The sequence below is a fragment of the Mobula hypostoma genome, chromosome 6 (genome assembly GCF_963921235.1).
Source record: "Mobula hypostoma chromosome 6, sMobHyp1.1, whole genome shotgun sequence".
NCBI classification, from domain to species: domain Eukaryota; kingdom Metazoa; phylum Chordata; class Chondrichthyes; order Myliobatiformes; family Myliobatidae; genus Mobula; species Mobula hypostoma.
Genome location: NC_086102.1, coordinates 129071700 through 129125419, shown reverse-complemented (window position 1 = coordinate 129125419; position 53720 = coordinate 129071700). Strand labels below are relative to the sequence as shown.

The 53720-nt window shown below is 45.7% G+C and overlaps 1 protein-coding gene across 1 annotated transcript; it reads left to right on the top strand.

The window, feature by feature from the left end:
* Positions 1–21664: 21664 nt before the first annotated feature.
* Positions 21665–46522, top strand: LOC134348751 (cyclic nucleotide-binding domain-containing protein 2-like). The gene is made up of 10 exons (XM_063052553.1): positions 21665–21727; positions 23132–23188; positions 25845–26008; positions 29001–29157; positions 31335–31486; positions 32120–32249; positions 34701–34873; positions 40640–40787; positions 43304–43467; positions 44979–46522. The coding sequence occupies exons 1-10, from the start codon at positions 21665–21667 to the stop codon at positions 45319–45321; spliced, it is 1551 nt and encodes a 516-aa protein (XP_062908623.1). The 3' UTR covers positions 45322–46522.
* The last annotated feature ends 7198 nt before the right edge of the window (positions 46523–53720 follow it).

Below are 53720 nucleotides of genomic sequence, written 5' to 3'. Positions count from 1 at the left end.
TTGTAGAGGCCCGTTGTTAAGAGGTCAGACAAAGTCAGGATTCAAATGTTTGAGCATGGTGCAACTAATGTCCTGAGTTGCATATATTTCAGTGCAAGAAGCATTAGGAGAAAGGCAGGTGAGCTCAGGACATGGATCAGCATCTGGGATTATGATACTGTAGCCATTAGTGAGATTTGGTTTCAGGCGGGGCAGGACTGGCAACTCAATATTCCGGAGTTCCGTTGTTTTAGATGGGAGGAATTAAAGGAGGAGGGGTGGTGTTACCAGTCAAGAAAAATGCTCGGTCAGGACAGACTGGAGATCTTGTCTAGTGAGAAGTTATGGGTGGAACTGAATAATAAGAAAGGTATGATGACCATGTTAATGGGTCTATATTACAGACCACCCAACGGTCTGAGGAACTTAGAGGAATAAGTTTGTAGAGAGATAACAGAGTGTTTCAAGAAACATAAGGTTGTCATGGTAGGTGATTTTAACTTTCCATATATTGACTGGGAATCCTGCACTGTAAAAGGACTAGGGGGGATAGAGTTTGTCAAATGTGTTCTGGAAAGTTTTCTTAATCAGTACATAGAAGTCCTAATGAGAGAGTGCTATTAGGGAATGAGACAGGGCAGGTGACAGAAGTTTGTGTAGGTGAACACTTTGCATCTAGTGATCACAATGCATGAGAACACTCAAGAAAGAAATCAGGAAGGCTAAAAGAAGGTATGAGGTTGCCTTAGCAGATAAGGTGAAGGAGAATCCTTCAGATATGTTAAGAGCAAAAGGATTTCAATGGACAAAATTTGTCCTCTGTAAGATCGGAATGGTAATTCATGCCTGGAGCCAGAAGAGATGGGGAGATCTTAAATGCATTTTTTTGCATCTGTATTTACTAAGGAGGTAGACACAGAGTCTATAGAAGTGAGGCAAGACAACATCAACTTCATGGAGTCTATATAGATTACAGAGGAGGAAGTGTTTGCTGTCTTGAGGCAATTTAGCGTAAATAAATCCCCAGAGCCTGACAAGGTGTTCCCTCAGACCCCGTGGGAGATAAATGCAGAAATTGCCAAGGCCCTAGCAGAGATATTTAAATCTTCCTCAGCGATAGGTGAGGTGCTGGAGGATTGGAGGATAGCCAATTTTGTTCCACTGTTTAACAAAGGCTCCAAAAATAAACCGGGAAACATAGACGTGAGCATGTTATCAGTAGTAGGAAAGTTATTGGAAGATATTCTAATGGACCAGATATTAGAGTATTTGGGTAGACAGGGACTGATTACGGATTGTCAGCATAGTTTCGTGTGTGGTAGGTCGTGTCTGATCAATCTTATAGCTTTTTGAGGAAGTTACCAGGAAAGTTGATGAAGATAAGGCAGTGGATGTTCTCTACATAAGGCATTTGGCAAGGTCCCACATGGGGGGCTGGTCAAGAAGGCTCAGTTGCTTGGCATTCAAGATGAGGTAGTAAATTCGATTAGACGTTGGTCTTGTGGCAGAATCCAGTGACTGGTAATAGATGATTGCCTCTCTGACTAGAGGCCTGTGACTAGTGGGGTGCCACAGGGATTGATGCTGGGTCTGCTGTTGTTCATCGTCTATATCACTGATCTGGATGACAATGTGGTTAACTGGATCAGCAAACTGGTGGATGACACCAAGACTGGGGAGTAGTGAATAGTGAGCAAAGCTATCATGGCTTGCAGAGGGATCTGGATCAGCTGGAAAAATGGCTGAAAAATGACAGACGTAATTTAATGAAGACAAGTGTGAGGTGTTGCACTTTGGTAGGACCAGCCAGGGTAGGTCTTACACAGAAAGTGGTAGGGCAGTGAGGAGAGTGGCAGAACAAAGAGATTTGGGAATATAGGTTCATAATTCGATGAAAGTGGTGACATGGTAGATAAGGTTGTAAAGAAAACTTTTGGCATATTGACTTTCATAAATCGAAGTATTAAGTACAGGGGATGGGATGTTATGTTTAAGTTGTATAAGACATTGGTGAGGCCTAATTTGGATTATTGTGTGCAGTTTTGGTCATCTACCTACAGGAAAGATGTAAAGGAGTGCAGAGAAAATGGATGTTGCTGGATCTGGAGGACCTGAATTATATGGAAAGATTGAATAGGTTAGGATTTTATTCCCTAGAATGTAGAAGATTGAGAGGAGATTTGATAAAGGTATACAAAAGGAGGCATGAGATAGTTTTGACAGAGAAAATTAAGTAGAGTCCAAAGAGACATTATAACTATATTAAGGGGAAAAGAGTATTTAGAGACACCTGAGAGACTGAAGTGGACTTCTCTATGTGAAGCCACAGGAAATGGGTGAGGTCGTCAATAAATATTCCTTTTTACTTCCATGGACAAAGATGTAAGCAGCTTGAGGTATTCAATGGGGAAGTGCTGGTGGTAGTCTGCATTACAGCAAAGGAAGTATTGGAAGATTTAAGATACATGAGGGTAAATAAATCTTCTGGTATATCCACTGTTGGAGAGCCCAGGAAGAAGTTATGGGAGCCCTGGCTGAGAGATCAGCATAACCATTAGTGATGGATGAAGCGCTGGAAGATTGGAGAGTGGCTAATGTACCCTTATTTGAGAAGGGCCGCAATGAAAAAAACTGGGAACTATGGACCAGTGAATCTAAAATCTATGGCAGGTGAATTACTAGAGAGAATTCTGAGAGACAAGATGTACAAGGAATTGGAAAAATAGGGGTTGATTAGAGGTAATTAGCATGGCTTTATGAGTAGGAAGCAGGAGGTCATAGCTCATGAATTTGATCTTTTTAAAGACATAACCAGGAAAGTGGATGAAGGCAGGGCAGTAGATATGGTCTATATGGACTTTGTTAGTAGGTTGCTGTGTAAAACTAGATTGCATGAGATCCAGGGAGAGCTTGCTAACTGTTTATAGAACTGGTTTGGAGCAAGGTTGGTTTCTTTTGCACACTGGTTGAGCACCTAAGTTGATGCAGTCTTTCACTGATTGTATTATGGTTATTATTTTCTTATCTGAGTATGTCCACAAAAGAATTTCAGGATGTATGTTGTATACATTTCTCTGACATTAAATGTACCTTTGAAACCTTTGAAGGAAATGAATCTCAAGGTTGTATATGGTGACATATATGTTTTAATAATAAATTTACTTTGAACTTTTGAACCTTGACTAGTGATGTTTCCCAAGAGTTCCTACTAAGATTGTTGCTATTTTTGTTATCTATGTCAATAATCTGGATGAAAATGTACAAAGCATGGTTAGTGAGTTTGCAGATCACATTAAAATAGGCGGTGTCGTTGAGAGTGCAGATTGTCATCAAGATTTTCAGAAGGATCTTGATCAGCTGGTTAAGTGGGTTAAGGAATGGTAAGCAGAGTTTAATTCAGATAGGTGTGAGGCGTAAAGACAAATGGGTATAAGACTTCCACAGTGAACGGTAAGCCCCTGAGGAGTGTCGGGCAGAGAGACCAAGGAGTACAAAGGCATGATTCCCTGAAAGTGGTATCACAAGTAGACATGGTGATGAAGAAGTTTTTGGGCCATTGGCTTTCATTGGTCAGGACACTGAGTATAGAAGCTGGGATACAATATTGAGTTGTAAAGACATTGATGAGACTGCATTTGGAATATTGTGTTTAGTTTTGGTCACCCTGCTATAGGAAAGATGTCATTAAGCTGGAAAGAGTGCAAGGGGGAGTTTTTATAAAAGAGTTGCAAGGACTTGAGGGACTGTGAGTTATAAATGGAAGTTGAGTGGTTGGGACTTTTTTCAGTGGAGCATAGGAGACTGGGGGGTTATCTTATAGATATGTATATCATTATGTAGGGTGAAAGTGCACTGTCTTTTCCCCAGGACTAGGGAATCAAGAACTAGGTTCATATATGTTTACGGTAAGAGGAAGGAAATTTAATAGGAACTTCAAGGGCAACTCCTTCACCCGGAGAGTAGTCTGTATTTGAATGGGCTGCCAGTGGAAGTGCTTGAGGTACTTTTAAAAGTATCTGGATAGGAAAGATTTAGATGGATATGGACTAAATGGGAGCAAATGGGACAAGCTTAGATGGGAACCTTGGTCAGTATGGAGCAGTTGGGACAAAGGGCCTTTTTTCCATGCTGTGTTGCTCCTTTGGCCACTAGACTGCAACATGCTCTCCCCAAATCTTCAATCCAGAAATAACATTGAATTGCCTGATTGCCTTTTACTTGACTGCCATTTGACTCCTGCTAGTATCTCCTTTCCAGGTGTCAGATATAAAAAATATACACCCCCACCGCTGCTTCTGAAAGACTTGCTGGGCTGGGCGTGAGTCATCCGATGTGAAAGATTTTGTATCGTATCAGGGAGAGAGAGAGAGGTACAGTATGGTCAAGCCACCGACTGCTTGGTGCACTCCTTTGGAAATTAAACGTGGCAAATTACAGTAAAAATAAAACATTTAAAAGGTGCAAGGATTACAAAAAGTGAAAATTTAAAAAGCGAGGTTAGATTTGTTTTAATTATATTTTTGTTCAAATGCATTTAAATTTTATTATACTGTACAAAATATTTTACTTTATAACAATAATGCATAACTTATTAATGTTGCTCTGCTCGGGTTCCCCAGCCTATTGCAGCTGCATACGCCAACGAATTTTGGAATAGTTCCAGGAAGCGGAGTGTGAGGGGAGAGGATGGGCGGGGGTCCAACATTCCGAGCCAGACCCTCCGAGTGCCGGGGGCTCCTCTCTGACCGGCCTGGAGGCGCGTTGGGCGGCTGTTCCAATTCCGAACGGTGCACTGTTTCAAAAGTCGCCAGCGGCAGGTCGGGCCAGGGATGAGCGCCACGCCGAGTACAGACGGCTCTAGGAAAAGCAGCTATGGGCAGAGCCCGCAAGATGAGGCGGAGACGCTTACTCAAGTAACCCGGCGTTAACTCTGAATATACACGGCGCGAAATTCTCCTGGCGTTCATGTTGTAACTTTAATAATACTCCCGCTTCTTTTGGCTGGCTCACAGTGATGTGTGAGCTTATTAGGGAAACAAAAGACATACCCAAATGGTCAGGTTGGCTGAAAAAGCAAGCATGCCAATTGCCCTCACTAGGTTAGAGACATGACGGCACACTCGGAGCATCTGGTGGAGATGCTTGCGACTCAGTGGGCACAGTGTCGGGATCGCCAGTTCGGGGCTGTCTGTACGGAGTTTCCCGGTGACTGCCTGTGCTTCCTCTCTCAACCCGCTTCTCTTTGTAAGGGACACACATAAAAGTTGCTGGTGAACGCAGCAGGCCAGGCAGCATCTCTAGGAAGAGGTACAGTCGACGTTTCGGGCCGAGACCTCTTCCTAGAGATGCTGCCTGGCCTGCTGCGTTCACCAGCAACTTTTATGTGTGTTGCTTGAAATTCCAGCATCTGCAGATTTCCTCGTGTTTCTGTTTGTAAGGAGTTTGTACGTTCGCCCTCCTGTGGGTCTCCTCCGAGTGCTCCAGTTCCCTCCCACATTTCAAAGACGAATGGGCTAGGCTGTTAGTGGGCCACAAGGAGTGTACAGTAATTGGCTAGCGCTGGCTCATTGGGTCAGAATATCTGCTATATCTCTAAATGAATAAATAAACAATTCCAAAGACAAGCAGATTGATTGGCTACTGGTGTTTAGGTGGGTGGTAGTATTGTGGGGAGTGCAATGTGGGATTGGTATAAAGGAGTGCTTAATAAACAGTAGAAACTTAATGGGCTGAAGAGCCTGTTTGTGTGCTTTATGGCTCTATGAGAGCAGGGAATTAATGCTAGAACTGCATGAAACATTTTCTTTGGCTGCGCGGTACAGTTCTGGTTACCATTACAGTACTTATCAACACCGAGCTGTAAGGTCAGGGCTCAATTCCTGCCACTGTTGTAAGCAGTTGTACATTATCCCTGTGCGTGTGTGGGTTTTCTCAGGTTTATCTGATTTCCTCCCACATTCCAAAGAAGTACGGTTAGGGGTAGTGCTACGTTGGTGCCAAGGGACACTTGTGGGCTGCCCCCCGCCCCACCAGCACAATCCATGCTGATTTGATTTGAGGCAAACTACACATTTTGCTGTAAGTTTCGATGTATGCCTGACAAATAAAGCTAATCTTTAAAGTTGCAATAGCACGAGAGATGAGACGGTGTGGATTTATGGAGATTGGAGAACTTCACTATAAAACAATGTTGATGGGCTGGGGCTGTTTTCTTTCAAAGAGGGGAGGCTGAGAGAAGATTTATTATAACTTTTATTCACAATGCAGTTATATTTTAAGACCATAGACCATAAGACAAAGGAGCAGAAGTAGGCCATTCGGCCCATCGAGTCTGCTCCGCCATTTTATCATGAGCTGATCCATTCTCCTATTTAGTCCCACTCCCCTGCCTTCTCACCATAACCTTTGATGCCCTGGCTACTCAGATACCTATCAATCTCTGCCTTAAATACACCCAATGACTTGGCCTCCACTGCTGCGCGTGGCAACAAATTCCATAGATTCACCACCCTCTGACTAAAAAAATTTCTTTGCATTTCTATTCTGAATGGACGCCCTTCAATCCTTAAGTCATGCCCTCTCGTACTAGACTCCCCCATCATGGGAAACAACTTTGCCACATCCACTCTGTCCATGCCTTTCAACATTCGAAATGTTTCTATGAGGTCTCCCCTCATTCTTCTAAACTCCAAGGAATACAGTCCAAGAGCGGACAAACGTTCCTCATATGTTAACCCTCTCATTCCCAGAATCATTCTAGTGAATCTTCTCTGTACCCTCTCCAACGTCAGCACATCCTTTCTTAAATAAGGAGACCAAAACTGCCCACAGTACTCCAAGTGAGGTCTGACCAGTGCCTTATAGAGCCTCAACATCACATCCCTGCTCCTATACTCTATTCCTCTAGAAATGAATGACAACATTGCATTCGCCTTCTTCACCACTGACTCAACCTAGAGGTTAAATTTAAGGGTATCCTGTACGAGGACTCCCAAGTCCCATTGCATCTCAGAACTTTGAATTCTTTCCCCATTTAAATAATAGTCTACCTGTTTATTTTTTCTGCCAAAGTGCATAACCATACACTTTCCAACATTGTACTTCATTTGCCACTTCTCTGCCCGTTCTTCCAATCTATCCAAGTCTGTCTGCAGACTCTCCGTTTCCTCAGCACTACCAGCCCCTCCACCTATCTTCATATCATCAGCAAACTTAGCCACAAAGCCATCTATTCCATTATCCAAATCGTTGATGTACAATGTAAAAAGAAGCGGCCCCAACGCTGACCCCTGTGGAACACCACTGGTAACCGGCAGCCAATCAGAATAGGATCCCTTTATTCCCACTCTCTGTTTCCTGCCAATCAGCCAACGCTCTATCCACGTATGTAACTTTCCCGTAATTCCATGGGCTCTTATCTTGTTAAGCAGCCTCATGTGTGGCACCTTGTCAAAGGCCTTCTGAAAATCCAAATATACAACATCCACTGCATCTCCCTTGTCTAGCCTACTGGTAATTTCCTCAAAAAATTGTAATAGGTTTGTCAGGCAGGATTTTCCTTTAAGGAAACCATGCTGAGTTCTGCCTATTTTGTCATATGCCTCCAGGTACTCTGTAACCTCATCCTTGACAATCGACTCCAACAACTTTCCAATCACCGATGTCAGGCTAACAGGTCTATAATTTCCTTTTTGCTTCCTTGCCCCCTTCTTAAATAGCGGAGTTACATTTGCAATCTTCCAGTCTTCCGGAACCATGCCAGAATCTATCGACTTTTGAAAGATCATCGCTAATGCCTTCGCAATCTCCACAGCTACTTCCTTCAGAACACGAGGGTGCATTCCATCTGGTCCAGGAGACTTATCTACCTTTAGACTATTCAGCTTCCTGAGTACTTTCTCTGTCGTAATTGTGACTGCGCACGCTTCTCTTCCCTGCCACCCTTGAGTATCCGGTATATTGCTGATGTCTTCCTCAGTGAAGACTGATGTAAAATACTCATTCAGTTCCTCTGCCATCTTCTTATCTCCCATTACAATTTCTCCAGCATCATTTTCTATCGGTCCTATATCTACTCTCACCTGTCTTTTACTCTTTATATACTTGAAAAAGCTTTTAGTATCCTCTTTGATATTATTTGCTAGCTTCCTTTCATAGTTAATCTTTTCTCTCTTAATGACCTTCTTGGTTTTCCTTTTGTAAGGTTTTAAAAACTTCCCAATCCTCTGTCTTCCCACTAATTTTTGCTTCCTTGTATGCCCTCTCTTTTGCTTTAACTTTGGCTTTGACTTCTCTTGTCAACCACAGTTGCATCCTTTTTCCACTCGAAAATTTCTTCTTCTTTGGTATATACCTGTCTTGCACCTTCCTCATTTCTTGCATAAACTCCAGCCACTGCTGCTCTGCTGTCTTTCCCGCCAGTGTCCCTTTCCAGTCAACTTTGGCCAGTTCCTCTCATGCCACTGTAATTTCCTTTACTACACTGAAATACCGACACATCAGAATTCGGCTTCTCTTTTTCAAATTTCACAGTGAACTCAATCATGTTATGATCACTGGCTCCTAAGGGTTCCTTCACCTCAATCTCTCTAATCACCTCCGGTTCATTACGCAATACCCAATCCAGTACAGCCTAGTGGGCTCAACAACAAGCTGTTCTATAAAGCCATCTCGCAGACATTCTACAAATTCTCTCTCTTGAGATCCAGTGCTGACCTGATTTTCCCAATCTACTCGCATGTTAAAATCCCCCACAATTATCATAACACTGCCCTTCTGACAAGCCTTTTCTATTTCCAATTGTAATTTGTAGTCCTCATCCCTGCAGCTGTTTGGAGGCCTATAAATAACTGCCATCAGGGTCCTTTTACCCCTGCTATTTCCTAGCTCAACCCATAAAGATTCTGCACCTTCCGATCCTATATCACCTCTTTCTAATGATTTAATATCATTTTTTACCAATAAAGCCACTCCTCCCCCTCTGCCTACCTTCCTATCCTTCCGATACACCGTGTATCCTTGGACGTTCAGCTCCCAGAGACATGCATCCTTTAGCCAGGTCTCAGTGAAGGCCACAATATCATACCTGCCAATCTGTAGCTGTACAAGATCATCCACCTTATTCCTTATGCTGTGTGCATTTAAGTACAACACCTTGAGACCAGTATTTGATACTTTTCGCTTTGATTTCACTGCAACTTTATTGCACTGCAACTCATCCCAATGGCTACAAATTTGCCCCATCACCTGCCTGTCTTTTCTGACATCTTTACTGCTCACTATCTTAGATTTATTTCTGTTTTCCCCTTCCTCCGCTCTATCATTCCGGTTCCCATTCCCCTGCCAAATTAGTTTAAACCTTCCCTAACAGCTCTATTAAACTTTCCCGCCAGGATATTGGTCCCCTTCGGGTTCAGGTGTAACCTGTCCTTTTTGAACAGGTCATACTTCCCCCAGAAGAGATCCCAATTATCCAAGAATCTGAGGCCCTGCCCCCTACACCAGTCTCTCAGCCACGTATTCATCTGCCTGATCCGACTATTCTTGCCCTCGGTAGCACGTGGCACAGGCAGCAATCCCGAGATTACTACCCTGGAGGTCCTGCTTCTCAGCTTCCTTCCTAACTCCTGGAAATCTCTCTTCAGGACCTCCTCCTTTGTCCTATCTATGTCATTGGTACCAACATGTACCAAGACAACTGGCTGCTCACTCTCCCCCTGTAGAATATTCTGGACCCAATCGGAAACATCCCGTACCCTGGCACCTGGGAGGCAACACACCATGCGGGTATCTCTGTCAGGCTCACAGAATCTCCTGTCTGTTCCCCTGACTATGGAGTCCCCTACGACTACCGCATTTCTCTTCTCCCTCCTTCTCTCCTGCACAACAGCGCCAGGCTCAGTGCCAGAGACCCGGTCACTGTGGGCGTCCCCTGTCAGGTCATCCCTCTCAACAGCATCCAGAACAAGATATTTGTTGCTGAGGGGGGCAGCCACAGGTGTGCTCTCCACTATCCGGGCATTTCCCTTCCCTCTCTTGACAGTGACCCAGTTTTCTGACCCTTGTAGCCTAGGGATGACTACCTCCCTGTAGCTCCGGTCGATCACCTCTTCACTTTCCCTGATAAGCAGTAGGTCATCAAGCTGCAGCTCCAGATCCCTAACACGGCCTCTGAGGAGCTGCATCTCGGTGCACCTGGCGCAGATGTGGCCATCAGGGAGGCTGGAGGTCTCCCAGGATTCCCACATCTGACACCCTGAACAAAGCACTAACCCTGCAGGCATGCTATCTGATTGTACAGAAATGAAACAGGAAAAATAAGTCTACTCACCCACTTGCCTCGCCAAACAGATGAACTTTTTAAACCGTTAGCTTGTACCGTTAGCTGTGAGAGCCCTGCTGTTCCTGTCTGTCCGGGCCGATTCGCGAAGTGGGGGGGAGAAAAAAAAAGAGTTGGCGCTTCGCTCTCGCCTCTTCCTGTTTACCGCTGAAACCCGTTGAAGCCAAAGCCGTACACTCTGCTCCCACTCACTCCGCTGCCCACTGTATAGGGTGGTCTCCTTTTTAAACTCTCCGCGCGGTCCTGTTGACGTCACGCGCCTGCGCAGTCTTGCCTTCCTTGCACTTGAAGAAGTTTTTTTAAAAAACTGCCTTCCTTCAGAATTCAGCTCCCATGACGCTCTGTAGTCCCGATCCAAAAGAGATATAATTCCAAACTATAAATTTATAATTATGATTGATTATAATAAATAATTTATTATAAAGTAGTATTTTTATATTATAAGACAAACCTTCACAGGATGGATTGAAGGTGCACTGTAAAACATGACTAATCTAAGGAGCATAGTTTTAACTTAATGCTCACAAAGTCTAGAGAGAACACACTGAGAAATGTCAGCTGGAAGTTGGTGGACCTTTGAAATTACCAGAGGAATGATGGGGGTGGGGACAGAAATTCCTATAGTCTTCAAAATGTACCGGGGTGCTGCAGACCACAATGTAATAGTGGTCCCTGCAACTAGACTGGATGCTTCTTCTCCAGATGCTACGGACAATGCTAGGGAAGGACATCTTTCTGTGCCACAAACTTCAGTGCACCCTCTCCCCATCATTTTACAAAACTGGGTGGACCACCACATTGACATGGGTGTCATTTCTAGTTTTGCCAAAGCACACACAAACCAGCTGACCCTACAAGTTCCATCTAACTGGCTGTCAGTAAGGGGAACTGTTATACAGTGTAGTCAAGCAACATCTTGGCATTGCATGCACACAATCAGCCTATGTCCTAGATGTTCTCATCATCATTCATGCCGGTGTCCAGTTGCACTGGAAACACAAACCCAGCTGAGGTGGGAGAACCGAAGGGTGCTGTCAGGTGTGGTTGACCCTGGTTGACCATGGTACTGACTTCTAATCCCATGAAGTCATGGTGTCATGTTAAAGCAGGCAGGAAAATCACTTGGTGTATGTACGCTTGAATACTGCCTTGGAAAAAAACCACTTGTGGAAATCATTGGAGCACACATGCAAAATGCTGGAGGAACTCAGGAGGCCAGGCAGCATCTATGGAAATGAGTATAGTCAACATTTCGGGCCAGAACCCTTCAACAGGACCGATGAAGGGGCTTGGCCCAAAATGTCGTCTGTTCTCTTTTCCATAGACGCTGCCTGGCCTCCTGAGTTCCTCCAGCATTTTGTGTGTGTTTCTTGGACTTGCAGCACCTTTTGTTTGTGAGGAAATCGATGGCACAATATAGTGCAGGTGGGACTTCACTGTGAGTGACTTGTAGTACCATCATTGATCTGTGCTTGAGGGAGAGCAAACCTAGACTATGCACCCTATTCTAATATTTTAATTTATTTCCGTTTTAACTTTCCTTACTAAGGGTAAAATACCTTCCATGCCCAGCTCTGAATACATTACCTAGGGGAATGATGATTCATTTGTTAATATATATTTATGATCATTTATAGTATATTTTATGTATTGCACTGTACTGCTGCCACAAAACAACAAATTTCACGACATATGTCAGTGATGATAAACCTAATTCTGGCTCATTTTCTCATGATGCCTTTAAGACAACAGTTATAGGACCTGTACGGTGTTATTGCCCGGGGCTGGGAAATTATTGGCAGTCAAAACTGTGTGTGTTTAACTAACACAGTGCTCCATCGTAACCCAGTGCTTCAGCTCAGGAGCAGTGATATTGACTGACTTGTTTTCTGCTTTTTAGGTTTCCACACAGCATGCTACAAAGGAGGAAGCTGTGGTCAGCCATTCTGCTATATTTAATCAGGAATTATTGCCACATTCTGTGTATTTTGCCAGTGAGAGCTCAATTTGTCCATTGGAATGACGACTTCTTGGGGATGTCCTGAAGCTGGGGGAATAGGATTGTGGAATGAATGAGAATGTGATGTAGGAGGCCACTCGGCCTATCATTGCCTGTGCTGGATGAACTAATCAGCCCAGTCATACCTCTCAACACATGATTCACAAGCTCACATTCTATCACATGATGGTGTCTGATTTGACCACCATTTTACCCAGCATCCTCTGGGTAGGAAAACAAACTCTCATCTCCCCCTTGTGGCCACCACAACTCCCACAATCCTTCTCCAGTTATTCTGAACAACACACACAAAATGCTGGGACAACTCATCAGGCCAGGCAGCATCTATGGAAAAAAGTACAGTCAACGTTTCGGGCCGAGACTCTTCAGCAGGACTGGAGAAAAAAAAAGATGAGGAGCAGAGTTGAAAGGTAGGGGAAGGGGAAGGGGAGGGAGAAACACAAGGTGATGGGTGAAACTGGGAGGGGGAGGGGTGAAGTAAAGAGCTGGGATGTTGATTGGTGAAAGAGACACCACCCTACCAGGAATAGGGTTCCTCTTGTCCTCACCTACCACCCCATCAGCTTTGGCGTCCAGCACATAATTCTTCACATTTCCGCCATCTCCTTTGGGATGCCACCACCAAGTACATCTTTTTCTGCCTTACCCCCACTTTCTGCGTTCCACAGAGATTGATCCCTACGTGACTCCCTTGTCCATTTGTCCCTCCCCACTGATCTCCCTCCTGGCACTTATCCTAGCAAGCGGAACACGTGCTACACCTGCCCCTACACCTCCTCCCTCGCTACCATTCAGTCCTTCCAGGTAAGGCGATACCTCACCTGTGAGTCTGTTTGGGTCATATACTGTGTCCAGTGCCCCCAGTGTGGCCTCTTGTATATCGGTGAGTCCCGATATAGATTGGGAGACCGCTTCGCTGAGCACCTTCACTCTGTCTGCCAGAACAAGCGGGATCTCCCAGTGGCCAGCCATTTTAATTCCACTTCCCATTCCAATATGTCTATCCAGTGCCTCCTCTACTATCGTGGTGAGGCCATACTTAGGTTGGAGGAACAGCACCTTATGTCCCATCTGGATAGCTTCCAACCTGATGGCATGAACATTGATTTCTCAAACTTCTGGTAATGGCCCCGCCCCCTCTCACCCTATCTCCTTGCCTGCCCATCGTCTCCCTCTGGTGCTCCTCCCCTCATTTTCTTTCTCCCATGGCCTTCTGTCCTCTCTTATTAGATTCTCCCTCCTCCAGCCCTGTATCTCTTTCACCAATCAACTTCCCAGTTCTTTACTTTACCCCACCCCCTGGTTTCACCTATCACCTTGTGTTTCTCATCCCCCTCCCCCCCACCTTTTAACTCTACTCCTCATCATTTTTTCTCCAGTCTTGCTGAGGGGTCTCGGTCTGAAATATCGACTGTACTCTTTTCCATAGATGCTGCCTGGCCTGCTGAGTTCATCCAGCATTTTGTGTGTGTTGCTTGGATTTCCAACATCTGCACATTTTCTCTTGTCAGTTATTCTGAAGCTCTGTTCCCTGGATTTTGATTTAGGGATAGGCATTCTTCCCAAATACTCCGTTTTACATATTCAGCCTCTTCTATTCCAAGGAAACAATCTTTCCCTGTCACTGCAAATGTTGAAAGTAAATCTATTATCTGTATGGTGGCATTCTTTGATGATGGATGCTGCTTTCCTGCGACAACACTCCAGCCCCGGCTAATCCCCTGTGCACCCTCTCCAGTGCAATCACATCCCTCCTGCAATATAGTGACTAGAACCCTGCACTACACCCAAGCTGAGGACTAACAAGCATTCTACAGTACTGCATGCCCTCTTATATCCCCTGCCTTGGCAAATAAAGGAGACGATCCTGTAAGACTTTTTAAACATTGACCTTTGAGGATCCATGGGCATACACTTAAAGTTCCGCACCATAAAATCGATTTGTATTTGCTCTGAATTTCTCCATCATGCACTTCCTCTAATGCATTACCTCACACGTCCCAGGGTTAAATTCATTTGCCATTTTTCTGCCCTTCTACAGCACCCTGCAGTCTAGTTCTTTCCCACCACTGCAAAGCCAATTTAGGTGTCAAACTTCCTCGTCGTGACCCTGCAAAGTGAGATGGATCCTTTAGAAAGCAACAACGTGTGATGGTTAATTCCCGCCACTGTAGCCCATCATGTTGGATATAGTAGATGGTCCTACTGTTTGCTTGGCCGGCTGGTGGTGCAGTGAGATCAGCACCGGACTCCGGAGCGAAGGTTCCCGAGTTCGAATCCAGGTCGGGCCACCCCTGAGCACGCTTTCCAGCTAGCCGCTCGGCCTCGTAAAAAATATAAGGGTCGAGTCAGGAACGTTCATAACGTGACCCGGTTAATCCTGACACCACGTGCCAGACAAGAACGGCTGAATGTCTGGTACGACACGCTTAAAAAAAACTGTTTGCTTGTGGGTTCAAATGCCATTTTTCCCCTAGTTGCTTTGCAGGTTCCGAAGCATTGCCAGAAAGGTGGTCATCATGTGTCGAGTCTGCATGCATCTGCGCGTGGCATCAACCGCCTTCATGCATGTCTGGGCAACGCTGACTAAGTATGCCACCAAGACACAGACTGAAGAGGTGAGGGCATCCCACCGCTTCTGAAGTGTTACTTTTTCCCCCGGGGTGGACGTGGCTAATATGAGAGGGAACGATTTTAAGGTGATTGCTGGAAAGTATAGGAGGGATGTCAGAGGTAGGAATTTTACACAGGGAGTGACGGGTTTGTGGAATGGGCCACCAGGGGTGGTGGTAGAGACAGATTAGGGGCATTTGAGAAACACTTCAAAGTTCAAAACAATTTTATTATCAAAGTACATATTTGTCACCTAAGATTCACTTTCTTGCAAGCATTTATAGGAATACAATAGAATTTATGATAAGCAACATATAAAGAAAGACTGACAAATTACCAGTGTGCAAAAGAAGGCAAACTGTGCAAATATCGAAAATAAATTAACAATACTGAGAACAGAGACAGCTTGATGCACTGAAGAAGGCTCTCTCTCTTCTCCCAAAGAGCCGGCACTCTGTCCTTCCAAAGCAGATGTGAGGAACCCCCTAGGGTCAGGATCAGGTCAGGGTCGACCTATGCAAAGCCGCGGGGCCTGACAACATACCTGTTTAGATGCTGAGAGACTATATGGCCCAGCTAGCAGATGTCCTCACAGACATCCTTGACATCTCCCTGAAACAGTCCAGCATTCCTAAGGGTTTCAAGACTGCTGTCATTATTCCAGTGCCCAGGAGGCTGATGGTAACCTGCTTTAGTGACGACTGTCCAGTGGCACTGATCTCAATAATAATGAAGAGCTTTGAGTAGCTGGTCATGACCTACATCAAATCCAGCTTTCCCACTACATTGGACTCCTACCAGTTTGTATATTGCCCAGGTTTGTCCTCCAATGATGCAATAACCTCTGGCCTCTACTCAGTCCTGTCCCACCTCAAGAATGGTATCTCCTGTGTCAGAATGTTGTTCATCCACTTCAGATTAGCCTCCAATATGATCATTCCTCAGAAGCTGGTGGATAAACTGTCCTTGTTGGGTCTCAACACCTCCCTCTGTAACGGGACCTTGGACTTGATGATGGAGATAACTCAGTCCGTGTTGGCAGCAACATCTCCAGCTCCAACACACTGAGCACCAGCACCCTCCCAGGGCTGTATGCTCAGCCCACTGCTGTTCACACTGCTGGACCATGACCGTATTACAGCATGAACCACATCTTTAAGTTTGCTGACGACACAACAGTGGTTGGCCTCTTCAGCAACAAACTAAATAAGGAGGGCAGAGCCATGGTTTACAAAGCCCAGGTACGAGGTATCATGGAGTATGCCTGCTTATCATGGATGAATGCCTCAGAGTGTCCTCAGCCGGCTTGATTCTATTCAAAGAAAGGCGCTCAGGGTTATAGGTGTAGATGAAGCCACAGCTCGTGAGAAGCTAGCCATCAGTAGCTTACACCACAGACGACGGGTTGCTGCAGCTACTGTGCTATACAAAATGCACACCAGCCACAGCCCTGCAGACCTTCGCGCCATGCTGCCTTCATCTTATGAGAGACGGTGCACCACACAATCGGGTTATCTATACCTGCTCATGCTGTTTCTGTGCCTGATGCGAGAACCTACACACTGGATAGAAGCTTCCTTCACTGTATTATCAAAATTTGGAACAGCCTTCCAGATGCTGTGGTTGGAAACATCTGCGACGATGGGGTCCAAGCCTTCAAGAGTCGAGTGCACAAACACCTATCATCTCTGGGAGGGAAGTCACATGCTTCTTCATGAGCTATCATGAAGGGGACCAGGATGGCAATGCTTGGTTGTTCGTAGGTACTGCGCCTCTTCCTATAGATGCTGCTTGGCCTGCTGCGTTCACCAGCAACTTTGATGTATGTTGCTTGAATTTCCAGCATCTGCAGAATTCCTGTTGTTTGCGTTTCAAGAGCACTTGTGAGTTATGTTCCAGCTGGACTTAGTCCTAAACTGCTGGAGAACAATGCGGAAAGAACAAGTGCTGTTTTCTCCCAGTAGGGATTAGTTTTTAGTTCCAAGTACTCCTGTCACGTTTTTCACCCTGCAACCTTATTGTTCAATCTCTTTGAATTATAGAGGACAGCAAGTGTATAAATGTCTCTCTCCAGCAGACTTCATCATGATCATCATGACTCCAGTATTTCTACTATTCTTTAATATTTCTTAATTGTGCACATGATTTTTTTTTATGTTCTATCGCTGAGCAGCAGTGAACCATCTGGTTGGCCTATCAGAGTTCTCTCTGGGAACTAGTTGACTTGATCAGCATTTCTGATCCGGCTATTGTTCACCATTACATTTAATGAAAAAACATACAGAGAGGAGGCAGAGTGGCTTCTGGACTGTTGTGAAGACAACAACTCGAGTCTTAACATGGACAAGACTAAAGAGATTATTGTGGACTTTGTTGAGGTACAGGTGAACCACTCCCTATGTAGCACATTGATGGCTCCTCCGTAAAAAGACTCAGGAGCACCAAATTTCTCAGAGTACACGTCACAGATGTGTCCCTCAACACCACCTCTTTAGTCAAGAAAGCATGGCAGTGCCTCCACTTCCTGAAGAGATTGAGGTGAGTGAGGTTCCCTGCCCCCATTCTAACTACACACACTACTGGAGAACCATCCATAGTGTCCTGACAGCTGTATCACCATCTCATATCAGAATCACAAGGCATCTGACTGCAAGACCCTGGACTGCTGAGAGAGCCACTGGGGTCTCTCTCCGCGCCCCCCCCCCCCCAGTCCAGGACATAAACCAGAATCACTGCATTCGCACTGCCCTCAGCATTGTCAAGGACCCCGCCCATCCATCCCATAATCTCGTTAATTTCTACTTGCAGTATAAGACAAGGGCTGTTAGGCTGGTAACCGCTTTCTCCCCCAGGCTGTGTGACGTCTAAACACTCGCTACCATCCAATACACATTAGTTATGACAGTGGCAGTAGCAGCAATGTGGCTGTATATTTTATGTCAACTTGTACATCTACAGAATATTTTTATTATCTGTTAATATTATGACAATAAACTTCAGTTTGAACTTGAATATGAGTTATTGTCAGGACTTGTAGAGGAGGTTTGAACCAAATGCAGATCAGCAGAGACAATTCAGTGGTGAGTGATGACTTTAATAATAAACTGCAAAATAACAAGCCACAAAGGGCCAAAAGAGAGAACAGATACTTAACATGACAAGGCAACAAGTTAACTGAAGTCTAGAAGCAACTGGTTGAGGCTGGCTGGTTCAATGGGTGAACAAAGGTCTGTGGATGAGAGCTGGGTTTAAATAGGCTGCAGGTGATGAGTTGGAAATGAGTGACAAGTGATTCCTGTAGTTGGGTCGAGATTGGGAGGAGCTTGCATGTGCAGGCCTGAGAGGGTCCCCTATAGCTGGCCCCCAATGGCCCAGGATGATCCAGAAGGGTCCAGTGGAACTCCTCGATGAATGATAGATCCAAGATGTAACTTGGCAACACTCAAGATCTTTTCTCTGGCCCATACCCTTCCCAGTCAACCAGTTACTGTACACCCGGTCTACGCTGATGTGAATCCATCCGCCAGTGAGCCATGTACACTGGACCACCTTCCACCATCCTTGGTTCCGGAAGTGCAGGCTCAGGTGGGTTCAGCGGTCCTTGGAAAACAGGCTTGGGGCAGGACACGTGGAAGGTGGGTGTGATTCTGAGGGAAGGTGGCAGCTGGAAATGGTAAGTGACTGGATTGATGCGATAAGTAATCTTGAAGGGCCCAATGCAGCAGGGCGAGAGTTTGCGGGAGTTGGTGTGCAGGGGCAGCTCTTGGGTGGATAGCCAGACACAGTCCCCAGGCTGGAGTAGTCTGGCAGGGCGCCAGCGGTTGTTAGTTTGGTGGTAGTGGGTGCAGTTTGCAGCTAGACGGCTCTCAGTGCCCTCTTCTAAACATTTCTGCACGGCAAACCAGGGCCCTGGCAGACAGGACCTCCACCGTTGGCTCTTCTGCGGGGGACAGTGGGGGTTGGTAGCCATGAAGCACTTCAAAGGGTGACATACCCATGACAGAGGAGGTGTGTAGATTGTGGGACAGCTTGGCCCAGACCAGATACCCCTTCAATGTGGTAACATTGCAGAAACTTCTCCACTCGCTGATTGGCTCTTTCTGACTGTCCATTGGTCTGCCAATGATAGCCAGAGGACAAACTCACTGAGGTGCAGAGGAGAGAGCAGAAGGCTTGACAAAAGTGGGAGAGGAATTGCAGGCTCAGGTCTGACACAACGTCCCGGGGCAAGCTCTGGAGGAGAGCTACATTTGGGAGAACCAGGTTTGCCGTCTCTGCGGCTGACAGAAGTTTGGGGAGAGCAATGAAGTGGGCTGCGTTAGAGAACCAGACCACCACAGTCGTGATTACCTTGGTCCCAATTGGAAAGTGGCAAACTAGTGATGAAATCCATCTAACTGTGGGACCATGGGCGTTGAGGGGCCAGCAAGGGCTGCAGATCCCAGAGAGCAGCTGGTTGGATATTGTGTATTCAATATATCAGTAATATCTGAATAATATTGTAAACTTATCATTTGATTAAGCATTCTTTTTAAAATAATTCATTATGATTATATGTACGAAATACGTGAATTGCACATGTCATGATGCTATCACGTCATATGCCCTCACCTCACTTAAAGTGAAAAACGAAGTTAGACTCACATTTCGGACTCCTGTCTTTTCCTTTCAATTATTTTAAAGTTGTGGAGTTACAAAACATAACATTGGAGGGATTGGACATTGAGGCTAGGCTGCGAAGAACTGACGTGCATCTGTGATCATGATGGGGCACCAGAACTGACATCACAGAAAATCCAGGGTCCGTCGGGCACCAGGACGGCCGGGGGTGGGGGGGGGGGAGTGGGCCCACTGGATGCTTCTCAGCGCATACCTGCTGTTACGTACCCCATAACTGGATTGCCAAACCAGCAGAAATGGACCACTTAGTTGGAGTCTGGATTACTGGAACTAAGGAAGTTTTATTAAAGAAATAAGTAACACAGTACTCTAATCGTAAGGATATAAATGCAACAGGTTAGCAATGATAAAACACACATGTACACAGAACTAGGATAATAGGAATCAATCAAGCTCTATCGCAGTCTAGGGGTAAAATGATCAGTCTCAAGTGATGCAAAGTTCAGTTCAGCTTAGTACAGTTCGCAGTAATCGCTGTTGTGCCGGAGAGAGAGAGAGCGAATGCAAATTTCGATTCACAGACCTTTGATGTTCCCCGCAGTTAGCTTTCGGGCGAGCCCTTTTAATGTCTACGGAGGTCACCGACTGTGACCTCTCCATTCCGGATACGATTGTTCTTCCGCGGTGAACCCAGCACCCAGGCAAGGGCGGACACACACACACGAGGTTCCCGCCGACCGTACCTTCTCACCTTGTGCGTCTATGGTCAGTCCCGCGACCAGACCTCCAAACTTTCACCAACTTGTGGGGGCACACCGCTTTTCCAGGGTCTCGTTATCTCGTGATCTCGTGTCTGTCGTGCCTTAGCGAACCTGTTCCTTTTATCCCCCTGCTGGGGTATCGCTTGTCCATCAAACTTCAAACTGTTCAGGTTCAAAGCAACCGGTCTGTCAATACTCGGAACTGTGTCTCTTTTTGTTACTCTCTCTCTTCTTTCATTAACATTTTGAACGCTTCTCCCTTTGTCTCTCTTATCTCTCTCATCAGCATCAATCTTCTGATAACTTGTTTTTTTTCGTCACACTGCAAACATCAGGTGTATCGACCAGAGCAGGCCCATGCTGTAGAGCCGGGCAGATCTGGTTCACAAGGTCATAGGTGGTCAGGATGAGGATCTGGGAGGATGAAGTGATGAGCTCCATTACAGCTGGATTGAACCATCACTTCAGGGCAGGCACCTTAGTGTTCTTGGAGCTGGGTCGGTAGGAGATGGTGAAGTTGGATTGCTTAAAGTAGGTGGCCCAGCAAGCCTGATGTGGGTTTAGTTGGCAGGTCTGTTGAATGGAAATGAGGTTCTGGTGGTCAGTCCGGATAAGGGCGGGCTGAATGTTTCTCATCAGCCCCATTCCGCCAAGGCTCATTTGATGGTGAATACTCCACAACAGTGTAGTGATTAGCTTGTGTGAGAAGAAGGCACAAGGGTGTGTCTTCCCATCAGGTCCTTGCTGGGAGCGGATGGCCCCAGTGCTCACATCAGATAATTCACCTCGACCACAAAAGGTCCGGAGGTTTTCCAGCTGATGACCTGGACGGTCATTCCATAAGTCGCTTGTCAATTCAGAGGGCCAGAGTGAAGAGGCTTTCGAGGTCGGTGAGCATCTCCTGGGTAGACAGCTCACCTTTCAAGTGATTGAGAGGCCGTGATGGTAATGGGCCAGCAGGGCTTGTGCACTCCAGCTGCATTCTGGCGTGAGGGTCCCGAACCATGGTGTAACCCAGCACTGAGTGTAAGCACTTGATGAAGGCAAAGTATGTGAACCACTTCACTCCTTCCACTTCCTGGATGATGGAAAACCCAGTGCGTCTCAGCTGTGGTTTACTCATATTTATTGCAAATGGTGCCCAGTCAGAAGAAAAATTATGAAGGCAATCCATAACATACAGAGATGGCTGGAGCTTAAAGTGTACGGGGACAGGAGGTTTGGGGATCTGCCGAAGCGTTTGGGCACCAGAATCCGGGGCTTGGAGGGAGGAGGTTGACGGGCACAGGGTTGCCGTATCAAGACAGACAATTAGCTGAGATTGGCGAGCAGATGGTCAATGGTTTCCTACTGCTCCTGGACCATGTGCTCATGTCACCTGATGACTTCCGCTCGGCAAGCAAACTCTGCTGGGTCAATTGCTGGTGCACCCTTCATTGTCGTGGAACAGGTCAGGAATTTATTATGCATACATTCGTTTTTGGCAATGGATTAATATCAGAAGCCATTTTTACATGGAAATCCATGGTATCAATCAGGTAGGAGGATACAGGTATTTGTGCAGTACTGGGGAGTGTTGCCTTGTTCAAATCGAGCTGAGAGATGGGATGGAGGGAGTGTTGGCAGTCCATTTTCAGAGGGTGTGGGGGGAAAGAATGTGGACAAAGTCTGGATGGGTTGGTTTAACCGGGAAAGGTGCATGATTGGGAGCAGGCGGGAGTGTTCGCTTTGGTGTGGCAATACACCCAGGAGCAAATAAATTGGAATTCTTCCTCTAAGGGCAGAGACCTTTTAATATTTATGAGGGAGGGAGGGAGGGAGGAGGAGAGAGAGAGGGAGTAAGGGAGAGAGAGAGGGAGGGAGGGGGAGGGAGAGAGAGAGAGAGATATTGAGAGATTGATTCTTTATGTGAGCGGGTGAAGGCTACCAATGGGAAATGCAGCTGAGGCTTCAATTCAGATCAGCCATGATCTTATTAAGTTGTGGGGCAGGCTTGGGAGGCCAGGTGGCCTACTCCTTCCAGATTCTACCTTTCACCTACACACCGGAGGCAATTAACATCGGCCCATCAACCCCCAAATAGACCATAGAACTTAGAACTCTCCAGCAAAGTACAGGCCCTTTGGCCTACAATGTTGTGCCAACCTTTTAACTGACTCATAAGATCAACTTAACCCTTGCTTCCTACATAGGCCTCCATTCTTTCATCATCCATGTACATATCTAAGAGTTAATTAAACGCCACTAGTATAATTGCCTCCTACCGCCACCCCTGGCACGGCATTCTATGCACTCACCACTCGGTGTGTAAAGAACTTACCTCTGACATCCCCTCTGTACTTTCCACTTATAGACTCACTTTCAAGGACTCTACAACTCAGTAACATTTATTTTTAACATTATTATTTGCATGGTTTGCCTTCTTTTGCAAATTGGTTGTCAGTCTTTGTTACTTCTGATATTTCATAAATTCAGTTTTATTTCATTATTTTTCTGTAAATGCCTGCAAGAAAATGAATCTCGAGGTAGCATATGGTGACATATACACAGTTGGATAATAAATTAACTTTGAACTTTGCTAGCCAGGAGGTAGACGCGGATGGGATTGGCTAAGGTGGCCCACCGCCTCGGCTCCTTTTGAAATGAGGACCCTGCGTGCTCCAGCTTCTGTGCCGAATGAGAACAGTCACCACACAGAATGGAGTTCTCTACAGCATTGTGAGCTCCCCGAGGTCTTCCCTCTTGGGCTTAGATGCTGAAAGGGTCAACGGTGCTCACTTTTATATTGTATCCCCACAGGAACAGAGGGAGGTCAGCAAAGCGGCATTTGATCTTCAGTACTTCAAGATACAGCATGTGAGTAGGTCTCCTGCTGGCACTGAGAACAGGACAAAGGAAGAGAACGCCAGGGAATGGCAGGGTGTCCTTTGTGGTTTGTTTAGGAAGGTAGTGGGGCAAAATGTACAACTCCCTCCATTAACCCCCACACGCGGGGCATTTTAAAGCAGCCAATTAACCTACTCATTCATCTCTGGGATGTAGACGGAAACCAGAGCACTGGGGGGGGGGGGAATACATGTGGTAATGCGGGGGTGGGGGACATACAAACCCCACCACACAGGCAGAGGCAGAGGTCAGGACCAAACCAGGTCTCAGGTGCCACGAGGGAGTGGCTCTGCCGGCTATCACCACGCAGAGAAATTCGGTTTTATTCTTCCCTTCCCTCACTAAGTCCAAGTGTATGGTCTGCCACCTCAGAGATCCCTACGTGTAGCAGAAAAAAAACTTTCCATTCCTTAGTCAGAATGTGAGAAAGAAAGTCTTCTCCTCAAGTTTAACAGGACCAATAATTGTCTGTTCTGCAAAGTATTAAGGCTAAGTCTAGTCAAGGTCAAGTGGTTTAATTTTCTGTGAGGGTTGAATTTGATAACCTCCACTGCTTTTATAGCAGTTTTCAACTAGACCTTTACAAAAATAGAAGTAATTTTCCATTACATTCACAATTGCCACAAGCAAATCCAAATGCCACCACACTTGAAATCAGGGATTGTGCTTCATGAGACCTTCCAGAATATTTTAATTAGCTGAGCCTGAGGAGCTGTGTGGTCAAATCTGCCATTTCTGTCTGTTGTGCTGGCCACGAGTTCACTTGTGGGTTAGTATGGGAAAGTTAAAGTTTCGAACTGTCATATAGATGAGGTATTAAGCTGACACCCTAACTGCTCTCTTTGGCAGACCCAAAAGACCCATAGCAGTCTATTGAGGAAGAACAGGGGAGTTATACTTAGTGGCCTGGCTTTGGAGGTGGTGCAGAGGAGGTTCAGCAGGTTGATTCCAGAGCGGATTAGCCTGTGAGGAGGGATTGAGTCGCCTGGGACCCTACTGGATAGAATTTAGAAGAATGAGAGGGTACTTATAGAAACATATACAATTATGAACAGGTTAGGTATGATGGAGGCAGGAAAGTTGTCTCCGCTGGTAGGCAAGATTAGAACTAGGGGGACATAGCCTTAAGGTTTGAGTGAATAGATTTAGGTCAGAGATAAAGAGAAATCGCTTTTCCCAGAGAGTAGTGAATCTGTGGAATTCTCTGCCCAGGCAAGCAGCAGAGACTACCTCATTAAATATATGTAAGGGCCAGACAGGTTTTTGCATAGTAGGGGTACTCAGATTTATGGGGGAAAGGCAGGTAGGTGGAGCTGAGTCCATGGCCTGATCAGCCATGATCTTATTGAATGGTGGAGCAGGCTTCAGAGGACAGATGGCCCTCTCCTGCTCCTATCTCTCATGTTCTTTTGTGCTGCCCAATACTTTACTTCAATCCATCCCATTAAAGGTGGTTACTTTGCTGTTACCACATTCCTGCTGGTGGGAGTATGCTGTGTGAGATTTAATGACCTGACTCCCACAGCAGTGACTGGATGTCATCGGCAGCAGATTGTCCAAGGACATCCTGAATTCACAAACTGCTGCATTCCACATGAATATAGTCAGCATGGGAACAGACCTTCGGCCCACAGAGTCTATGTTGACCATCAACCGCCCATTTACACACTAATCCTACTCTCCTCACCTTCCCATCAACTCCCTCCCAGAGTCTACCACACACCAAGTAAGTAATGCAATCACTGAAGAGGTTGTCTATAGATGGGACCGCTGGGTGCTGTCGAGGCTGATCCAGGATCCACATATCTTGGTGTAGTGTGGGCAAGACTAAGTGGTTAGTGCTTGGGTCTTCTGGTGTCCATTCTCTCTTTCTGCAGCTGCTGCTCATTCTCTGCAGCACAGTGGAGGTCGCCCTCATGTAGCGCTGCTCTGTCTTGAATAGACTACCTCCAGGTGCGCCTACTGAGTGCAAAGTCTTCCTGGTTTTCAGATGGAGGGTTGAATTTCTCCAGGCTAACTTTGATGTTGTCTTTGAAGTGTTTCCTTTGCCCACCAGGTGTTCAACTGGGAGTAAAGGATGTGTTTGGGGAGACATGAGTCACGAATCCAAATGACATGGCCGAACCATCAGAGTTGGTCTTGCTATATTGTGATGGCAATGCTGTCCATGTTGGCCTCCTCCAGTAGGTTGTGTCCGAGCACCTGCCCTTCCACCTACACTGGGGGCAACAATACACAGCAGCCAGTTGACCCACCAGTCTGCATTTCTCTGGGCTATGGGAGAAATCCAGAGCACCCCAAGGAAATCCCCCCGTGTTTACGGGAAGAGTGTACAAACTCCACATGGACAGTGCGCGAGGTCGGGATTGAACCCGGATCTGCAGGGGGCAGTTCCACCAAATGGACCACGGTGCTACCAGACCCTCTTTTTGAATTGCCTCTTTGAACTCTGCAGTCCCTGTAATGAAGCTATGTCCTGGGTAGGATATTTCAAGACATCTGTCATGAGATCTTCCTTGCAGCTAAGTAGAACGCAGCATGCAAAGTCTCATTTTGTTCCTCATTGCCTGGTAAAGCACAAACCCCAGAGGTTTCATTGCCATTGATATTTATTTGTAATCCACAGAACAACCTTTCCAACAGAGAAATTCAGATCACCATGAAAGCGCCTGAGCAGCGAACGATGGAAGAGCTTGAATTGCTCTTAGTTGTGCTGAGATCTTTGCTAAGCTTCAGACACTACAGCAAGCCCTACCAGCTTCTGCTGGCAAAAATAATGAGATATGAACGGTAGGTAAGCGGAATAGAGACACCAAAGGTGAGGCGATTGGACGTACCCTTCTAACGAAGGGCTTTGTGTGCAAGCTGCACTGGGGAAGAGCGCTGTGTTCTATCCACACTCTCTATTAGAACTGGCTAACTACACCATCTGCTCAAATGAGGGCTAGTAAATTATGTTCTCCAAGTGAGTCTAGAAACCATAGAAAAACTACAGCACAGAAACAGGCCTTCTGGCCCTTCTTGGCTGTGCCTACTTCCTCATCTAGAATTCCAAGCAATGATTGAAAGATCAAGGATCAAACTTATTCACTGTATACATTTACGTGCATTAGGAACTTGCTGTGGTGTGTCGGTCAGGATGTAACATGCAACAAGAATACAACTTTCAACAATTATAAAGAATAGAGAATTATATAAAAATGAAATTAGTGGTTAAAGTGTGGATAGGGAATAACATATTCATAAATACCTGTACGTATTTACAATGTAGACAGCATTATAAAGAGAGATTTAAAGTGTGTACAGTGCAGTGCAGTGACAGGTTTAATAGATACAGGGGGTGGGTGGGGGGGGGGTAACTAGAATGGTTGATCAAATTAACTGCTGTGGGGAGAAACTTTTAAGATGGTGTGGATTTTGTTGTAAAAGTCCTATAACACTTTCCAGAAGGGAATTTTTGGAAAAGGCAGAGGGGAATGCCCAAAATGATTCTTCCTGCCTGTTTGTTTGTCCTGGATGCATACAAGTCCTGCAGTGATGGGAGACTGCAGCCAATGGTCTTTTCTGCTGTGCTGACAGGTCACTGTAGTTTTTTTATATTGTGAGAAGGTGCTGCACCAAACTGGACAGTAATGGATGTCGTGAGGGTGCTCTAGATGGCAGTGAAGAATTGCATCTTCTGGGGAAGATGGAAGTTTACTCAAAGAGACAGGAACAGGGGTTTTGGGTCACAGGGTAAAGGTGAAAAGACAAGTAGCCTGTTCTCTATTCGCTGCAGCGATCTCCTGCCCCATCTTGATCCAAATTTATATTAAGTTCCTCGGGGTCAATATCATAAATGACCTGACTTGGTCCAACCAAGCAGAGTTCACTGCCAAGAAGGCCCACTGGTGCCTTTACTTCCTGAGAAAACTAAAGAAATTTGACCTGTCCCCTAAAACCCTCACTAATTTTTATAGATGCATCACATTCTTCTAGGGTGCATCACAACCTGGTATGGAAGTTGTCCTGTCCAAGACCGAAAGAAGCTGCAGAAGATCATGAACACGGCACAGCACATCACACAAACCAATCTTCCATCCTTGGACTCACTTTACACCGCACGCTGTTGGAGCAGTGCTGCCAGGATAATCAAGGACATGACCCACGCAGCCAACACACTTCTCATCCCTCTTCCCTCCGGGAGAAGGCTCAGGATCTTGAAGACTCGTACGGCCAGATTTGGGAACAGCTTCTTTCCAACTGTGATAAGACTGCTGAACGGATCCTGACCCGGATCTGGGCCGCACCCTCCAAGTATCCGGACTTGCCTCTCGGTTTTTTTTGCGCTACCTTACTTCCCATTTTTCTATTTTCTATTTATGATTTATAATTTAAATTTTTAATATTTACTAATTTTAACTATTTTTAATATCTTTAATATTCAATATTTGTAATCCAAGGAGTGTGAAGCGCAGAATCAAATATCGCTGTGATGATTGTACGTTCTAGTACCAATTGTTTGGCGACAATAAAGTATAAAGTAAATTTAGTGGGAAGATCCCACTTGAATGTAATCAGGTAAGCTCTGGATGATTCGATCAGTATACTCCATGAAGACCACAGACCACCAGGTTTCAGAACTGCTGACATTTATATTCAACCACACAGAAAATAATAAATCACTCTAACTGGTTAAAGCATCTCAGGGCATCAGTATTCTGTCCAAACTGTACCAATGCTCAATGGTGGAACAATAGCAAGTGTGGAATCATTGCTGGCAGGAGGAAATGCAAAGGCCTGTGTCACGGTTCATCCTGAGCAGCTGCATGACAAAGGACCCTCGAATCTATGGGCTGTTCCCCGGGACACACAGAGTAGCGCGCGTCAAGTGCAGCTAGGAGATCATCAACTCGGTCAAAGACGCTCTTGGGTCCGTCCGAAACTTGTTGGTCTGCCAGCACCATGAGATGTCGGTAGAGGAATGCTGTTGACTGGCACGTTCCGGACTACAGGAATATGCACTGTAGCCTCGTGCAGTCCCTGCCAGGGCTTAGCGGAGGAGGAGCACCGAGCAGGGTCTTTCTGCTACCGGACGGGGAAGGGCCCCTTCAGACCTTACAGCAATGTACCACCCAGGCGGTCACAGAAGTGGCAACAGTGCTATTTTTTAATGCCGTTTAACACTACTTAAAGCATCGTCTACAAATGTAAGAATGAAAAGGCAATGCACAGTTTATTCTTGGAAACATTTTTATGATTATTAAAAGCAAGAGGACATCTGCAGATGCTGGAAATCCAAGCAACACACACACACAGAGCATTTTGTGTGTGTTGCTTGTGATTATTACATTTTATTTTGGATAAAAATACTCAGGTCACTAGATTACTGCTTAGTGTGGGGAAAGAACCGCAGGTGGGCTCTGGCGTTTCCTTGTTGAACTCTGCCTTCAAGCTCATTGGAGATTTTCATTCTGATTTGTTATCCATTATTCCTGGAATGGCTCCCTCCCTCCAAGGCTCCATGCTGTAGAATTCCTTACCCAAACCCCCAGGTCTCTCCCTTGGAAATTGTTCCTGCAAGCCCATCTCTCTGGCTCTGTGGCTGCCTCACTCTCTGTACCTTGTTATCCACATAGTGCTCATTAAGCAGCAATGCTGCGTGAGGCCAGTGGTTACCATGCGTTGCCGGCTTGGGACGTGGCCCGGTGGCAAGGTGGGGGGAGCGAAACAAAGGGTAACGGGTAAGGGGAAGGGAAGCACGTTGGCGTGATGCCGAAGGTGTTTGTGGCTCCTTCCCCAGGTTCAGGAGGAGGAGGGTGATTACAAGGAAAGGCGATCCTGCAAACAGTTTCTACTTCATCTACTCTGGCGGTGTGAGCTTCACAACGGACCAGGATGGGAGCAGCGCGTTTAAGGAGGAACAGCCAGCTGATCTACGCAAGGGGGCCAGTTTCGGAGTGAGTGTTCTCAGTGTATGTTCCTGTGTAGGGAATTCCTGGTGTGGGTGGGTGGGTGTGTGTGTGTGTCTGTGTGTGAGAGAGAGAGAGACCCTGATTATTACAGAGATTGGGAATTTGTGTGTGTGTGTGTGTCGCTTAAAATTACAGTTCAAAGTTCAAAGTAAATACATTATCAAAGTATATATGTGTCATCACATACAACCCTGAGGTTTGTTTTCTTCTGAGCATTCACAGTAAATACAATAAACTTAATAGAAGCAATAAAGAACCGTACTCAAGAGGACAGACAAACAACAAGCTGTGCAAATACTAAAGAAAAGAAATAATAAATAGATAAGCAATAAATATATAAGTGATAAATATCGAGAACGTGAGATGAAGTGAGTTCATAGGTTGTTGGAACAGTTCAGTAACTGGGCAAAGGTTGAAAGGTTCAAAAAGGTCATTTTATTATTAAAGTATGTATGTAGAATACAACTCTGAAATTTGTCTTCTCTAGATAGCCATGGAATATAGAAAACCATATAAATAATTGAAAGAAAAACATCAATTTCCCCCCCCCGCACGAAAAGAAGAAGAAAAAAAACTTGCAAACCCCAAACACCGCCAGCCCCTCCTGCCAGTCGGCAACAAGAAAGAGTGGGTAAGAACACGGAAGAAAAGAGCTGGAAGAGGCCAATATGTACTGCTGTCCAACCCATATATCTCAGAATTTCGATAACATCTCTGAGAGCATCAAGACCCGGTGGCCCCTCCGAGGGCAGTGACTCGAACCAGTGGCCCCTCTGATGTCAGTGACGCGAATCAGTGGTCTCTCAGAGGACTCGAACTAACGGCCTCCCCTCTCTGAGTGAAGTTGAGTGAACTTATCCCTTCTGGTTCAAGAGCTTGATTGTTTCTGAATCTGGTAGTATGGGTCCTGAGTCTCCTGTACTTTCTTCAAGGGTGCTGGGGATCCTTAATGATGGATGCTGCTTTCCTGCAATAGCACTGCTCAATAGTTGGGAAGGCTTTACCATGATGGTCTGGGTCATTTCCATTACTTTTTGTCGCCTTTTCCATTCAAGGACATTGGTGTTTCGACACCTGGCCGTGATGCATCCAGTCAATGTACTGTCCAGCACACATCTATAAAACTTCGTCAAAGTTTTAGATGTTGTGCCAAATTTTTGCACATTTGTCAGGAAGTACTGTAGAGGCATTGCCATACGTTCTTTGTAATTGCACTTACAAGCTGGGCCCAGGACAGATCCTCTGAAATGATAACACCAAGGAATTTAAAGTTGCTGACCCTCTCTTATCTCTGTCCCCCGATGGAGGACTGGCTCTTGGACCTTCAGTTTCCTCCTGAGGTCAATAATCAGCTCCTTGGTCTTGCTAACGCTGACTGAGAGGTTGTTGTGGCACCACTCCGCCAGATTTTCAGTCACATCCCTACATGCTGACTCATCACTACTTTTGATTCGACCAACGACAGTGGTGCGTCATCAGCAAACTTAACATGGCATTGGAGCTGTGCTTATTCTCACAGTCATGAGCGTAAAGCGAGTAGACGAGGGGGGTTAGCACACAGCCTCATGGTGCACCTGTGCTGTTGGTGATTGTGGGGGAGATATTGTTGCCAATTCAAACTGACATTGGGGTCTGCAAGTGAGAAAACCGAGGATCCAATTGCACCAGCAGGTATTGAGACCAAGATCCTGAAGCTTATTGATTAATTTTGAGGGGATGGTAGTATTGAATGCTGAGCTGTAGTCGATAAAGAGCATCCTGATGTACTCATCTTTGCTGTCCAGATGTTCAGGGTTGAGAGAAGAGCCATTCAAAAGGCTTTTGCTATGGACCTTTTGTGCCGGTAGGCAAATTGTAATGGATCCAAGTCGCTTCTCAGTGACTTACAGAGAAAGGGAATCCACTGTGTGTGTGTGTGTGTGTGTGTGTGTGTGTGTGTGTGTGTGTATGTGTGTGTATTTGTGTGTGTGTATAGATTACAGAGATAAGGAATACACTGTATCAAAATGAACTACAATTAGGGATCTTGCTGGGCCCGGATCAGCAGCCTCCCTGGACGATCTCCAGTAGCTGACATTGCCGAAATGACTTGAGTGACGCAGGCACATCCTGTTTGCTTCAGGTTCAGGGACCCTGATGAAACTCATTGGTTCCCCTTGCAGGAGATACCTGCACTGAAGCGCCTGCAAAGGAACTTCACTGTGGTCTGTGTGGAGGACACTGAGCTGTTGGTTGTGGACCGGGAGGACTTCTTTGCAAACAAACTGGACCAGGTGTTGGCGGAGGAGGCTCATCGTCGCTTTATTTTCTTCAGGTAGAGTCATTCCCTTACTCTTATGTTGGCCAAGCTAAAAACAAAGGAAGCATTTTTTTTGAGTGATGTGGTCTGATTTGCAAAGGAGATAAAAAGCAGCCAATGTGTGCACTGGGAGCTAGTCACAGTGCCAGAGTCCCGGGTTCACTCCTGACCTCGCTGTCTGTGTGGAGTTTGCACAGACTGCGTGGCTTTCCTCTGGCTGCTCCCATTTCCTCCCACATCCCACAGGCACGCGGGTTGGTTTGTTAGTTTGCCTGAGTAAATTGCCCTTTTTGTGTAGGTGCGTGGCAGAATCCAGGGGTAGTTGTTGGGACTGTAGGAAGAATGAAGTGAGATCAATGGTTCTATAATTCCACAAGCAGCCTGCAATCCTCAAAGGTTATGGAGTCTGCTCCTGTTGCCTTTGTGTTTCCCATTTTCTGGTGCAGCTGTTTGTGGCACATGCAACCAGAAGTTGCCAGTGTGACCTTATTTGTACATAGACTCCAAATTTAGGTAGCTGAAGATTTGGAGATGTTCACAGCTCCAGACTGGTGAGAGTGCTTTACTGATCATTATGGATTCCGGAACACCCAGTCTACTTCATTTCTAAAAACTTAAATGTAAACACGACTTCTTTTATTCTTCCAGGTCGCTTAACCTTCTGCAGTCACTGCCTGACAGTTCCATTGAGGTCTTGTCCGACCATTCAACAACTGAAGAGTTCCTCTATGGCCAGGTTATCCCACACAATATAGACAACCTTATTTTTGTGATCAAGGTGAATGCTTAGATTAGAGCTAAAATCACCAGTTCCTAGACTTGTCCTTTGTGTTTACAGGTTAGGTTTCAGATGCTGGATTTCCGGAACTCATTTAGAATAATGATGCCTGACTTTGGATGTTATGTTTTATTCATAATCAGAGATCATGTTAATATTTTGGAATTTATTTGGGATCCTAGGATACAGTAAAGTGTGTATGGCTACATTAAAAACACAGTCCATGCAATGGGACTCGACAGCCACTTATAAGATTGCATGAGCAATTATGATAAGTTACTTGGAATTGTTAAAGGCTTAAACGAGCATAGCGATTAAATCTTTTACAAGGCAATGTCATGGTCTGGTCTGTGAAGTCCGTATTCCAGTTCACGGTCTGGTCCATCGACCCTTGCTCCAGGTTTTCCTGTCTACCCTGTTTCTTTTCTTGTTGAGCACTAATTGAGGCAGCTGATGCTAGTTTGGGCTGGCTGCATTAATACCTCCAGAGGCCCGGATGTGGCTGCTGGATTATTCTTGTCCTTACTCCTTGTATCCCTTCCCCTGCCTTCTGTTTCCTCGCCTGAAGCCTTGCCTTGTCTTGCCGGTAACTCTCGCCTCGCCTGAAGTTCCTGAATCGCCTTGCCTTGTCTTGCTGGTAACTCTCGCCTCGCCTGAAGTTCCTGAATCGCCTTGCCTTGTCTTGCTGGTAACTCTCGCCTCGACTCGCCTGAAGTCTAGTCTTGGAGCCACCCTGTACCTAGCTCCCATCCTGTCTCTCGCCTCCATCGGGTAAGTCAGGCCGTCTTGCCGTTACCCTGCGGTTGGTTCTGTCCCTTCCTGTACCTTGTCTCCGTTGGGTAAACCAGGCCGTATTGCCGTTACCCTGCGGTGGGTCCTGTCCCTTCCCGTCCCTTGCCTCCGCCAGGTAAGCCAGGCCAGATTACCGATACCCTGCGGTTGGCTCTGTCCCTTCCTGTCCCTTGCCTCTGTCATGTAAGCCAGGCCAGATTGCCAATACCCTGCGGTTAGTTCTGTCCCTTCCTGTCCCTTGCCTCCGTTGGGTAAGCCAGGCCAGATTGCCGTACCCTGCGGTGGGTTCTGTCCCTTCCTGTCCCTTGCCTCCGTCGGGTGGAGATCCGCGCCCTGCCCAGGTGATCCGCGCCCTGCCCAGGAGGAGTGTCAAGACCCCAAGCCTCTAGCCGAGCCGAGCCTCAGGCCTCTGGTCTCGCCTCAAGTCTCAAGCCTGAAGACTCCAGCCTCGTCCTGCCTGCCAGCCAAGTCACGTCCTTGCCTGGTTCTGGGGTCCGACCCAGAGGCAAGACCCAGGTTCTGGGTCCTTGTCCAGTCTGTGGCTCGGAGTCCAAGCCCTGGCTCCTAGCTCTCTTGTCCTGTCCCGTTCCGGGTTCCCAGTTTTCGTGTCCATGTCCTAGCCCTCACCCTGTATCCTAGTCCTATCCCTAGTACTTCAGTGTCTGTGTCTTGCGCTTGGGTCCGTTCCCAGCCACCACCTTATGTCAGGCAAACCTTTCTTCAAATTGGTAGGTTATACACATTTAACTTGCTGCTGTTTTGTGAATTTTCATCCTGTCCCCAGAAGTTTTCCCTTCATTTAGTTGCATCAAATATCCCTGGAATGTAGGAGAATGAGGGGATAGATGACAGGGGTAAACAAAATCATGAGAGGTATAGATAGGATAATTGTAGGCAGGCTTTTTCCCACTGAGGTTGGATGAGACTAGAACTAGAAGTCAGAGGTTAAGGGTGAAAGGTGAAATATTTAAGGAGAACCTCTTCACTTAGAGCGTGGTGAGAGTGTGGAACAAGCTGCCTGTGGAAGTGGTGAATGCGGGTTTGATTTCAATATTGAAGAGAAATTTGGGTAAGTACGTCAATAGCAAGGGTTTGCAGGGCTACGGTCCAGATACGGGTCGATTGGACGAGGTGGTACAACAGTTCGCCATGTATCAGATGGGCAGAAGAGCCTGTTTTTATGCTGTAGTGCAGTATGACTCTAAATCAACACGACATTTACCTTTTTTCTACTCACAATTCTCAATGCAAGTTCCGATAATGCAGCTTTGTGTCACGTAAAATTGTGATACGTTTTCTAGGAATGCAACTGTCCTCTTCCGTAACTGGGAGGGGTCACCTGTGTAACCTTGTTGAGCCGGGAAAAGAAGGACCAGTTCTTCCTGATGGAACATCCTCTTTCCTTCCTACCTGCTGACCTTCGACCAACATGAGTTAACCATGGAATGCACGCTGAGGAACTGGTGTGAGTGGCGGTTCCTGATGCTGATTGGCTGCCTGCTGTTTGTCTCACCTCCGTTATGGGCGGTTTGTTCCTGCTTTATACCATTAACATTTATCAACCAGCCCCTCGCTCCCTCCGGCCCCTAAACCCTCATATTTGGGGGTTCCCAGTTCCCTCCCCCAGGACCCTCTCTGATTATCTCTGTCCATCTACAGGGCCGCTTTGTGATACTGCGACTGGTGGATCTGTCTCGGTGTCCTTTCTACCACAGATACATTGGCCGGGAGCTGCCTTTCATCAAAAGCATCCACAAAGGCATAGAGTCCATTGGTGAGAACTGGGAAATCGCTGAACGCACGGGGAGCTGCTCTGGGAATGACCCTGGCTGGTGGAATTATCTGTGCTTGAAGGACTGGAGTGGGAGAGAGGTTTTTAGAAGCTGGTTAACACACCATTGTATCACTGGTTACAATCCATTGAGAACCGGAGCTAATACAGTTAAACAGCAAGGGCTGTACATTGTAGTTTTTAATTCCTTTGGGTGTAGGAGGACAACTGTATCCATGAGTAACAATGTGCGGATGCTGGCAGTCTGAAATTACAATAGAAAATGTCAGGAATGCTGAGCAGGTCAAGCACTATCTGCAGAGAGAAACAATCGTTAACTGTTCAGGTCCGTGAGCCTTCATAATGAGCTGTTCAAGGTAAATGATGGATTTGAAGGGTAGACGTAGGGAAGCTATCTCCCATGGTAAGAGACAAGAGTGTATAATGCAAAAACTTGAGCATGCATCTACAGAGATAGAATTGTACAGCATAGAAGTAGGCTCTTTGGCCTACCATGTTTGTATAGACTAAAATTCTTTTCTATACAGAGTCATGGAATTGTGAGGTGAGGGCCTCTGTTGGTCAGACTTAACCATGGGTATTGCATCCTAGCTGTCTAGATACACAAGCCTGGGCAGTACGATGTGGAGAGCAAGCTGTTGCCCATGTAGCAAGCTCCCCCTCTCCACGCATCTGATGAACTCAAAGGAACGGCAGAGACCGATATAGTTTGGTACCAGCAGTGCTGTTTGAGTTGCCAGTCAGCATTGAACTCGATCGAGGACTGCCTTAGAGACTCCAATGCTGGATATTTCCCTCGGGGTTTACTCTAGGCCTTCCCCATGAGTGGGTGTAGCCGCAAGGCAGCGGAGGTTTGAGATCAGAATTTTCCTTCTTCTAGATGAGCTGGCAACCATAGCTAACAAACCCATCTGCCCAAAGTGACTGGTTTTAAGGTGCTAGTAACCCGCCTTTGCCCCTTCTCCTGTCAGTAGAAAGGTTCCGCCGGGCTTAGTAGCTAAGCCACACATGAAGGCCAGGAGCTGGACTTGGCTGTCAGAGGCTACTTGAGGCACACACCATTGGGAGCATTTAATAGGCACTACCACCCCCAGCTATAGCCTTAAGGAACCTTGAAATTGTATAGCATTGAAATAGGCTCTTTGGCCTACTGTGTTTGGATAGACCATCATTCCTTTCTATATTTATCTCTTTTGATTGAACTAATTCCATATTCCTATAAGCCTGTTCATTCAACTACCTGTTTTCTTTGATGCCTTTGTGTGAAAAGAATATATCCCTTTAAATCTTGTCCCTGACACTGCAAACCTGTGCCCTCTAGTTTTAGACACTCCTACCATGGAGAAGAGACTCTGACTGTGAACCCTATCTGTGTCTGTCTTCAGTTTATGTATGTCTGTCCTGTCACCTTTTAGACTCCTTCACTGCAGGGAAAGCAGGCCTTCCTTAAGCCCAATTTATACTTCTGCGTCAAATGTACACCACAGGTACCGCGTACCCTACGCCATAGGGTGATGGGCACCTCCCCAAAAAAGTAACTCATGCGTTGTGGCAACGCAGACCGCAGCAACTGTAATTGATCTGCTTGGTAGCATTGCATTTTTGGTGGTGAATTGCAGAGCGACACAGACACAACTACGCATGCTCGCTACGGCGTAGGGCTACGCAAAAGTATAAATCAGACCTACGACATAGGCTACAGCATAGCCCGTACACACAAGTATAAATCAAGCTTTATACTTTAGGGTCTCCAACCTAAGCAGCATCTTTGTGAATCGTCTCTGCCTTAATGACATCATGTTGGGGGGGGCCCCTAGCTCACATAAAGGGCAGTGGTATTCCAGAAGGAGCTGTGGGGGGGGCTTGGTTGAGATTTTGGACATTTGACATAGCTAGATCAAACAATTGCCAACAGTTGGACCGGGAAGGATTTATCTGGCTGAAAAAAAGTGATGTTGTGATCATAGTTGAACAGACTCGGAGGGCCTGTTGGGCTCCATGTCCTGCGTTCTCACAAAGGAGCACACAAGGACACAAGACATGGTCCAGGCCCCTCGAGCTTGCCCTGCCATTCAACATGATCACAGCTGATCTACGTCGGGGCCCTGTTGTCCTCAATCTCCTGACCTTTCAAATGTTTGACTACCTCCACTTTAAATATTTCCAGTGATCAAATTACTCTTTTCTGTTTAAAGATTAGCTTTATTTGTCACACGCACATTGAAACATACAGTGAAATGCTTCATCTACGTCAAATCAAATCGGTGAGGTTGAGCTGGGGGCAGCCTGCAAATGCTGTCGTGCTTCCGGTGCCAAAGTAGCATGCCCATGCTCACTTGACTGTCACTGGAGCACCCAGAGGAAACCCACACGGTCACGGAGAGGACATACAAACTCCTTACTGACAGCAGCAGGAATCGAACCCCCAATGGGGGTCACTGGCACTGTGAAGCAATTGCACTAACTGCTACAATGCTGTGCCATTTTCACAGCTTCCTGGGCCAGAGAGTTCCAGAGATTCTGCGAGAAGAAATTTCTAAGGAGTTCAGTTTTAAATGACTGGCCCCTTATCTTGAACTTGTGACCTTTGTTCAAGGCTCTTACACTGGTGGACACATCTCAACAACTACAGACCCCAAGTCCCCTCCTCAGGGCTCTTTTGAACCTTATGTGTGTCAATGAAGTCAGCCCACATTATTCCAAGCCCAGCGTATGCCTGTCTGTACAAATGTCTTCCTCTTTCTTGCTGATCAAGAGGCCTTCAGGGTTAACAAATCAAATACTGACCACCTTCTATGTCCATTGCCTGTGCATCACCTCTAGTGAATCCTTGCTGTTAAATTGGGTCAGATTTGCTGGTGATGATACAGACTGGATTTGGGGCTGCCCAGACAGCACGGGAAGGTAGGTATTGTCACTGCGCACTGCGCTCTGCCTGAGCGAACACAGCAAGAGTGGACGTGGTCACCGACATATCACAGCCTGGGTGCAATAGGCAGGCACAGCATCTTACAGTGGCCTGCGTGCAAGTCCAGAGGCCCTTTGGCAGGTGACAGTGCAGATAGATAGTGCAGTTAGGAAAGCGTTTGGGATACTGTTACGTTTTTGGTCGGGGCTCGGCAGGAGAACTGTGTGTGGTTCTGGTCACCACACAACAGGAAGGAGACAACAGTGTGGGGAAGGTTCACTGGGATGTCACTTAGGATGGAGCTGTTTTGGTTAGGGAGGGAGATTGGAGAGATCAAGCCTATTGTCTCTTGAGCGGAGCTGGTTAAGAGGGAACGTGTGAGAGGTATATAAAGTTATGGACGGTATAAATAAGATACACAATAGGAAACATTTCCCTTATCAGAAGTGAAAGAAGCTAAAGGACCTAGTAGGTTTGTGGTAAGGGGTGAGAGATTTGGAGAGGAGATTGTTTTCACCCGGAAAGTGGAGAGCACCTGAGATGCTCTCGCTGACGGAGGGGTGGAAATAGAGTCACTCTCAGCATTGAAGAAGTGTCTAGACGGGAACTTAAAGAACATAAAACGTTAAAGCACAGTACAGGGTCATGATCTGACTCGAAGGTCAATCTAACCCTTCCCTCTCACATAACCCTCCATCTTTCTATCATCCATGTGTCACTTGCATTAATGGCTTCAGGCCAAGTGCTGGGAGAGGGATGTGATGGGTTTCCATGCTGTATGTTGCTATTAGCCTGCCCTGACGGTGGTGACTCCATCAAACGGACAGGCCACAGTCGAATGGCATCATTAAAGGGAGCAGCTAAATCTGATTAATGTTTGAGACTGACTTAGCCATTGATTAAGTCGGCTTGTGTCTTCTAACTGACTTAAAGATGTCTTTGCTTGGAGATGCTGTAAGGCAGATGTATTTCCTTGTTTTTAACAACAGCTACCTTTAAGATTGATAAAGAATTGATGAACTTAACGAGTCGGAGAGCTTCATTGTATCAGCGTCAGAAACAATCATCCAACCTGTCTAATAAGGGAGACCTTTCTGAGACCTTTAGACGATCCCATCCAGGCAACAACAAGAAAGATAGCAAAGATTTTCGTCTAAGCAATTCCTCTGTAATACAGGATTCAACACCTTTTGGTTCAACTCCGAATGTAATAGTGGAACACTGGAATCCTCAAGAAATGGGCAGGTACACTTGTCAATGTAGCTTCTGCAATTTGATGACTCATCATTATTGTAAGTGAAGCCACTAATCACGTTTCTTGGAATATTTAACCTCCCCCCCCCCACCAAGCCATTTAAATAATATTGAAGTGGGTTTTTAGAACATTAGAAAGTTTTTGGCAAGAAAAGGCCATTTAGTCCAACAAAGCTTGCCAAATTCCTATTCACATAGTGTGTTGAAATAACTATTGAGTTTAGATTTGTAAGTCTCTAAGGTACTACTGCCAACTACACAACTAAGTAGTGTCCACAACTCGCTGTGTAAAGAAAAGCTTCCTGATGTTAGTCTGACATCTCCCTTTGACCAGTCTCCACCTATGGTCCCGTGTCCTTGATGACGGATTAATTTTGAAGCAGCAGCTGGAATCCACTTTACTTATCCCCTTAATGATTTCAAACTCTTCTATCATGGCTCCTGTCATTCTGTGTCTGCTTAGGCTGAAAAGATTTAATTTGTTCAATCTTTCTTTATAACTCATACCCTGTGGAGCTGGAATGAGTCTAGTCACCCTTCTCTGAACTCTCTCCAGTGCCTTTACATCCCTCACACAATATGGAGACTAAAATTGTACTCAGTACTCAAAAGCGCATCATGCAGCTTCAGGAGAATGTCTGTAGACTTGAGCATCTCTGAGCGCATTATATAGCCCAACATTCTACTAGCCTTCGTCATCGCTTCTGTGCATTGTCTGGGATGTTGATAGCGATGAGTCTACCGGTACACCCAAATCCTCATACAGTGCACTTTCTAACTCAAGACCCCCCCACTGTATATTGTTATAAAATATTTCTACTTCCGATATGCTAATACCTTACACTTACTTACATTAAATTTCATCTGTCATTTATCTCCCCACATCTCGATTTTGTTTAGATCTAACTGTATTGATTTTGCTGCCGGAATGTTATCAGCCTGTCCACTGAATTTTGTGGCATTGGCAAACTTTACTAGTTTGTTTGTTATGTGCTTATCCAAATCATTAATGTAAATTAAAAACAGCAGCAGTCCCAAAATATCAAACCTAGACAGCCCCCCCCCCACCTCTCGTTACAGCATCTTAGAGGAGGAGAGAGAGCTGCAGGTTTAGGAAGTCCAAGGGTTTAGGACCGAGAAGAGAAGCTTCTGGAAAATCTCAGCAGGTCAGGTAGCAACTGTGGGGAGAGAAGCGGTTCATGATACAACCCTGCTGGGGTTTCTCCAGAATTTTCTGTTTCTGCTTCAAATTTCCAGCATTTGCAGATATTTAAAAATGATTTTCTTTCATTCGAGTTTCAGCCTTGAGTAATTGAAGATGCTGCCATCAGAGCTGGAATGAACAACAGCCCCTTTGGCTCACAATGAGTGAATTATAAAAGTATACTTGCAAGATGGCAGTAATCTGGAACACTCCTTCCATAAGGCTGTGGATACTCGTTCAATTAAATTTAGGGAAATGGTACTAAGAATAGCCATAAATGATTTAGGCTTGAGGGGCAGATGGCCTTGGTTACCACATTCCCACTTATTAATTTTCCTTAAATCACTTGAAGGTCAGAGTGGGCTCTGGATAAGTGGCCGTAAGTTAAAGTACAGATCAACCTGTTTGTAATCCCATGAAATATTTCCCTGTGCTTACAGCGCCATCAGTGTACGTTCCGTAGACATTCCCTTGACTTCGAGGAAGCTGGCAGAGCGGCTTTCCACCACCCGCCTTTCACAGCTCCCCAAAGCCCTGGCAGTCGCTGTCCACATGCAAATCGATTCAATTCTACCAGGAGATGTCTTTGTAAGTTTTTACCGTAGCGCTTTATTTGTCACGTGTACATCAAATCATCGAAACACACGGCGAAATGTGTTGTTTGCATCAAAGTCCAATACAGTCTGAGCTGTGTTGGGCTGAGCTCGCCTCACAGGTGTCGTCATGTTTCTGGTGCCAACTTGCTGACCCTAACCCGTGCATCTTTGGAATGTGGGAGGAAGTCAGAGCACCCAGAGGAAAGATGCAATCACGGGGAGAACATGCAACCAGCGGGGAGAACACGCAATCACGGGGGGAACACGCAACCAGCGGCAGGAATTGAGCCCTGGTCTTGTAGCTGGAGCTGCAAAGCGGGGTGTTAACCGCGACGTTACTGTGCCATCCACACTTTGTAAGTGTCCCCAGATCTCTGGCAGACTCCAACTATTTGTTGTCAGTAAAACCCACAGCGTCGGAGAATCAAAGAGATATACAGTGTGGGAACAGGCAATTTGCCCCACTGAGTCCATGCCAACCATTAACTACTCATTTTTCACTGTTGCTACATTATTCCCACGTTAAAAATTTGTCCCACACTCTCACCAAAGCTGCCACTCACCCAGACACTAGGGGCTAATTTACAGCTCGTCTCCGGGAAGCGGGAGGGAACCGGAGCACCCGGGTGGAATCCATCTGGTGGTAGGAAGGATGTGCGGACTCCGCACAGCCGGAGCTGGAGGTCGGGATCGAACCTGGGCCTCTGGCGTTGTGGGGCAATGGCTTTCCCAGCTCTCCCGTTGTGCCATCGGAACGTATCTTGACTGGAGTAGTGCTGCTACCGTTATTGAACCTACTGTTTTGGTCACATCTCCACAGCTAACCTCATGCAGTATTGCTAATCTCACTCGATTCACCCTGACTGTGGAAAACAGCCCGGGGGTCAGGGTTGCCAGTGCCCTGGCATTGTTCAAACTCACCTCCAGAGTGTGGCTGCAATCAAATCTCGGAGATAAATCACAGCAGCAGTAAAATCTCAGTGATTTTTGACCATGTTCCCTGAACGTTTCTAGAACATAGAGTAGTACATGCACTTCAGCCTATGATGTTGTGCTAACTTTGTAATCTCTGTATAGTAAAGGTTGAATAATCCTTAATCCGATTATACAGAAATCTGGGACCCTTCATCAGAATTGGGAAAAAGAACAAAATTCATTAGTTTTGGTTAGCAGAAAAGTGTGCGGAAGGGGAAATGTAGAGCAGAGGGAATACCTCTGATAAGAAGAGACCAATTGGCTTAATGGGGCATTTAAAATCAGATTAAGCTTCTTGTTTGTGTATCCAAGGGGTGTTGCTAACTGTAAAGCAGATGCCTTGAGTGTAGCCCTGCTCGAACACCTTGAATGGGCTTCAGTACCGCATTTGGATGTTATCCACTCCCAGAAGATTGAGATCTTTATCTCGCAAGAAGCATTGAATCATAGAGTTACGGAGACAGGTCCTTCAGCCCATCTTTTCCATGTCGGCCAAGGTGCTGCGCTGGTTTCCCTATCCCGCATTTGGCCCCTGACACTCCAAACCTTTCCTGTCCATGTACTATCCAGATGTCAGTTTGGTTGGCTGAGGTAAAAAGTGGGGGGGGGGGGGCGCGAAGACAGGGCCTCAGCATTAGGCCTCGTCTAATCATGCCACTTGTACTCTCACATGGGTTCACCTTTGCCGGCGTTCCACCATTCCAATAGTTACTTAGCGGACCAGCCATTCACAGCTGGCTGTGGCAGGACTGGATTGCATGCTTTGCTCTGTCCATAGCATGCTACCCTCCCCACCATGCCCCAGGATGTAGCTTATGTACGTTGGCGTGTTACTTCGAATTGCTGCTTGAACCCTCAAACAAAGATTGGGATCCCAGCTGGCACTGGCAAGAGAGGGATAGCCAAGTCAGAAAGCTGCAGTGGTGCTGTGGTCTGAGTATCTTCCACTGAAAGCATCTATTGAGTTGATAAAAGATGGGTGCCTTATCTGGGATCCCATTCAGCACAATGGCAGTGTCACACAACGTGATAGACTGGGTAGGCTGGGTTTGTTAATCTTAGAGCAGAGGAGGTTGAGAAGGGACCTGTTTGGTGTGTGTGTGGGCTGGGGGGGGTTACAGAATTATGAGGAACTTGGGGTAAATAGTGAGGAACTTTTCCCCCTTAGAAGAAGTGCTTACAACCCAAGGGCATAGGTTTAAGCTGAAGGAAATAACATAAGAAATGGGAACAGGAGTAGGCCATCTGGCCCTAAAAGAAAGGAATTGAAGAGCATTTGAGGAACCTTTTTAACCCAGAGGGGTGGTTAAAATCTGTAACATACTGTCCAATGAAGCAAGGACTCTCACAGCATCCGGAAATTAATTATATTTGAAGCCCCATGGCACAGAAATTGAAGGCCAAGTACAGGGGAATGGGTTGGTACAGATGGTTAGCACAGACAGAGTGGGCTGAAGGGCCTGTATGGCTCTTTGCGCTACATTTGATGTTTCCGCCAGCTGACTGAGGGTCCTAACAGCATTCTGCCTACAGGGCTTGCATCAATACTTCAGGCCCAACAACCTTAAGGACAAGCGGGCCTTCAATATCAAGAGTGTGGGCACCAAGGTTGTGAGGATTGACATGGAGACCTTTGCCAACATAGCCGACCACAAAACCCTGCAGAAGGTCAGGAATCTGCAGTCTGTTTACCCCAGGTGAGAAGAGAGGGCGCAGCAGAGGGGGGGAGGTGGGCTGGAGGGGAAGAAGCCCATCACGTACGTAACAGTGGGTGCATGCAAGTGGGGCATCCTGTGCCAATGACTGACCAGCTCTGCCATGGCAGGAAGATCCAAGGGCAACTACCTGGCAGGGAAGGAGGGATTAAGCAGAAGTCAGATATAAAGTGCGCAGTTTAGTGCATTAGGCAAGTGCATTGTTCCATAGAACATTACAGCACAACACAGGGTGTTTGGACCACAATGTTGTGCCAACATTTTAACCTGCTCAAGATCAATCTATCACTTCCCTCCCAAATGGCCCTCCATTTCTCTTTCAACTGCATGTCAATCTAAATGTTACTTAAATGCCCCCTAATGATTCAGTGTCTACCACCACCCCCGGCAGCATGCACCATGCACCCACCACTCTCTGTGTGAAAAGACGTACCTCTGACATCCCTCTATACTTCCTGCCAATCACCTTTAAATTATGCCACCTTGTAATAGCCATTACTGCCCTGGGAAAAACTAGAAGCACATTGTGCTCAGTCTCTTCCCCAGAGTAATAAAATGGACCAAATTATCTGTCGTTGATCTGCAGACATCAAAGGAACTCTATTATTATTTGTGCATTCAAGGTCTGTGGGCTTCGCAGGCTGAGCCAGCATTTCCTCACCATTCGTTGCCTTTGAGAAGATGGCGGTGAGCTTTCGTCTCGAACCGCTGCAGCCCCTGAGCTGTGGTTGCACCCACAATTCTGTTAGGGAGAGAGCTCCACAACGTTGACCCAGCCACAGCGACGGAATGGTGATATATTTCCAAATCAGGACAGTGCCCAGCTCGGAGTTAACTTCCAGCTGGTGGTGTTCGCTGTGCCTTTACTCCTCTTGCCCTCTAAGCTGAGTAGAGGTGGTGGGTTTGGAAAGTGCTGCCGTGCACCCCGTAGATGGGACACACTGCTGCTACTGTGTGTCGGTGAATGGATGTGGATGGGCTGCCTCTCTCTGGTGGGCTGCTAGAACGTGTGGTGTCGAGTTTCTTGAGTGTTGTTGAAACTGGAGGTTGTGTCTCTGGCACTATCCACTGCACCACTGTACGACACTGTTTGCCAACTGTATGTCCATGCTTGTTATTTTATTTATGCCGCAAATTCAACAGCTCTTTGACACATCACATCACCATCCCCCTCTGCTGTGAACTCGCTGCAGGCAATCAGTTCACCTCCATTCTTCTGACAACCATTGTTCAAAGTTCAAAGTTCAGAGTAAATTTATTATCAAAGTACATATATGTCACTAATACTACCCTGAGATTCATCTTCTTGTAGACATTTAGAGTAAAATAAAGAAATACAATAGAAACTATACATAACAAAGACTGACAAACATCCAATGTGCAAAAGAGAATAAATTGTGAAAATAATGAATAAAGAAGTAAATAAATAATACTGAGAATGAGTTGTGGAGTCCTTGAAACTAATGGCCATTTTCACTCCCTTTTGCTTACAGCGATAACGAGCTCTGTGAGCTCTTCATCAGGAATAACTTCTGGAAAACCTTTAAGAAGGAGATGATTGCCAAGATCACCAGCAGTTCTCGCCGACGTTCGGCCGTTGGGAAAGCTGTGTTGTCGGGACAAGGGGAGGCCATGTACGAGATTGACAAAACTGGCCTTCTGAACCTTCCTGAGATTGCCAGCAATCCATATTCTGTTTTCTCAAAACCTTCATTTTACGTAACTCCTGCTCAAAGGGTGAAGGAAGGCGAGGACCTCAAATTACCAGAGATAGATCTCCAGTTAATACACGGTGTGGAAAAGATTCCATCTAATTTAAAGCACGCATTGTTCTGAGCAGGCCACTGGTGTTCTGGTTCACTCTTTCACTTCCTTGCTTTAGTTTGTTGTCTTGTTTTATTTTTTTCTCTCCCCCAACAGTGTTCATTGTAGGACCCTGTACAGAGATTTTGCCCCACGTTCTTTGTTCTTTCGTACATTTGCACCCTATTTTGCTTAAACCTTGTTACAATACCATCAAGAACCCACTCCTGCAAAGGCCCAGTGCTATTCAAACTTAATGTCATGAGGAAGCAGTAAGATCCAAGCTACTAAAACTCAAAGTCATACGACAAAACCCAGAAACTCACACTCATTGTTATAACCTTCCTGTACCACTGACCTCAAAGATACACACCCACCATTAGGGTCATAAACACAAAAAAAAAACAGACCCAATTGCACAAGATTCAATGAAACAAACTCAATGCAAGGATCTAGTGCCTTAAGGCTGAATGGTATAAGATCCAATGATATAGAACTAATGTCATAAAACAGTACCATAGACTACGCTCTAAGACAAATGCCGCAGACACAATCATATGGACTCCACTGCTTCCCTTTAAAACCAAATAATATGGACATAGTGTAATAAATATGCAAAACAATAAGTCAAAATGCCTTAACATGCAATGCCATAAGATATAATCATAAAGATCCCACACTTGTAAGACCAAGTGCCTTAAGACCCCATAGTATGAAGCCCATGCTGTAAAGATGCAATGCTATAAGTCAATAAGACATAGTCATAAACACTTCAAAGTGGGGTTGCTGTGAAACCAAAGACTACTGTACAAGACCTGATGCCCCAAGATCCAATGTAACTGCCCCAGTGTCAGATCTTTGAATTCCGAGCTCATAAACCCCAGGGCCATCTAAAGTCGAAGCCAGAACGATCCACTTCCACAAACACAAAATATGATATCACAATGTTGTAAAATCTCATTGTCATGTGGACCCAGGGTCAGAAGGGCTCACTGTCACTCCACTGGAATTAATCAGAGGGACACTGTTCCTCCTTGTGGTACCAGGAGAAGCTATTACAAAAAGCCATACAAGTTTCTCCTCAAACTGAATAGAAGGGCCTTCCTGGTTTTTGTGTAGATATTGGAGCTCAAGCCCATTCCTGGTTAGATTTGAGTGAGCTTGTCCGATAACTCCAAACGAAGAAGTTGACGGTAGAAATATCGTAATGTTGGCGATGCAAAATAAACTTCTGAAAAGCAGCTTATTCGGGTAGCTTTCAGTAATTTGTAAGATTGAAGTTACTGGTGCAAAGTGAACTTTGAGGGCAGTGGACAGCATTTCCAGACACACTGCAGTCTGAACGGCTCACCGGCACCTGAACCGTTAAATGGAGGATCACAGAGACCCTGGGAGTGTGGGATGGTGGCAGGGTGAGGGGTGAGGGGAGAGGGGGGAGGGGGGTGCAGGGTGAGAAAGCCAGTGGTGGTGCAGATATATCAACATTCAGAATGCTCTTTACGAGGAAAACACAGTGAGGAATGAGGGGTGAAATACTGAGCTGAGGGGCTCTGGGGCTGGGCGGCTGAACTGGAAACAAGAAAAATCACAAGAATGCAAGACAAGCAGGAGCAGGAGTAGGCAACCAGGCCCCTCATGCCTGCCACGCCATTCAATTCAACCTACCCCAGCCTCGACTTCTGTGTGCCAGTCCTCACACACCTCAAAATCTTCCAATCCTTCAAAAATATATCTGCCTCCACTTTAAGTACTTCGAATGATCTGGCCTCCCTGGGGCAGCAAATTTCAGAAACTCACCACCCTCTGAAAGTAGAGATTTCTACCTACCTCAGTTTTAAATGACTGACCCCCCCCCACCTTATTTTCTCTTGTCCATTACTAGTGGAATAATCTCAACATCTCCCATTTAAAGCTCCTTTAGCATCTTGTACGATTCAATAAGATCACCATTCAGTCTTCTGAACTCTAAAGTATACAATAACCTTCTCTAACTGGGATATAGTCTGGTGAACCTCCTTTATGTTTCCTCCAGACCTGCTATACACTAAGTGGCCACTTTATTAGGTACACCCGAACACCTGCTAGTTAATACAAATATCTAATCAGCCAATCACGAGGCAGCAGCTCGATGCATAAAAGCATACAGACATGATCAAAATATTTAGTTATTGTTCAGACCAAACATCCAGGATGGTTTGAGCATCTCAGAAACCGCTGCTCTCCTGGGATTTTCATGCGCATCGGTCTCTAAAAGTCATCCAGTGAGCAGCAGTTCTGTGGGCAAAGACATCTTATTAATGAGAGAGGCCAGACGAGAATGACCAGCCTGGTTCAAGCTGACAGGAAGGTGACAGTAACTCAGATAACCACACGTTACAACAGTGGTGCGAGAAGGGCATCTCTGAATGCACAACATGCTGAACGTTGACGTGGAATGGCTACAGCAGCAGAAGACCACGAACATACACTCAGTGGCTTAATAAAGTGGCCACAGGAGGTACCTAATGGAGTGGCCACTGTATATCCTTTCTTGGGCAGGAAGACCAAAACTGCGCCATGGTATTGTGGCCTCAGCAACACCCTGTCCAATTGTAACGGGAACTCTATTGTAGAGTGTATGATTAAGATGCAACCAGAGTGCCACCTACTGGCCGTGTGCAGAATAGCATGAAGACGGTGCAGCTAGATGGAGTAATGAGACTAGGGGTAAGTTCACCCATTAACACTGGAACTGGGAGTTCACATCCATAATGCTTTGAAGTGATTTCACGGGTGGAAAGGACTGTAAAGACAGCTTTTGGCAAATCGGTTGTTATAAATCATGGCAGTGAGTACTGGAGTTAGGATGTTATGTTGAAGTTGTTTAAGGTGAGTCCTAATCATAGTCATAGTCATACTTTATTGATCCCGGAGGAAATTGGTTTTCGTTACAGTTGCACCATAAATAATGAAATAGTAATAAAACCATAAATAATTAAATAGTAATATGTAAATTATGCCAGGAAATAAGTCCATGACCAGCCTATTGGCTCAGGGTGTCTGACTCTCCAAGGGAGGAGTTGTAAAGTCTGATGGCCACAGGCAGGAATGACTTCCTATGACGCTCTGTGCTGCATCTCGGTGGAATGAGTCTCTGGCTGAATGTACTCCTGTGCCCAACCAGTACATTATGTAGTGGATGGGAGACATTGTCCAAGATGACATGGCATAATTTGGAGTATTGTGTGCAGTTCTGGTTCCCACCCACAGGAAAAATATCACTAAGTCTGAAAGAATTCAAAGGAAATTTGGAAAGATATTGCCAAGACTTGAGGAGCTGAGTACAGTATAGGGAAAGGGTGAATATGTTAGGACTTTGTTCTCTGGAGTGAAGGAGCATGAGGGGAGGTTTGGTAGAGGGATTTTAAATTATGAGGGGTATAGATAGGGTAAATATAAACAGGCTTTTTCCACTGAGTTTGGTTGAAACTACAACTAGAGGTCATGGGTTAAGGGTGAAAGGTGAAATGTTTAAGCAGCACGCAAGGGGAGCTTCTACACTCAGCGAGTGGTGAGGGTGTGGATTGAGTTGCCAGTGGATGTGGCAGATGTGGGTTCAATTTCAACATTTAAGAGGTTTAGATAAGACCATGGTGGGAGGGCTGTGGTCCAAGTGCTGATAGATGGAACTAAGCAGAATAATAGTTCATTGCAAATGCTGATAAATTTAAGAGATTATCATATGTGGAATCTTATGGATTAGATGGGACAAAAGGCCTATTTCTCTATGGTAGTGCCCTACCTCTTTTACCATAGCAGTGGAGAGGGATAGGAACAGACAAGTTAGGAAAGTGTTTAATTGGAGTAAGGGGAAATATGAGGCTATCAAGCAGGAATTTAGAAGCATAAATTAGGAACAGACGTTCTCAGGGAAATGTACAGAAGAAATGTGGCAAATGTTCAGGAGATATTTGCGTCGAGTTCTGCATAGGTACATTCCAATGAGACAGGGAAAGGATGGTAGGGTACAGGAACCGTGGTGTACAAAAGCTGTTGTAAATCTAGTCAAGAGGAAAAGAAGACCTTACGAAAGGTTCAAAAAAACTAGGTAATGATAGAGATCTAGAAGATTATACGGCTAGCAGGAAGGAGCTTAAGAAAAAAATTAGGACAGCCAGAAGGGGCCATGAGAAGGCCTTGGTGGACAGGATTAAGGAAAACCCCAAGGCATTCTACAAGTATGTGAAGAGCAAGAGGATAAGACGTGAGAAAATAGGACCAATCAAGTGTGACAGTGGAAAAGTGTGTATGGAACCAGAGGAGATAGCAGAGATACTTAATGAGTACTTTGCTTCAGTATTCACTGTGGGAAAGGATCTTGGCGAATGTAGGGATGACTTACAATGGACTGAAAAGCTTGAGCATGTAGATATTAAGGAAGAGGATGTGCTGGAGCTTTTGGAAAGCATCAAGTTGGATAAGTCACCGGGACCGGATGAGATGTACCCCAGGCTACTGTGTGTGGCAAGAGAGGAGATTGCTGAGCCTCTGGTAATGAGCTTTGCATCATCACTGGGGATGGGAGATGTTCCGTAGGATTGGAGGGTTGTGGATGTTGTTCCCTTATTTGAGAAAGGGAGTAGGGATAGCCCAGGAAATTATAGACCAGTGAGTCTTACTTCAGTAGTTGGTAAGTTGATGGAGAAGGTCCTGAGAGGCAGGATTTAGGAACATTTGCAGAGGAATAATATAATTAGGAATAGTCAGCATAGCTTTGTGAAAGGCAGGTCGTGCCTTATGTGCCTGATTGAATTTTTTGAGGGTGTGACTAAACACATTGATGAAGGTAGTGCAGTAGATGTAGTGTATATAGGTTTCAGCAAGGCATTTGACAAGATACCCCATGCAAGGCTTATTGAGAAAGTAAGGAGGCATGGGATCCAAGGGGACATTGCTTTGTGGATCCAGAACTGGCTTGCCCACAGAAGGCAAAGAGTGGTTGTAGATGGGTCATATTCTGCATGGAGTTCAGTGACCAGTGGGGTGTGCCTCAGGGATCTGTTCTGGGACCCTGACTCTTTGTGATTTTTATAAATGACCTGGATGAAGTGGAGGGATGGGTTAGTAAATTTGCCAAAGGCACAAAGGTTGGAGGTGTTGTGGATAGTGTGGAGGACTGTCGGAGGTTACAGTGGGACATTGATAGGATGCAAAGCTGGGCTGAGAAGTGGCAGATGGAGTTCAACCCAGATAAGTGTGAGGTGGTTCATTCTGGTAGGTCAAATATGATGACAGAATATAGTATTAATATTAAGACTCTTGGCAGTGTGGAGGATCAGAGGGATCTTGAGGTCCGAGTCCATAGGACACTCAAAGTTGCTACGCAGGTTGACTCTGTGGTTAAGAAAGCATACGATGGATTGGCCTTCATCAATCATGGGACTGAGTTTAGGAGCTGAGAGGTAATGTTGGACCCTGCCCAGACCCCACTTGGAGTACTGTGCTCAGTTCTGGTCGTCTCACTATTGGAAGGATGTGGAAGCCATAGAAAGGGTGCAGAGGAGATTTGCAAGGATGTTGCCTGGATTGGGGAGCATACCTTATGAGAATAGGTTGAGTGAACACAGCCTTTTTTCCTTGGAGCAATGGAGGATGACAGGTGACCTGATAGAGGTGTATAAGATGATGAGAGGCATTGATCGTGTGGATAGTCAGAGGCTTTTTCCCAGGACTGAAATGGCTAGCATGAGAGGGCAGTTTTATGGTGCTTGGAAGTAGGTATAGAGGAGATGTCAGGGGTAAGTTTTTTGCGCAGAGAGTGGTGAGTGTGTGGAATGGACTGCCAGCGACAGTGGTGGAGGCGGAAACAATAGGGTCTTTTAAGAGACTCCTGGACAGGTACATGGAACTCAAAAAAAAAAAAAAAAAAAAAAAAAAAGAGGGCTATGGGTAACCTTAGGTAATTTCTAAGGTAAGGACATGCTCGGCACAGCTTTGTGGGTCGAAGGGCCTGTGTTGTTCGGTAGGTTTTCTACCTAATGACAGTATGACTAACATTAAGCATGCCCACACGTGAGTCTCCAGTAACCAGCAAGATGTTTGGGAAAGGGTGATGTTGATTGGTGACTGCAGATTTGTTGCAGGGGTTGGAGGGGCAGTGGATACATTGGGAGAGTGGGGAAGAGTGAGTGGAGAATGGGGTTTGGGAATGAAGTGGGGAAGGGAAGGGGAGGGAGCAATGGGAGGTGTGGGATTGGACTCAGGATGACCTTTGATTGAGCTGACAGGCACCAGTGAGGCTGGGTGAAGTGTCATCAATGTTATTTTCAATGGAGGGAGAATTTGACAAAAGATAGGAGGACAATGAACTGGAGTACGAGGTACAGAGGTTGAGGAGAGAAGAATCAAAAATATCTCAGTGAGAGCATTTTATCTGGTGTTTTCCCATTGTGTTTCTTTACAAATGCCTTTCAGCCTATCAATCCTATTGATTTCTTTATCATTCTCCCTGTCACCTATTCTCACTCACATTCCCATCAACCTCCCCCCCCCCCCATATTCAACTACTCACCTACGCACTGAGGATAATATACAGGGGCCTGCACATCTTTGGGATGTGGGAGGGAACCACAGCACCAGGGTAAACCCCAAGTGGTCACAGGGAGAACGTGAAAATTCCACACAAGCAGCTCTGGAGTTAAGGATTGAACTGGAGTCCTCGGAACAGTGGGGCAATATTTCTACCACCTATACCATTGTGCTGCCCCAACCATCAATTTTATCATGGTCGGCAGGCTATGCAGCCTCAATGGAAAAGAGTAGTCAATGTTTCAGGCCAAGACAAGGGTCTCAGTTGAGGAACGCTGACTGTTTACTCTTTTCTATAGACGCTGCCTGGCCTGCTGAGTTCCTCCTGCATTTTGTGTGTGTTGCTTGGATTTCCAGCGTCTGCAGATTTTCTCTTGATTGGAATTTAATCATCTTATTTATAAGAAATTCTCCCTTGTGTATTGTGCATGTGCTGAAAGTCTCACGCACCCAAAAGTAATCCAAAGTAACCACCTTGACTTCGACCATTTTGTCCTGAACCAACTCTTACAGTGACAATACTTCTGCCAAATCTCCATTTTTCCTATGTTGCTGTTTCTACTTTTCCTACACTCAACAATTCAGGAACAGCTTCATCTTCTTCACCATCAGATTTATGAACAGTTTAAGAACCCTTGAAGTGTACTTCATTCTTTTTTTTAAACTTTTTTGTTATTTATCGTAATTTTATGTTTTTGCACTGTACTGCTGCCATGAAACAAAAAATTTCACGCCATCTAATAGTAAATCTGATTCTGACTCTAATTGCTGTGGTTTCTCAGAACACAGTTCTTGCTGTGGACTTGATACTAATGCTTGTGTGATGTCAAATCTAAATCAGGGTTAAGTATTTGGATCAGGACTGGCCATTTGTGCGTGTCATTCCTTGCTTCATTTGTTTCCTTTCATTTGCACATAATCACCCTGCTGGCAAGTCCCAGTAAACCAGACAACACATTACCCAGACTCACAACACAAGCAATACATTCACACAGACCAAGGCGCTTAGCTGTCCATTTCCCCCAGCTTGTTTATCCTCCAACAAACCCTGATGAAGAGTCGTTGACCTGAAGTGTAAACTGTTTCTTTTTGCCTAGATGCTTGCTGACCTAGTGAATATTCCCAGTATTTTTCTTTTTTTGTTTACTTAAGATTAAATCAGCTGGATTCAGGACGTGTCCCACAAATTGCTGACTCGTGCTCACTTTTGACAATCTTCTACGTTCACTGGTAATTTGCAATGTATTTTCGCAGTGTATATTTCTTCCTCACTTTGAGCCAAGCAATATTTAGTGAAAGACACAAGCCAAAGTAAATTTATTATTGCGTACGTACGTGTCACCATGTCCTATCTTGAGATTCATTTTCTTACAGTAAGTAAATAAATAGAATAGAATTTATGAAAAGTATGGGTAAACAAAGACTGGCAAATAACAAATGTGCAAAAGAAGATGAATTGTGTAAAAAAAGAATAATACTGAGACGATGAGTTGTGGAGTTTTGAAAGTGAGTCTGTAGGCTGTGGAAGCAGTTTAGAGTAGGTGAGTGACGTTATCTGTGCTGGTTCAGAACTGATTGTTGTAGGGTAATAACTGTTCCTGAACCTGGAGGTGTGGAACCTCCTGCCTAATGGCAGTAGTGAGAACAGTGCTTGGCCTGGATGGTGGGGTCCTTGATGATGGATGCTGCTTTCTTGTGGTAGAGCTCCTTGTAGAGGGTTTTGTCTCTGATGGACTGACTGCATCCATGACTTTCCCATTCCAGGACACTGGCGTTTTCATACAAAGCTATGATGCAACCAGTCAGGATACTCTTCACTGTGCACCTGCACAAGCTTGTCAAAGATTTAGACAACATGTCAAATC

Bases quoted from the DNA above. Each gene is read 5' to 3' on its own strand.
- LOC134348751 (XM_063052553.1), top strand. From the start codon at position 21,665: ATGGTCAATGGTTTCCTACTGCTCCTGGACCATGTGCTCATGTCACCT. The intron at 21,728-23,131 runs GCAAGCAAACTC...GTATCCCCACAG, and splicing joins CACCTGATGACTTCCGCTCG to GAACAGAGGGAGGTCAGCAA. The intron at 29,158-31,334 runs GTGAGTGTTCTC...TTCCCCTTGCAG, and splicing joins GCAAGGGGGCCAGTTTCGGA to GAGATACCTGCACTGAAGCG.